Source organism: Helianthus annuus, chromosome 16 (genome assembly GCF_002127325.2).
Source record: "Helianthus annuus cultivar XRQ/B chromosome 16, HanXRQr2.0-SUNRISE, whole genome shotgun sequence".
Taxonomy (NCBI): Eukaryota; Viridiplantae; Streptophyta; class Magnoliopsida; order Asterales; family Asteraceae; genus Helianthus; species Helianthus annuus.
This window is the reverse complement of record NC_035448.2, coordinates 58,170,733-58,242,821: the sequence shown is the minus strand read 5'-3', so window position 1 is coordinate 58,242,821 and position 72,089 is coordinate 58,170,733.

Below are 72,089 nucleotides of genomic sequence, written 5' to 3'. Positions count from 1 at the left end.
ACTTGGATTATCACCAAGAGTTACTTGTAACTCAAGGGTGTTAGTGCAATATCTGTCTATCGCCTCCGTCAATCTATTCCGTAGCAGAAATCGAAGAATTGAAGAATTCTAAGCTTTTAGGTTACAACTAGTTAGAAAGGCAAGGTGGCAAACTTGTAAATAATGAGATTTCTCGTTATATCCCTTGTGCCTATAAATAGCTCATTAAGTTGTAAAGGTTAAGACTTTTTTGGAAGACTTGGAGCTCATTTGGAGATTTAGGAGCTTAGAGCTTAGAGAGAGAAAGTCTCTCTACGTGATTCCCGGCATTGTACACGACGTCACATTAATAGAATCACGTTTTCTTGTACGTTATTGTGTGTTCGATCAAGTACGTTCACGGATTCTGCACGTCGAACGTTCGTTACGCAATCGAACGGTGTCAAAACCGGTCCTAACAAGTGGTATCAGAGCTAGGAGCTCGATTGCTTGATCAAACACATCGTTTTCGTACCAGATTTCAGCCGATTCAGATCCGATTTCATCTATTTCTTCATCTTCTACCTATTTTTCACGTTTTTTACTGAAAAACGTCAAATTAAACGGGTTTTCACGGTCCAAATCGTCTGATTTTTGGATATGTTGTTCGTATAGACCTGATCTACAACCCTACCAAGTTTCAGATCGAAACTCCTAGCCGTTTAGGAGAAATCGAGGTTTTTCGGTTCGAACTCGCGTCATACAAACAGGTCCGCTCCAAAATACTTGTCTGGTCCGCTGATAAGTCAATGTCTGGTTCGCTGATAAGTCATTTTCTAGTTCGCTGATAAGTCACTTTCTGGTCCGCTGATAATACATTTCTGGTCCGATGATAATACATTTCTGGTCCGCTGATAAGGCATCTTCTGATTCACTTTTAAGTCAATTTCTGGTTCGCTTTTAAATCAATTTCTGGTCCGCTTATAGGTAAACAGTTGGTTCGCTCATATGGTTCATTGATAGAGGATCGCTTTTGTGTCATCTTCTTCACGTGATTCTCTGATCATTAAAGGTAGTCGGCTGTGATAGAGTTGATCTGCTGTTGTTGTGTAATTGTGAAGCCCAAAGCTGACACCCACTTGTTCACCGCCCATTAAAGCACCGCCCCACTAAAAAACTTGGCCAAATGAGGTTTGTTTAAGTGTAAAGGTGCACCGCCCATTTATTTGGAGGCCTAATCATAGTGTAGTCACCGCCCATTTGTCTGCTGTTATGATTTACTCGGAAAATGTCACTTTGTTTTAGAGGTTACCGTCCACTAATACACGGCCCAATCATCGTTTGAGTTAATAAAGGTGTCGGCTTTTAAATCTGATGTTATCGGTTTCAGTCAACTGAAAGAATTTGTGTTGAAAATTGTTTGTTATGGATTTAATTGAATATCTCTTATTTGTCGGTTAGTGGATTTAAGGTCAAATCTTACAACAAAAGTCGGTCCAATTACAAATCACTTTGAAAGGTTTTTGTCAGCATATGCATTAATTGATTTCATAACTTGCATGTAATATTGAGTTGATCAAAGTTGTCGGTTATTTCAATATTATATGTGTGCATAATCTTGGTCATTTGAAGTTAAAGTGCATGTAAGTTTGTTAGATTGTATATTTTTTAAAATTCAAAGCTTATTGGTTGTGGTCAAAGAGTTAACAGGTTTCTTGATCGGCCCAAGTTATAGGTTTGTCCACACCAAATTCAATTTACATCAGTATTCAGCCCAAACCCAAGTTTCATCATAGTGATATTGTTGGCTAAGTGGAGTGTTCATTCATTCAGCGATCTCACGTCATCAACATTGAAACGTGTCCACAAATCTTCGACAACGAGTCTAAGATTGATTTCACACACTCAATTTTACGCATTCAGTTCGTTTAAAATTGATAGTGTGTTTGATTGTTGATTTGCAGGTAACACGAGGGAATTTACAAGGTAATTCACAAATCTAAGTTCATGGCGAATAACGATGAACCTATTCCGTGGAAAGATGAACGTACTGAAGAGCAGAAGTATTGTTATCGGAAAATGCTTGCCGAATACAAAATTCTTAGAATTTCTCGTATCTTTCTGGAAGCAAGAAGAGCGGGAAGATGGGATTCGAAAAGGGAGTGTTATCTTGATGAGTATGGAAACATTGCCATCGATGATAAAACGCTAGATATTGAAGCCATCATCCAGGAGTACAAAGAAGAGGATGATTATTGGTAGAAGAAATGGTGGGGAGATGAAAAAGAGAAAAAGAAAAAGAAAGAGTTAATAGATGAAATAGAAAGAAACTCAGAAAATATAAGTTTGGATGAGTTTATTGAATTAATCAACAGGGTTAGAGAAGGAATAACAAAGATTGAAGAATCTAAGAAGGATGAAACTTCAAAATGTGAAGTTGTATGCTCGAAATGCGAAAAATCAGAAGCAGACAGTGTGAAACTCTTGAAGGATGTGGAGAGTTTGACATTGGAAAACAATACTCTGAAGATCGAGAAGAAGGCTGATGAAGAACAGATTTTGAGTTTGCGCCTGAACTGTGAAAAATTGAGATTGTTGAGAGTTTAACAACAGAAAACAAAATTTTGAAAGAAAATGAAAAAGATTTTGAAAGCAAAAGAAAATCTTCAGAAAATGAAGATTTCTGGATAAAATTGGAAAACAAAAATCTGAAAGAAAATGAAACAAGATTTCAAGAACAGTTAAAAGTTTTGGAAAATGAAAAATCTGTTCTTGAAAATCTTAAAATTGAAAATGAAAATTCAATCAAGTTCCATCTTGAAAGAATCTCTCAGCTTGAAAACGAAGCTGAGAATTCAAGAATCAAGATTGATGAACTTGAAAAGAAGTTGAAAGGTTTTGTGACTGCATCAGACAGGTTGAATTTTCCTTGTCCAAAACCGATCAATTCTGTTCCAATAAGTGACAAAGTCACAAATTTTGACAAAGTCAAAATTGAAGATTGTGATGAAAAATCTGATGATGAAAAAGAAAAAGAAGAAAAAAGAAAAACATTTTTGAAATTAAATGAAATGTTTAAAAATATTGTTTTACATTCTACTGAGAAAGGTGAATGCTCAACGCAAAAACCTGTAAAGAAGAGTGTGGAACAGAAACAAAAAGATAAAAATTTGAAAAATCCTAAAAAAGAAAGTAAAAGCTCATCAGATAAGTCATCTAATCATTTTCAAAAATCACAAAAAGTTAAAAATGAAAACTCACAAAATGTTGGTAATAAGTGGTGCAGGTTTGACCACAGTGCTTCAAAGCCAAATCCAATCTTTCAAAGGAGTGATGATTACCACAAAGCCAGACAATGCTATGATCTGAGCGTTTGGTGTAAAGGTGGTACATGGTATGATAACAGGGTGTGTTACAACTGTGGTTATCAAGGACACATCGCTGTTAACTGCCAAAGATGGAATTATGAGACGAGAAGATGCTTTAACTGTCAAATCAGAGGCCACATTGCCAGAGATTGCCCAAGGAGATCGATGGGAAGATCGAGGGTTGAATCTCAAAGAACGGCAAAGAAGACAGTCAACGTCAAGCCCAAAGAACAGAAGGTTCAAGAACCTAAAGTTCAGGAAACGAAAGTAAAACTTTCTCAGGGGCAAAAAGACAGACTGCGAAAGAAGAGGAAGAAGGCCAGAGAATATTTGGAAAAGATTTTGTCCTCGGGTTCACCGAACAGATTGAATAAGAGTTCTGATGAATCAACTTCTTCGACTGCAAAGTCAAGCAAGTCAAGTTCGTCAGATGCAAATCTGAGGACAAAAAAAAGAGGTAAAAAAGAAGGGTGTCGGCGATGAATCTGACAGATCAAAGTCAGACAAGCCACACTCAGGCAATGATTCTGGTGTGTCAAAACCAGAAGAGCCTTTTGTTGAGGTAAAAATCGTCAAACCCAAGGCTGGTCAGGCTTGGGTGGATCTTTTCAAATGAAAAATCCTGACTTGCCGGAGTTCCCAGGTTGATAAGTGTGGAACAGGTATCGGCATCTTTCTTGAGAAATTCACAGGTTGGTAACTGTGATATTTCGAATTACAAAAGACTAATCAAGGACATTAAGTTGTACTTGATTTCTCTTTCCGACAAGTGATAAAATATGGGGTTCTTTCATTGTAAAAATAAAATAAAAAAATGTAACAAAGTGATGATCTTGTCCCTACCCGAATTTGTGAATTGACACACAAAACTAATTTTCTGGAAAAACCATTTTGATTAAAACAAACTTAAGTGTTTTGAAATCTAAATGGGAAAATAGTTTGTTGTCAGGGGGAGTTCTGATTGTTTATGCCAAATGAATGGCGGATTGAAGTGATTCGATATCAGTTTGTCATTTTATTTGTACAGTTTTCAAATTTTCCTTGAAAATCAAAATTGAAACATATTTTGATTTTAGGGGGAGAAAAATTTTAAAAAAATTAGAAAATTTGAAAATTCCAAAAACATTGAAAAAGCAAAAATGAGTTTTGTTGATAAAAGAGGAAATGATAGTACATCAGTAGACTATCACAGTATGCTAAGGAAATGAATTGTCAAATGTGATAAACGGTCTCACTGATGATGTATCGATAGGTTTTCGTACATTTAGTAGATTTATTCGGGATATAAACCTAAAATTTCAAACTTGTGAAATTCGTGGGGAACACTACTTGGATATATAGGTAACCCCTGAAATCTCGTTTGAAATGTCTCGTATTCTGATATGCTAGGTTTTTATACTCAATGATGTCTGGGGTATTATTCCGGGACTTCTGCTGAACGGAAGTTCTGACCTAGTCCTTGGATAATGCTTTCACCAAATGCTTGAAACACAGCATAAACCCTCAGCATGCAGATGAAACAATAAAATTGATAGTCGCTGCTGTTGTAACAAAAAGATCCTCTAAAGGGGACATACTGAAAAGTCGAAGCTGATATCTCTCTGCGCATATGGAAGTATCGACCTGAGATCCCTCGGCCCTCGCATACCTAATTTATGTACAGATATCATTGTAGTATAGTTACCTGTAAGACTGAATATTGAGATTCTGGATACGGGAGTATATTCAAGAGGTGGGACACATGAATGAGCTAAGTTCATAAAACATCTAAATCGTATCCTGAATAGATTGAAAATTGTGTGAAAATTTAAGAGGACAACTATATCGTCAATCGACGTGAATCGTTTAGAACTTAAAATGATTAAAGCTTAACGGTGCTAGTGATTTGTCTCATGAACTGATATGATCCTCTTACACAAACTCACAAAAATATTATCTGTATATATTTGTTTACTGCATTTCATTCAAAAACAAAAATCCAAAAAGATTTTCGGAGTGTTTTAGCATAAAATTTTTTGAAAAGTCAAAAAGATTTTCGACAGCTGATATTGAAGAGCTGATATTCAAAATTTGAGTGCTAAACATGATGAACAGGATTGGGAGAATATGTTGAAAACTTTGAATGTCATATACAAATGTTTTAAAAGATTGTGGGTTGGGTTAATCAAGGTCATTCATTTGAACTTGATGTAACTAATATGTTTGTTGAAAATGATGTCTACCAGTAAGTTTACTAAATTCAGTTGTCATAAATTTGTGAAACTTATATTGAGGTAGAGGATATGCAGGTTAGCCAGGTTTCAAGTCCTGAGCAGATGCAGAACAAAGCCAGGAATTGATCCTGAACTTGTGAAACGATGAAAGCCGGACTACGATCCCGACAGCTGAGTCTAAGGGGGAGTCTGAAGACGAGCTCAACGCAAACGGAAGCATGTAAGGAGCCAGGTATCGTTCCTGGAAGAGATTGTATCTGGAAATCCAGGTGTCGATCCCAAAAGCACGAAAGCTTGACGAAAGGGGGAGCCTGTAGAAAAAGAGTCTAAGCGAGAGGCAGAGCAACGAAAGTTCGAAGACAGATCCATGAGGATTCTGTTCGAGAGAGAGAAAGATAAGGCGCTACGAGATTGACTACGGCAATATCCAAGGGGGAGTCTGTTAGTGCAATATCTGTCTATCGCCTCCGTCAATCTATTCCGTAGCAGAAATCGAAGAATTGAAGAATTCTAAGCTTTTAGGTTACAACTAGTTAGAAAGGCAAGGTGGCAAACTTGTAAATAATGAGATTTCTCATTATATCCCTTGTGCCTATAAATAGCTCATTAAGTTGTAAAGGTTAAGACTTTTTTGGAAGACTTGGAGCTCATTTGGAGATTTAGGAGCTTAGAGCTTAGAGAGAGAAAGTCTAGAGAGAGAAAGTCTCTCTACGTGATTCCCGGCATTGTACACGACGTCACATTAATAGAATCACGTTTTCTTGTACGTTATTGTGTGTTCGATCAAGTACGTTCACGGATTCCGCACGTCGAACGTTCGTTACGCAATCGAACGATGTCAAAACCGGTCCTAACAAAGGGGTGTATCCTCCTCAATTGTTGCTGGGATAGCAGAGGTACAGGTATCAGACCCAGTCACTTCTGGGAGTATACTCTCAGTAATAGGTGTTTGAGAGGAACTAGTTTGTTTCTGAACTGTATCAACTACATGCAACAAAGGTATTATGGATTGGGGTAATGTGAGGGGTGAAGATAAGGGTGGTGAAAGAGACATGTCCTTGGGATCTGGACTGAGGAAGATGGATCCGATTGAATCCAGAGCTTCATAATGTGGGGTCCCTGTGTGTCACACCCCCCAAAATCCACCTGCGGAGTATCACCGCTTGGGAGCGTGACTGACCAGGATCAAGCCACCAATCATATAGAACAATATATATAGTAAAAGTAATTGCTATTAAACCAAACCCAATCCATATGAAAGGTGTTCCAAAAACATGAGTAAGTTATCATTGTTTAGCGGAAGCGTAAAAATAAAACCCATCATAATGAAGTATCAAACATCATAAGTGTTTAACAAAACTATCACGATCCAAGCCCACAACGACCAGCTCCTCCCTGTGCAAGCTCCATGTATCTAACGACCTGCAAGGCATGTAACAGAGGATCAACAACTAGTTGAGCGAGTTCACAGAAAGTAAATGCGTAATAGTAAGTTCATGAGTAACCGGTGGCTCTACTGGGCCGATATTGGTTTCTATTGGTGGGGGCTTCCCATGTTATTTATCCACTAGACTATGCGTAACCATAGGTGTTCTTCACAATCGAGAACAGTAGCGCGTATGGGGTTTACGTTAGTTTTACGTAAGTATCCTTCACAACCGAGGATAGAAGTACGCGGGGGTTTACGTAGGTTTTACGTAAGTGCCTGACACAACCGAGGCAGTAGTGAGTATAATTTCACGTAGGTTTTACGTGAGTATCCTTCACAACCGAGGATAGCGAGTAGCATAAGTATACGTAGGTTTTACGTATGTGTCCTGCACAACCGAGGACGATGGTATAGTAGTCTAGTAATAGTGAATGTATGAATCTATTCAACCTTATTTCTTCAATCCCATTCCCAAACCCTGGGAATCCCATGCCTTAGTAAGGGTGTGAACTCACCTTGGTTTGCTCGGTAGTTAGTATGGTTATCCTAAACTTGGTCAACCGCGTCCTATAACGGTTACCACTAGTTAGGACCGTTTGTAAATGAATCACGTATTGCCAAATGTATTGAGTAATCATGTATCACACATATTTCACAATAGTGTACAAACAATAAGTAGTTTCACACATAAAACATATTTCTAAATAGTGTGTGAGTAGGATCTTTTTAAGTGTACAACTGGGCCAAAGGATGGGGTTCCAATAGTGTGCAATCATCATGTTATAATTCCTAAATATTTCAATTTCTAGAGTTTGCATCGTGGTGCAATCATAACCGAACTTTTCGTGGCCCAACTAACATGCATACGATTTGTCAATACATTCGGCCCAGACTAGTGTGTGAAGCCCAATCAATTTTTATGTTATTTACTCCATTTAATTGGCCCAACACAAATCACTATCATTCCTTAACATTTATAATCTCTAGTAGTAACAAGCAATACAACGATTTCATGTATAACCACAACCACTTAACAGGCTACCCCCTAGAAATCAATAATAGCAACATCATTTATTAACAGGGATCTCAAACAGCGATTTAGCAACTCACAACACCTTAAAACTCGGACAAGAAGGAGAGGGGGCTTCCCTTTCAAAACTCGGACCTGAGGGTATGGGCTTCACAAAGTCGGACATCATGCACCTTCACAAAACTCGGACTAGGGGGGTTAAAACTCGGACAAGGGAAGTGGGGGGTTTAAAAGTCGGACAACCCATCCCACTTTGCAAAACTCGGACCATGAATCCTATTGCCAAAACTCGGACAACACTATGTGGCAAGAAACTCGGACCCCCTATCTTTCCATAAGGTCGGACATCATTTAAGTTTAATTAAAACTCGGAACTCACAATAAAGTCATACAAAAGTCGGACTTCTTGTGCATTATATAAAGGTCGGACCTTGTGGTCCTTGTAAAGGTCGGACCACATGATCATAGGTTAAAAGTCGGACATGCTTGGTTAATTAAAAGCTCGGACAAGTAACATATATATATAAAGATCGGACCTCATTAAACATATAGAAACTCAGACAAACAATCACTTTCATTCACAAAACTCTGACTATTCACTCCGAACTTTAACATACGTGATTTCCAAAGCTAACACACAGAATCATTTGGACAATTACACTTACGTTCATGCGATCAAGAAACCCTAACTCATACATTTGCAGAACAGAAACCACTTATCAATCAATCATTCTATCATGACTTGTATCTTAACATCAGACAATTGATTACATACTAATCCAATTCATTTCTAAATCATCAGAATTCAATCAGTAATCAGAATCAATCAAAGCACAGAACCATCATATGAAAGCTAGGGTTTATAAGTGTTCTAATAATCAAGAATTGATACAATCAAACAATCAGTAAACGGTTACCTTGAATGATTCTAAAGAAAGAGGAATCAAGAGTGATGATTATCTTGTGCCAATGATGATGGTGATGATGATTGCCAGAGAAAGTGAATGTACGTGCTTTGGTTTTTGTGAAAATGATTAGTGAACAAGAGATTAGGGTTAAGTATGATTTAGGTTTCACTAATAACTCTTTACACCCTTTATCATTATATTTTACAATAGTGCACCATCTCACAACAATTTCACAGTTTCACCACCAAGTTTATGCATTTAACAAATTTATCACAATTAACACATAACCATGCACAATCACACAATACACTTCATTGTATCAAAACATATACAATTTCCATAGCAACTAATTATGCAAATGATTAATTAAATAAACAATGAACGTGCAATAAATGCGAAATAGAATCTTGGAAATTCGAGTTGTCACATTATCCCCAACTTAAAAGAAATTTCGTCCCGAAATTTAGCATGCGGTTACTGAGAAAGCTAGATAAGTTGTATTGTTCACTGGTTTTCCTGGGGTGTCACATCATCCCCCCGTTGATTTGGAATTTCGTCCCGAAATTCTGCGGTAGGAGCTTCAGCCTCAGTAGTAGTTGCATTGGTTTCGAATAACTGGGGGTACTTTTCTGTCATCTGATCTTCGCGTTCCCAGGTGTACTCTGGGCCACGTTTGGAGTTCCAACGAACTCGAACAAGAGGGATTCTCTTGTTTTTGAGGACCTTAACATCCCGGTCCGTGATTTCAACTGGCTCCTCGACGAACTGCAACCGCTCGTTGATAGTGAGTTCCTTAAAAGGAACTATGAGGGTCTCATCTGACAGGCACTTCTTCAGATTCGACACGTGAAATACATTGTGAACTGCACCGAGTTCAGCCGGTAGGTTTAGCTTGTAGGCCACTTTGCCTATTTTCTCAATGATCTCGAACGGTCCGACATACCGCGGATTTAGTTTGCCCCGTTTGCCAAAACGAACCACACCCTTCCAGGGTGAGACTTTAAGTAAAACCCGGTCCCCGACCTGAAATTCCAAAGGCTTCCTACGCTTGTCCGCGTAGGCTTTCTGACGGTCGCGTGCTGCCGCCATGCGTTGTCGTATCTGTGCAATCTTTTCCGTGGCGTCCACTACAATCTCTGGACCTGTGATCTGACTATCCCCCACCTCTGCCCAACAGAGAGGTGACCGGCATTTACGTCCGTACAATGCCTCGAATGGAGCGGCTTGTATGCTGGTGTGATAACTGTTATTATACGAAAACTCCACCAAAGGGAGATGCTTTTCCCAGCCGTTGCCGAAATCAATAACACATGCCCGAAGCATGTCTTCAAGAGTTTAGATCGTTCGCTCAGACTGCCCATCCGTCTGAGGATGATATGCTGTGCTCATGTCTAATCGTGAGCCAAAAGATTTGTGCATCGCTTGCCATAGCTCTGACGTGAATCGTGCATCCCGATCCGAAATGATGGAGGTGGGCACCCCGTGCCTCGAAACAACTTCTTTAAGATAAACGTCTGCGAGAGTGGAGAACTTATCCGTTTCCTTAATAGCCAGGAAGTGTGCAGACTTGGTGAGTCGATCCACGATCACCCATATAGTGTCATTCCCACGCTGGGATCTGGGTAGGCCTGTAACGAAATCCATGGAAATTTCTTCCCATTTCCATTGCGGTATCTTGGGTTGCTGAAGTAGGCCCGCTGGTTTCTGATACTCCACTTTGACTTTTGCACAAGTCAAACACTTGCCGACGTAAGTAACGATGTGGGCTTTCATGCTAGGCCACCAATATGTTGTTTTGAGATCGTGGTACATTTTATCCGACCCTGGATGTATTGAGTAGCGAGACTTGTGTGCTTCATCCATCACAAGCTCTCGTAAACCGCCATAGAGTGGGACCCAAATACGCCCCGTTACATAGTAGGCAACGTCTTCCTTTTGTTCCATTCGTTACCTTGAGCCGCGTAAGGCTTCAGCTCTGACGTTTTCTGGTTTTAATGCTTCCATCTGAGCAGTTCGTATCTGTGCAGGAAGACTGGACTGAATAGTGAGCTGTAAAGCTCGTACACGCCTAGGTAGAGTGTCTTTCCGACTGAGAGCGTCAGCCACAACATTGGCTTTGCCTGGATGATACTTAATAGCGCATTCGTAATCGTTAAGTAACTCGACTCATCGTCGTTGACGCATGTTCAATTCCTTCTGCTTGAAGATATGCTCGAGACTCCTATGATCGGTGTAAATTGTGCACTTGGTACCGTACAGGTAGTGTCGCCATATCTTGAGCGCGAAAACAACAGCTCCCAGCTCTAAATCGTGCGTCGTGTAGTTCCGTTCATGAACCTTGAGTTGACGAGAAGCGTAGGCAATAACTTTATCCCGCTGCATCAATACGCAACCAAGACCCTGTATCGATGCGTCACAATAAACCACGAAGTCATCCGTGCCCTCTGGCAATGAGAGAATAGGTGCGCTGCATAGTCTATCCTTCAGATACTGAAAAGCCGTTTCTTGTGTATTACCCCAACGATAGGTAACACCTTTCTGTGTCAACATAGTAAGCGGCTGTGCAATCTTGGAAAAGTCTTTGATGAATCGTCTGTAGTACCCCGCCAAACCCAAGAATTGGCGTATTTCTGTTGGTGTACGCGGTGCAGGCCAGTTCCGTATCGAATCTACCTTGGATGGATCGACATGAATCCCATCCCTGTTCACCACATGGCCTAAGAAGTGGACTTCACGAAGCCAGAAGTCGCATTTTGAAAACTTGGCGTACAGTTGTTCCTTTCGAAGAAGTTCCAAGATAAGACGTAAGTGCTGCTCGTGTTCCTCCTGACTCTTGGAGTAGATCAGGATGTCGTCGATGAAGACAATAACGAACTTGTCTAGATAGGGTTTGCACACCCTGTTCATAAGATCCATGAAAACTGCAGGCGCGTTCGTAAGCCCAAATGGCATGACTAGGAACTCGTAATGGCCGTAGCGAGTTCTGAATGCTGTCTTGGAGACGTCCTCATCCCGGACTCTCAGCTGATGATAACCAGACCTTAGATCAATCTTGGAGTAGTAGCTCGACCCTTGCAACTGGTCGAATAAGTCGTCAATACGAGGAAGAGGATAGCGATTCTTCACTGTGACCTTGTTCAGTTCGCGGTAGTCTATGCACATTCTGAAAGTGCCATCCTTCTTTTTCACAAATAGTACTGGAGCTCCCCAAGGCGAAGAGCTTGGACGAATGAAGCCCTTATCCAAGAGCTCTTGTAGTTGCTTTGACAGTTCTTCCAATTCAGTTGGAGCTAAACGATATGGTGCGCGGGCTATAGGTGCTGCTCCTGGAGCTAGCTCGACTTGAAACTCGACCTGGCGATGAGGCGGTAGACCAGGTAGATCTTCAGGAAACACTTGAGGAAATTCGCGTACAACTGGAATATCCTCTATTCTTTTCTCTTTCGTCGCTGCATCAGTAACAAGTGCCAAAATGGCAGTATGACCCTTTCGTAAACATTTCTGAGCCTTCAAGAAAGAGATAATGCCAACCACTGCACCACTCTTGTCGCCTTGAACTTCAAGAGGTTCTTTACCCGAGCGAGGAATACGAATGATCTTCTCCTTACATAAGATCTCTGCTTGCTGCTTGGACAACCAATCCATGCCGATGACGATGTCGAAACTACCCAGAACTATTGGAATAAGATCAATTGAGAAGGCCTGACCCGCTAGAACGATGTTACAACCCTTAACTACATGTGTGGCTTCTACACTTTTACCATTTGCTAGTTCTACTACATGTTTGGTGCTTAGGGGTGTTGGTGCACATTTTAACAATTTACTCATTTTCAAAGACATATAACTCGTATCCGCACCCGAATCAAACAAAACAGTAACATATATATCGTCGAGAAGAAACTTACCCATAACGACGTTGGGATCATTTATGGCATCACCCTGCCCCAACACAAATGCACGACCCCTTGCTTCATTGCCGTTGTTGTTCCCACCATTGTTGTTGTTGTTGCCATTTCCCTGATTGTTGTTATTGTTGTTGTTCTGGTTCCTGTTTAGCTGAGGACAGTGCCTTTTGAAGTGCCCTTCTGCGCCACAATGAAAACACCCCTTGTTGCCCTGTTGCTGATTCTGCTGTGCTTGTGGCTGCTGCTGATTCAGGTTCGCATGCCGAGGGCTTCTACAATCTTTGGCCTCATGACCCATCTTGAGGCATCTTTGACAGCGACCCTTGTTACACTGGCCACTGTGGTGTCTGTTACAGTTGTTGCACTTTGGGAGGTTCCCTCGATATCCGCCCTGCCTGTGGCTACCTGAAGAGTGCTGACTGGGACTCTGATAACTGTCAGTCTTTCGCTGATGAACCTGAGACTGAACTGAAGCTGATCCCTTGCTGGAATCCCCATCCCATTTTCTCTTGTTGTCACTGGGAGTAGCAAGTGTAGCAGAAGTAGTAGCGGTAGCAGTAGCGCTGATACGTTTAGGCAGTCTGTTCTGATCCACTGCCTGATCTGTGATGCGATGAGCGAGGCGTTGAATAGCCTGGATGTTATCAAGATTAGCCGATGTTACATGGCTCTGAATCTCTGGCGCCAAACCCTTGAGATACAACTCAATGCGCTTGATTGGAGGGTCCACCATAGTTGGGCACATCACAGCCAGCTCGTTCGACCGTTTAGTGTAAGCTTCGATTTCTGACCCAGTCATTTTCAAATGATAAAACTCATCCTCCAGCTTGTGGATGTCTTCCCGAGTGCAGTATTCACGTTTAATCAGTTCCTTGAAGTCATTCCAAGGGTGGCGTTAGCAGCTGCCAACCCTAAGATCTGCACTTGCGCGTTCCACCAAGTTAGAGCAATCCCCTCTAAAGTACCAGTGGCATACTTGACCCTGCGAGCCTCAGGGCATTCACACATCTCGAACACAGACTCGAGCTTTTCAAACCAGTGGAGGAGTCCAACCGCTCCTTCAGTGCCACTAAATGTGCTAGGACGACAATCCATAAAGTTCTTGAAAGTGCAGACGGGCTGCTGAGCGTGTTGACCTATTGTGTACGAATAGGACAAGGTTAAACACAAGAGTTAATGTAGGATCTAAAGATCCTAGTGTGAGTCTAAACTGCAGGGTATACTACCTGCTTGAGCAGCTGCAAGTGCCGCAGCAACTTGTTCATTAACGAAAGCCGTCAACTGGGCTTGTGTCATGTTAATTCGTCCGGCCATTGATCTTCACATCAAAGGCAACATAAGTGAGAAAGGTTCGCGAATAGTGCGATGACAGAAGAGTGTAAGCACACAAGTGTTTTCAAGCAATAACAAGTAATGAGCAGTGTAATCTAAGCATACTACGAGCAAAGTTCTATGCAATTCTAGCATGCAGGCAATAAACATAAACCATATTACCTAGTATGTTGAGTCTTGCACGTGGAGCGAAGCGTCGTTGTGGATCGTTGAGAGCACTGTTCTGGTTATAGTCTGGTTTTAATAAAAACGTTTTCCCCATATTAAAACCAAGTTCTCTATAACCAATGGCTCTGATACCAATCTGTCACACCCCCCAAAATCCACCTGCGGAGTATCACCACTTGGGAGCGTGACTGACCAGGATCAAGCCACCAATCATATAGAACAATATATATAGTAAAAGTAATTGCTATTAAACCAAACCCAATCCATATGAAAGGTGTTCCAAAAACATGAGTAAGTTATCATTGTTTAGTGGAAGCGTAAAAATAAAACCCATCATAATGAAGTATCAAACGACATAAGTGTTTAACAAAACTATCACGATCCAAGCCCACAACGACCAGCTCCTCCCTGTGCAAGCTCCATGTATCTAACGACCTGCAAGGCATGTAACAGAGGATCAACAACTAGTTGAGCGAGTTCACAGAAAGTAAATGCGTAATAGTAAGTTCATGAGTAACCGGTGGCTCTACTGGGCCGATATTGGTTTCTATTGGTGGGGGCTTCCCATGTTATTTATCCACTAGACTATGCGTAACCATAGGTGTTCTTCACAACCGAGAACAGTAGCGCGTATGGGGTTTACGTTAGTTTTACGTAAGTATCCTTCACAACCGAGGATAGAAGTACGCGGGGGTTTACGTAGGTTTTACGTAAGTGCCTGACACAACCGAGGCAGTAGTGAGTATAATTTCACGTAGGTTTTACGTGAGTATCCTTCACAACCGAGGATAGCGAGTAGCATAAGTATACGTAGGTTTTACGTATGTGTCCTGCACAACCGAGGACGATGGTATAGTAGTCTAGTAATAGTGAATGTATGAATCTATTCAACCTTATTTCTTCAATCCCATTCCCAAACCCTGGGAATCCCATGCCTTAGTAAGGGTGTGAACTCACCTTGGTTTGCTCGGTAGTTAGTATGGTTATCCTAAACTTGGTCAACCGCGTCCTATAACGGTTACCACTAGTTAGGACCGTTTGTAAATGAATCACGTATTGCCAAATGTATTGAGTAATCATGTATCACACATATTTCACAATAGTGTACAAACAATAAGTAGTTTCACACATAAAACATATTTCTAAATAGTGTGTGAGTAGGATCTTTTTAAGTGTACAACTGGGCCAAAGGATGGGGTTCCAATAGTGTGCAATCATCATGTTATAATTCCTAAATATTTCAATTTCTAGAGTTTGCATCATGGTGCAATCTTAACCGAACTTTTCGTGGCCCAACTAACATGCATACGATTTGTCAATACATTCGGCCCAGACTAGTGTGTGAAGCCCAATCAATTTTTATGTTATTTACTCCATTTAATTGGCCCAACACAAATCACTATCATTCCTTAACATTTATAATCTCTAGTAGTAACAAGCAATACAACGATTTCATGTATAACCACAACCGCTTAACAGGCTACCCCCTAGAAATCAATAATAGCAACATCATTTATTAACAGGGATCTCAAACAGCGATTTAGCAACTCACAACACCTTAAAACTCGGACAAGAAGGAGAGGGGGCTTCCCTTTCAAAACTCGGACCTGAGGGTATGGGCTTCACAAAGTCGGACATCATGCACCTTCACAAAACTCGAACTAAGGGGGTTAAAACTCGGACAAGGGAAGTGGGGGGTTTAAAAGTCGGACAACCCATCCCACTTTGCAAAACTCGGACCATGAGTCCTATTGCCAAAACTCGGACAACACTATGTGGCAAGAAACTCGGACCCCCTATCTTTCCATAAGGTCGGACATCATTTAAGTTTAATTAAAACTCGGAACTCACAATAAAGTCATACAAAAGTCGGACTTCTTGTGCATTATATAAAGGTCGGACCTTGTGGTCCTTGTAAAGGTCGGACCACATGATCATAGGTTAAAAGTCGGACATGCTTGGTTAATTAAAAGCTCGGACAAGTAACATATATATATAAAGATCGGACCTCATTAAACATATAGAAACTCAGACAAACAATCACTTTCATTCACAAAACTCTGACTATTCACTCCGAACTTTAACATACGTGATTTCCAAAGCTAACACACAGAATCATTTGGACAGTTACACTTACGTTCATGCGATCAAGAAACCCTAACTCATACATTTGCAGAACAGAAACCACTTATCAATCAATCATTCTATCATGACTTGTATCTTAACATCAGACAATTGATTACACACTAATCTAATTCATTTCTAAATCATCAGAATTCAATCAGTAATCAGAATCAATCAAAGCACAGAACCATCATATGAAAGCTAGGGTTTACAAGTGTTCTAATAATCAAGAATTGATACAATCAAACAATCAGTAAACGGTTACCTTGAATGATTCTAAAGAAAGAGGAATCAAGAGTGATGATTATCTTGTGCCAATGATGATTGTGATGATGATTGCCAGAGAAAGTGAATGTACGTGCTTTGGTTTTTGTGAAAATGATTAGTGAACAAGAGATTAGGGTTAAGTATGATTTAGGTTTCACTAATAACTCTTTACACCCTTTATCATTATATTTACAATAGTGCACCATCTCACAACAATTTCACAGTTTCACCACCAAGTTTATGCATTTAACAAATTTATCACAATTAACACATAACCATGCACAATCACACAATACACTTCATTGTATCAAAACGTATACAATTTCCATAGCAACTAATTATGCAAATGATTAATTAAATAAACAATGAACGTGCAATAAATGCGAAATAGAATCTTGGAAATTCGAGTTGTCACATTATCCCCAACTTAAAAGAAATTTCGTCCCGAAATTTAGCATGCGATTACTGAGGAAGCTAGATAAGTTGTATTGTTCACTGGTTTTCCTGGGGTGTCACACTGTGTTTACAACCTGGTCCTTTTGTGAGGATGCAGGAGGAGTTTCAGGCAAGGGTGGAGATCTTTCTTCCATCTGCTGTGGGGAAGTAGCAGCAGTGGTTATTGGTGACATTTGTGTTGTCAGTGGCAGTGGCTCTGAGATCTCATCTTCCAGAGTTGCCTTTGATTTGGGTTTGGGGGGGTTTTGGTTGTTTTATTTTTGGTCTTTTTGGTAATGGCAGGTGTGGGTTTCAAAGCAGTGGTTGTGCTGCTATGATCACCGGGAGCAGTGGGCTCAGCAGCAGATACCTGAGGAGCAGTGGTAGCTGCTAAATTCTGCTCAGGCACCCCTGCTTTTGTTTTTGAAGGTGCCAGCATTCTAGAGAATGTTTCAGGTGTTAAACCATTTATTTTAAAATAAACACCTTGTTTGAGCAAATTTTCATTTTCTTTTCAAAATTTTTGTTCAAGATAGTAGCTTAGAAACCTTGGAAAAAGCAGAAATGCTTTGCTATCAACATTTTTCACTAAATCAATAAAGATCTCCTGGGAATAGTTATAATTTTCATTATGTAAAATGGCATAACCTAGGCATTGAATCTTTAATGGTATTTCGTTAAAAGCAGTTGTTATATTTGAAACACACATCAAAAGAGTGTGAAATAAAAACCTAGGTGCAGAAGGGAAGAGACATTTTTGTAAGGTATGTGTTAGTACATTTATGTCTATCGCCTCCGTCAATCTAAAACGTAGCTAAAACTGAAGAAATCTAGGCTTATGATGTAATATGTAGTCAAAAGGGCAAGGTGGCAAACTTGTAAATAAGGAGAAATCCTTATAACCTTGTGCCTATAAATAGATGCCTTAGGCTTTAGATTCAAGACTTTTTGCTCATTTGACTTTTAGGAGATCTAAGCTTAGAGAGAGAAAGTCTAGAGAGAGAAAGTCCTACACGTGATTCTCGGTGCATTGTACACGTCATATTATTCAATAAAAATCACGATTATTGTACGTTCTTGTGTGTTCGATCACGTTCGTGTACGGATCCTGCACGTCACACGTTCGTTGCGCAATCGTTCGGTGTCAAAACCGATCCTACAAGTGGTATCAGAGCAGGAGCTCGATTGCACTGATCAAACACATAGATTCGTACAGGATTTCATCGATTTCAGATCTGAATTGCATCATTTCTTCATCTTCTACTCATTCTTTCACGTTTTTATCCGAAATTTTCTAAATTGAACGGGTTTTTACGGTCCAAGTTACATGATTTTTAATATGTTGTGCGAAAATACCAGATCTACAATCCTACAAAGTTTCAGATCCTAATTCCTAGCCGTTTTAGAGAAATCTGAGATTTTGTGTCCGATACCGCGTGACGTCAGCTTAATTCCGCTTGAAAACACTTAATTCCGCTTGAAAACACCTAATAACGCACGAAATAACCTAATTTCGTTTGAAAGTTCACCTAATTTCGCTCGAAATTGCCTTATCATTTCACACGAAATTAGTTTTTGGGGTTAATTCCGTTTGAAACTGCTGTTGTTTCACACGAAATCAGATTCCGTTTGAACTAATTCCGTGTGAAAATTGTTATTCCGCGTGAAAATTGTTATTCCGCGTGAAAATTGTTATTCCGCGTGAAATTGTTATTTCGTTTGAAAGTGTTTGTCACCCACATCGACTGAATACAAAGTATCGGCCCAATCAGACATTCAAAAAAATTAATGTCCATGTGAATCTGTTGTAATTAATATCTCGGCCCAATAAAATTGTATTGAGATTTAAACTTGTCGGCTGATAATCTTGAAATTGAAAAGTCATCACGTGAATCTAAAAGTATGGGTCCAATGAAAAACAAACACAGTTAAAGCAAAAGGTGATTGTTTGAATTGAGTTATGGTTTGTGTCAGTTGTCATCACGTGAAAGTGTATGTGCATGTGAAGTATATTGATTACACCTACATTTTGAGATCAAAGTTTATCAGCCCAATTAGATTCTATTGGTTCAATTTTGCGGCCCTGTAAAATCAAAAGTTTTAAATCAATGTTGTCGGCCATTTGAAAAATAGTTATCAGTTTTCATGTGAGAATGTGATCCTCGGCCCACATTCAAGATATAATCATTTTGCATGTGATTTAATCTCTTGGCCCAACAATTCATATGTCAGACCCTGACTTTTGCGGAAACGTGATTATGGTGTGACTTTCTTAATATCATTGCATTCAACCATAACATCAACTATATGATAAAACCATAGGTTTGTCATCCATTAAATAAGTTTAAAACATAACAACATCGTTTCAAAACGTAGACTACAAATTCTAGTTTTACAAATCGTACAAAATGCTTTTGAGATCATTAAAGACTCGACAAAAGATATTGAATAATACCAAGGTTTGGAAGACATGTCTCGTCCAGGAATAAGACACACCGTCCAAACTCATAGACCATGGATGACTTCTTTATTCTTAACGCAACTTAAAAACTCCCAACGCCCGCCAGATCCATTAAAATTTCCTGAAATACATGTAGTTTGAAAAACGTCAACATAAAGTTGAGCGAGTTCATGTGTAAGTGAGTATTTATAAACCTTTATAATGTGATGTATTAAAATCCCTGGTATGTAGCAATTAAGGAAAAAGAGATCACCATTGGGTTACAAAGCCAATGATATGTGTGAAGTGATGCAGGAAGACTCAAACCTAGCAGATTTGTGCGTCAGGCACATAATCACCTCATGGTCCACTCGGCGGACTCAGGAGTGGGGCTCGCTACACCCGAATAGATCTATCACTCATGTCCCTCGGTCCTACGACGAGGATTAATGGACTTAAGTTCTACCTACCCACTCACATGATCTAAGTAGTATAAACCCTCCTTAAGCTAATCATACCATGTAAATAAATGTTGTAATAATTATCACATGTATTTCACCCCCGAAGTATAAAACTGAAAACAGTAATGAGAAAAGGGGGACATGAACATGTGTAACCCAAGTCTCCTCAGCCAACACGACTACCTACAGTGGACTAACGTCTATTAGACGAACGGGTCGTGTCTTTGCTTAGTATGAAGGTTTTTGAGTTACGTTTCTTGAGTTCCCAAAATTATTCCAGGTTATAATTATTAGTTAATGTTTGGAATAATTGTTAAACAATATTTCATATTCCTACTTCTCAAGTATTTTAACTTCGTATTTTCCTTCCCAAGGATGGGGGTATCTCATACATGTATTTTCGTATTTGTATTTTTATATCTTGCCAAGTAATAGCGTCGTATTTTGGTGTATTGTTCCCAATAAAAATATGTTAATATATTCCCAATATATATTTCCAAAACCATATATTTCAAGTCTCACTTAAATATATATAAACTTGTTTTGTTCAATCATGTATTGTCCCAGAAAATATATATTTTTCTCAAAAATTATATATCTTTTTAATATACTAGGAAAATATATTTTTAACTCCCAAAAATGATATATTCTCGTTGTCAAAAGTATGGTTTACTTGGTAATATTTACGAAATCATATTTTCACTTCTTTCATTTCCAAAATAAGATTTACCAAAAATATAGTGTAATGGTATATCCCGGAATATTTCATAAGTTACGTTTTCTTGTTCGGTTTCACAATATTACGTGTGTAACTTAAATATTTTATTCCTTGCAATTTTTGGTATTATTTTGGAGTTGTAATTTCTATGGTATTTTGTAAGTTATATTATTTTATCCTAAAATAATATAACTAGTTCACAAAATATTCAAATAATCACACAAGTGTCTTAGTAATAAATATATATTTTAAATATATATTTTCCCATTTTTATTTGCGAAAACCAACCTCCGGAACTTGGTATTTTTGTAAATAAAATCATGGCGAAGTTTCATTTTGAAAACAAAGTCAAAAATATAATTGTAACACCTGCTAGAAAAATATTTTCTAAGTGTTGCATTTTTAGGAAAATTTCGCAGAGTTTCCTTTGTAAATGGAGGTGTCCATGCTTACTAGCATATCATTTTCTTTTGTAAAATCATTCAATCAATCATCATCCAACAATCTACAATTTCTAATCACCAATCTTGACAAAAATAAGCATAAATCATAAACTTATGAACTTGAAATATTTATAAAAGCAAGTAGTAACTTACTAGCATAATTAGTGAGTCTTGTTACCTTTAAAAATGTGGTTAGTCTCTTAAAAACTTTACTTTTAAAGGATTTGAACATTTACAACTTCTAGTCATGATTTCTAAAAATATTTCTTTGTGAAATTCTCTTTTACACAAGTGTTCCCACACTTGTTTATCCCTTAAAAATGCATAAGTTTTATGTATGATCCAAGTGTTATCAAAACTAATATTTTTCATTTGGTTCTTTCGAAAAACCACTCATAGATCTTTTGATCTACAAGTTTACAACCCATTTTGGTCTTTATTTTTCAAGAAAACATGTGTGTAATCAAGTTCATAGCTTATGTGTGGATGATTTCATCATCCACAACATTTTTAACCTTCATATCTTGCTAGTTCATGTCTTTAAACATGATCTAGCAAGCCTATGTGATGAACCATAACATCTTTACTAACAAACAACATACTATAATCATAACAACATAAGAATAACATAATTTCATCTTTACTTTAACACTACCTCATCATTTTGTTAGCTTTTGTTCAAGACTTTGATTATGTTCTTTAGACTTCTTAACATTTCACCATTCTTTTTGCTATTAACCAACAAAAATATGAACAAGATGAAGATCTAAGGCACTTACTACTAGCAGAAGGCTAGGGGAGTTTCAAAGCGTAAAAGTGATGGATAAAAGAAAACGGGAGCGGTCCTTGAGCTTCCGAACACACCAAGGTTACTTGTAGGGTCTATTGCACCTTTGGATGAGTGTAGAATGCTTGAAAGAAACTTGAATGAAGTTGATGGTGGTTGTGGTTGTGTTCTCAGTCGAACAAGCAAGAGGGAGAGAGGAGTATTTGCTAGATGTTGTTGTGAAGTGTTGAAATGAAAGTGGGGAAGGTCCCTTGGTTCTTATAACAACTTCTCATCATAACAATATCCAATGTATAACATGTTGCCAAAAGAATGGACAAGATCCAATATAATATTATCACACAATCATGGGTGGGTCACCCTTGTTGGAGCCGTAGGTGTGGGGGGGGGGAGTATAGGGTTGGTTTCTAAACATCTAGTAACAATCTAGTTAGATTGTAAAGGTTAAGTTAGTGGTTTATTATGTGAGTTTAATTATATAGTGTGTTAGGGTGTTCGGGGATCCTAACTAGCTCAGAAAAATGAAAACAATTTGTTTGGCAATATTTTTGTGTTCCGGGTAAAGTCCGGTTGTTCGGTTGGGTGTTGTCCCGTTAAAGTACTAAATAAATCTTTAAAGTGTCTGTTATGTTACTTTTAGTGACACATTTAATTCCCAACACTTTGGAAAGTATCTAGGACTATTTTGCCAAGTTTTTGCACTTTACTAGCATTGTCAAATGCTAAATTTTGTTTATTTAGTGCAGAATTCTGCATTTTAAGTATGTTTTAGGCACTTCCCGGCACTATAACTATCACCTAGTGACGCAGTTTTATGGTCCTCACCTCCCTACGCTCCCTACTAGTGTAGTACCCAGTCTCTGGCTCATAATGGCCTCAAAAACATTGTCTGTCTAGGTGCTGGCATTGTCAGCATGTTTTCTAGGTTATCCGTCCACTATGCTAACTGTGCTTTGTGACAGTATGTATGTGATGCATGTGTATGTATGTAACAGAAATCAAAAAGCAGTTTAAATCAACAGTTGAAATTAAGCACAGTCATTAAGCATAATTCAATATTAATTAAACGTACGGATGCATGCAAATTTGACAGTTGTCACATTCTCCCCCTGTTAAGAAAATTTCGTACTCGAAATTTGTACTACCTTAACTCCTTACAGTTAGATCAAGCATGTATGTATATGAATAACACCGAGGTAAGTAATCACTAAACCGAATCAAACCTTACTCACCTCAGGTGAGTCCAAGAATATACAGCAACCCGAATCCTATGGTTAAAAAGGTGTGTGCTTTTAGCATTTGGTGTCAAAAGTGCAAGACACATTTGACGTATAGTCTAGTGTAATCCAGCTAACAGGGGTTCCACAAAAGAGGAGTTTTGGCTAATAAGATTCTCAAACGATCGATCCAATATGCAAACGAGTTTTCACAAACCATGGCATCCGCTACATGAATTTAAAATCAAAAACTCAAATGTAATAGTAGAATGATCTGTCAACTTCCGAATAAATGAATGGTAAGGTTTAGTGTGTTGACATTCTTGAACGTACGCCAAATGAAGTTCAAGTGAATTTGGTGTCTCTTTGTAGTTGCATCGGCAATGTTTAAATGACAAGCCAAACGAAAGTATATGCAGTTTTGTGTGAAACAGTTGACCCTGATTAGCACAAGCTACAAGTTTGTAATGACACCACGAGGTGTCGTAATGACATAATTCAAGTATAGTGGTGACTGAACAATTCACCGTTTTGGAAATCAAATGAAAGTGCACCGAAACAAGCCAGAAGATTTGATTTATACAATGTCATGGAGTTTTCAGTTGAATATGGAACATCAAAGGGCCACTGTTTTTGGTCGAAGTGAGAAAGCAATAAATGCTGCAAGGTATTCAATTTATAAAGAAAGAATCGTTAGGAGGTGCACTGTGATATGAAATGAATCTTTGTACCCTTACCTCAACACACAACTGTGTTGAGACCGATTTAATCGCGATACACAAGACGGATTTAGGGCAAGTTATTAAATAATCAATTAAATTCGTGTATGAAGTGAGTAACCAAATAAGCGCAAGCTTCAAATTTTGTGAAAGTATCCCCACAAGGTGTCGTAACCAACAAATGATTTAGTGAAGTCGTAGACCAAACAAGTCTACTACGACTCGAAGCAAAAGAATCCTTGCCAATGATTTGGATATGATGCTCTCAATACATCATATGACGTTTTAAACTGTATATGCGAAATGAATAAGTTCAAACAATTGAACTTGGTTTTAGCATAACTCGGCAATAAACGTATGTGTCAATAAAGGAATCTCGGCATGGTTGCAAAGATAAACCACGAATGTAACTTGAAATGAGGGAAGTTTCAAGAGGGCGTGTTGGCTTGATAGCAAAAGAGCCAACAGTCACAATAATGTAGGCCATTCGAATTCACAAATCGGTAATTAAATTTTAGTGTCCTAGCATTTGAACTCAAATGAAGCGTTTGAAACGAAGTGAAGTCGCACGCGTAGCAAATGGTGCATGCATGACAAATAAGTTTCCAAGAAAAGGAATAATGAGTATCTGCTAAAATGAAGAAGTGGCCAGATATCGAAGCAAATATGTGTGTGCTCTTTGCGAAGAAAATGAACATGATGCAACTACCATTAAGGGGAGTAGAGATGCAAACATCTACTCGCTAGAAGTAAAAGAATTTCATGTACTTTCGGTTTGGTCAACGGAACTGGCATGTGTGTCAGGTTGATGGTGTCTGCTCGAGTTAACAGACGTGGTTTCTAAGTAACGACCTTTGTGAATTTGGACCTGGTTCCCTAATTACGTGTTTCCTAAACTCTCAGAGTTTCGTATTCGGTGTAAATCGTTCTGTGCATCGTGTAGGAAACGCCATTCTTGTGTATGCTTAAAACAAGTTGTTGTCCCACAATTTTCCCCCGGTATACTTTCATCCTGAATTTACAGCTACTCGATCATCGATCAGTCGGGAATTACTGGTTGGATCCTCGCAGTTAGTCAAATAAGTAGTTCGCCAATCCTTAGCAAGAGTCGCTGACTCTTGTTGGCTAGCTCGTCCGGCTCCTGGTAGTTTGATGTTCATTTGAGAGTCATCGTCCTTTCTCTTGACAGGCAGAACTGGGGTTACCTAAAACGGAAATTTTGGTCTGTTATCTTCCTTCTCTATCCACTACTGAAACTACACTGCCAATCCTTGTATTTCCGAAGGTGTAAGTTGCTAAGGTGTATTGACTGCAGGCACGACGCCTGGAATCAGACTGATGCGAAAATTTCGACTAGTTGATGAGGAGATAATTCTGGTAAGTCTTCGGGGAAGACTTCGGGATATTTCCTCATCACAGGGGTATCTTCGAGTTTTGGTTCTTCGGCTCCCCCTGTCCCCGACACGAGCCAAGAAAACAACACATTCTTTACGCAACATCCTTCGTGCCTTCAAGCAATTAGTAATTTGCAGAGGCGTATCGCGCTTCATGAGTCAAGATCGCTTCTTCGTTCGCCATCGCGGTGCGGATATCAATCTCCTATTGATCATTTGTCAACCAATCCATCCAACTACCATGTTCAAGCCTCCCAATTCACTGGCAGTAGATCAAGCGTGAACTCACGCTCTCCGGATCCTATCTTGCCATGTCCCATTACTTCGTTGGCTTCTACTAGCTTCCCATTAGCTAGTTCTATCGAGTGCGGGTTATCTAACTTACTTACTACTAAACCAAGTATTCTCTCAAACCCTAGAGGTGCGGAGCTAAAATTTGCAACAGTATCTAGCAGCGCAAATGCATAGCGTTGAGTAATATGGGACGTACCGATATTCATGCTTGAATTTTTTTTGGCGTACCCCCCTAGCTCTGCTACTGAGCTTTTATCCTTGTGCCTGCTTCTTCTTAGGGCAGTATTTTCTAAAATGCTTCTTGCTCCCACAGTTAAGACAACCTTCAGCACGTTTTTGTTTGTCACTCGTCCTGCCTTCGTCGTTGTCGTTGTTTCCTCCGTGATTCTTGCTATCATCTTGACCTTTATTTCCACTTTCAATACCTTGTCTACAAGTCTCCTTGGGATGCCCCCTCTTACCACAGTTATTACATTTACATTGCCTGACATGATAACGTAGACAATTGTCACACTTAGGTAGGATACCCATGTAGCCTTTTCCCTTTTTGGCCTTCTTCTTGTTACTCGCCCGAGTAATCATTTTGAAATTTGCGAGCTTTCTCTTGTTATCTCCCGATGACTCTACAGGAGTCTCCTTTTTCTCTTCCATACTGGAAAATTTTCCTTGTCTAATTGCTTCTTCAGTGAGTGCCACGCTTATGCTGATAGCCTCGGTGATCGTTGAAGGTTTAGATGTTGTTAACAGGCTTAGAATCTGAGGTGCCAATCCCCCGATGAAACGTTCAATCTTCCTAGATTCTGGCTCCACCAAGCGCGACGCAACTTGTGATAATTCGCCAAATCTCTGCACATATTCAGCTATCTTTGGACCTTCCATTTTCAGGTTCCACAATTCAGTTTCCAACTTCTGGACTTCCGCCCTAGAGCAGTATCTCTTGCGCAATAGTTCCTTCAGTTCGTCCCACGTCAAAGCATACACAGTGGTCTCGCCCATTTCCTGACCTGAAAGTTCCACCATGACAGAGCCCCATCTATTAATAGCCCAGCTACGTACGTGACCTGATGTTCTGAGGCACATTTGCTGAGCCGTAAGAAAGAATCTGTCTTCTCAACCCAGTGCATGAAGGCTAAGGCACCCCCAGTGTCGTCGAAACCTCGAGGTTTGTGGTTCAAGAACTGCTCGTAGGTGTAGTCGTTGGGTGGGTTATTTCCTGAGGTATCTCCGCCGTGTTCGGAGCGAAGGGCCTCGAGTTGTGCGATGGCTCGTGAGATGCGCTCTTGTAGTTCTGACTCTGCTGTTTTTGGCAGAGGGTTGTTGGTATTGACGTTCCCTTGCGTCGACATCTTCTGAGAAGAAGATCGGTTAGGTCAGGTCTTATTGTACAGGGGGTGCATATAGTTGCTTAGAGATCATATGCACATACACATACTAGGTTATCATACCAACCAATCAAGCAATAGTATAATCATAGTGTAACCAAGCAACTTGGTAATTATATTTATGGCAAGTAAGCACGTAGCATTATTATTATAGCACACACAAATAGGTCGATAACGCGCTTAATGAAGACATAGCGACTGAGCTTTCGTTGGTCATTGGTCACAAAGTATTGTCGCATGCCTAATGATGTTTGACTTCTCATTATTCCCTGACCACAATTGTATCGTCTTCCAAAATGTATCACATCAACAGGGACACAGGGTCACCCTACCCTCGTCCATTAGTGTATCAAAGTTACGTAGTCAGACGTGGTCTTCAAGAGTCTTCACAATATCGGCTTTTCATTAATATCCTACCCAGTGTAATGCAATCCGCATAATCCAGAAAACAACTATACTGGTGACTGAGGTGGAGGAAGAAAGAAAAGTAAACTGTTCGACATGCGTGAATTCCTCCTCGAGCGTGAATTCCTCCTCGAGCTTGTATATACGTCGAAGTGGTAACTGCTCTGCTGCTTGGCAGTAAAGATGCAAGCATCAAAACCTGGGAAAGGTGTAATAGCAGCAGGCGAGAGCGCAAAAGGAATCTTGATGAAAGTATACTGGCAATAGACAGGGTGGAGGACGTGTTGTCAGCTCAAGCTCCAAAAACTCTGCGGCTTATATCCTCAATCTGTAGCTGATGTTATAGGAGTACCCATTCCGTGTGTAGCCTCCATAATGTGAGGGATGGTAAGGGTCTAAAATTAGTATAGTGTATGATAGGAACCATCGAAACGGTTCGTCCAGCGATGTAAAGATGAATGCATCAGACGGTGTGACCAGTGAGGTCGTAGAGAATGTTGTTGTAGCAAAAGGGACCGTTACGCGGGTGCTGACCTGGAGTACCTTCCCGGTGTGTGGGTATGTCTTGAAAGAAAGCGATAGGCATGTTGGCGCATTGGACGTCGGTCTTCACAATAGCATCATCAGCGGTTGAAGGTGCAACAGTAAATGTCTCAACGAAAGGAGAATCACTAGGTGCAGGTACTGTGTCAGGTATAAGGGGTGCAATGTCTGGTAAGACAAAATGAAACAGGGTCATGATCAAGTAAGGGTGCAGGATCAGCAGGTACAACATGAGGCTGACCCCAAAAGGAACAGGAGCTGGCTCAGGAGCAGGCTCTGGGTTGTGTAAAGGTGTGGCGTCTTGAGCAGGTGTTGGTGCAATAATCATAGCGATGTCGTCGTCTGAGTCAGTAGCAGAAAGCTGTAGTCCGGCCGTCTGTAAGGCTGCAGATGTCACATACTCAAAGGAGTCTGAGATCGAATGTATGCTAGAATCAGAGGGTAGCTTGTTAACAGGAGTCTTAAAAAGTGAAATTTGTAACAACGTGCTCGTCAAACTTTCCATCATCATAGGTGTTATCATAAGGGCCATCAATAACATGCCAATGTCATCATCAATTATTTGTTGAGTAATCAATCTTCAGAAGGAATGTCCACAGGAGGTGCATTGTTGAGGATTGGAGTCAAGAGGTGCTCTCCACCGAAGTGTCCAACTGGTAAGGCGGTCGTGGACCGAATCAAGAATGACAGGAAGACTCGCGTCAAGGAAACCATCAGTAAGGGTAATTCATCACCAACGTCTGACAGCGCGAACGGTTGGAAATTTTCCTAGTCCTTGATTAGCCTGTCAGGGTCACTCTCAGTGTCTGTCGTATATATCCCCGGCCCAGGTGTAGTCTCATCATCTGTGGCGGTGGCCGTAGGGTCATCATTATCTGACAATTTGTTCCCTGAGGAAGGTGACGTGTGTGCCGGTACATAGTAGTTATAGCACGTATATCCATAATAATCATTAGAAATAAGTGTATGCAAGTAATCTATCATATAGTCATGCATTCACATTATCTTTCCTAGTCTCTCAGACAAATCTCCCAGTCTCTCAGACTAAACCACCCAGTCTCTCAGACTAACACATCCCGTCTCTCAGACTAAACCTCCCCAGTCTCTAAGACTGAACTCCCTAGTCTCTAAGACTAACTCCCTAGCCTCTAAGACCAACTCCCAGTCTCTAAGACTAACTCCTTGGCCTCTAAGACCAACTCCCAGACTCTAAGACTAACTCTCTAGCCTCTAAGACCAACTCCCAGTCTCTAAGACTAATTCCCTGGTCTCTAAGACCAACTCCCAGTCTCTAAGACTAACTCCCTGGCCTCTAAGACCAACTCCCAGTCTCTAAGACTAATTCCCTGGTCTCTAAGACCAACTCCCAGTCTCTAAGACTAATTATCCCCAGCCTCTAAGGCTAACCCTCCCTCAGCCTCTAAGACTGAACCTCCCTCAGTCTCTAAGACTGAACCTCCCTCAGTCTCTAAGACTGAATTATAAATACGAATTTTTGAAATGTGTATTTGTGCCTTTTGTTTGTAAAAATGTTTTGTTTTGTTTGTAAAAATGTTTTGCACCCTGGATCTGGACGTTTTGTGTATGCAATGAAAAACAAGTTGTGAAAACATTTTCGTGAGAGCCCTAATGATCGTAGTCTAGACTTAAGAATGAATCCTAGTTCGCTACGATCGAAGCTCTGATACCAAGCTGTCACACCCTGACTTTTGCGGAAGCGTGATTATGGTGTGACTTTCTTAATATCATTGCATTCAGCCATAACATCAACTATATGATAAAACCATATGTTTGTCATCCATTAAATAAGTTTAAAACATAACAAGATCGTTTCAAAACATAGACTACAAATTCTAGTTTTACAAATCGTACAAAATGCTTTTGAGTTCATTAAAGACTCGACAAAAGATATTGAATAATACCAAGGTTTGGAAGACATGTCTCGTCCAGGAATAAGACACACCGTCCAAACTCATAGACCATGGATGACTTCTTTATTCTTAACGCAGCTTAAAGACCCCCAACGCCCGCCAGATCCATTAAAATTTCCTGAAATACATGTAGTTTGAAAAACGTCAACATAAAGTTGAGCGAGTTCATGTGTAACTGAGTATGTATAAACCTTTATAATGTGATTGTATGTACTAAAATCCCTGGTATGTAGCAATTAAGGAAAAAGAGATCACCATTGGGTTGCAAAGCCAATGATATGTGTGAAGTGATGCAGGAAGACTCAAACCTAGCTGATTTGTGCGTCGGGCACATAGTCACCTCATGGTCCACTCGGCAGACTCATGAGTGGGGCTCGCTACACCCGAATAGATCTATCACTCATGTCCCTCTGTCCTACAACGAGGATTAATGGCCTTAAGTTCTACCTACCCACTCACATGATCTAAGTAGTATTAACCCTCCTTAAGCTAATCATACCATGTAAATAAATGTTTGTAATAATTGTCGCATGTATTTCACCCCCGAAGTATAAAACTGAAAACAGTAAAGAGAAAAGGGGGACATGAACTCACAGTATTGCGTCTTCAGTATGTGTAACCCAAGTCTCCTCAGCCAACACGACTACCTACAGTGGACTAACGTCTATTAGACGAACGGGTCGTGCCTTTGCTTAGTATGAAGGTTTTTGAGTTACGTTTCTTGAGTTCCCAAAATTATTCCAGGTTATAATTATTAGTTAATGTTTGGAATAATTGTTAAACACTATTTCATATTCCTACTTCTCAAGTATTTTAACTTCGTATTTTCCTTCCCAAGGATGGGGGTATCTCATACATGTATTTTCGTATTTGTATTTGTATATCTTGCCAAGTAATGGCGTCGTATTTTGGTGTATTGTTCCCAATAAAAATATGTTAATATATTCCCAATATATATTTCCAAAACATATATTTCAAGTCTCACTTAAATATATATAAACTTGTTTTGTTCAATCATGTATTGTCCCAGAAAATATATATTTTTCTCAAAAATTATATATCTTCTTAATATACTAGGAAAATATATTTTTAACTCCCAAAAATAATATATTCTCGTTGTCAAAAATATGGTTTACTTGGTAATATTTACGAAATCATATTTTCACTTCTTTCATTTCCAAAATAAGATTTACCAAAAATATAGTGTAATGGTATATCCCGGAATATTTCATAAGTTACGTTTTCTTGTTCGGTTTCACAATATTACGTGTGTAACTTAACTATTTTATTCCTTGCAATTTTTGGTATTATTTTGGAGTTGTAATTTCCATGGTATTTTGTAAGTTATATTATTTTATCCTAAAATAATATAACTAGTTCACAAAATATATAAATAATCACACAAGTGTCTTAGTAATAAATATATATTTTAAATATATATTTTCCCATTTTTATTTGCGAAAACCAACCTCCTGAACTTGGTATTTTTGTAAATAAAATCATGGCGAAGTTTCATTTTGAAAACAAGGTCAAAAATATAATTGTAACACCTGCTAGAAAAATATTTTCTAAGTGTTGGATTTTTAGGAAAATTTCGCAAGTGTTTCCTTTGTAAATGGAGGCGTCCATGCTTACTAGCATATCATTTTCTTTTGTAAAATCATTCAATCAATCATCATCCAACAATCTACAATTTCTAATCACCAATCTTGACAAAAATAAGCATAAATCATAAACTTATGAACTTGAAATATTTATAAAAGCAAGTAGTAACTTACTAGCATAATTAGTGAGTCTTGTTACCTTTAAAAATGTGGTTAGTCTCTTAAAAACTTTATTTTTAAAGGATTTGAACATTTACAACTTCTAGTCATGATTTCTAAAAATATTTCTTTGTGAAATTCTCTTTTACACAAGTGTTCCCACAGTTGTTTATCCCTTAAAAATGCATAAGTTTTATGTGTGATCCAAGTGTTATCAAAACTAATATTTTTCATTTGGTTCTTTCGAAAAACCACTCATAGATCTTTAGATCTACAAGTTTACAACCCATTTTGGTCTTTATTTTTCAAGAAAACATGTGTGTAATCAAGTTCATAGCTTATGTGTGGATGATTTCATCATCCACAACATTTTTAACCTTCACATCTTGCTAGTTCATGTCTTTATACATGATCTAGCAAGCCTATGTGATGAACCATAACATTTTTACTAACAAACAACATACTATAATCATAACAACATAAGAATAACATGATTTCATCTTTACTTTAACACTACCTCATCATTTTGTTAGCTTTTGTTCAAGACTTTGATTATGTTCTTTAGAGTTCTTAACATTTCACCATTCTTTTTGCTATTAACCAACAAAAATATGAACAAGATGAAGATCTAAGGCACTTACTACTAGCAGAAGGCTAGGGGAGTTTCAAAGCGTAAAAGTGATGTATAAAAGAAAACGAGAGCGGTCCTTGAGCTTCCGAACACACCAAGCTTACTTGTAGGGTCTCTTGCACCTTTGGATGAGTGTAGAATGCTTGAAAGAAACTTGAATGAAGTTGATGGTGGTTGTGGTTGTGTTCTCAGCCGAACAAGCAAGAGGGAGAGAGGAGTGTTTGCTAGATGTTGTTGTGAAGTGTTGAAATGAAAGTGGGGAAGGTCCCTTGGTTCTTATAACAACTTCTCATCATAACAATATCCAATGTATAACATGTTGCCAAAAGAATGGACAAGATCCAATATAATATTATCACAAAATCATGGGTGGGTCACCCTTGTTGGAGCCGTAGGTGAGGGGGGGTATAGGGTTGGTTTCTAAAGATCTAGTTACAATCTAGTTAGATTATAAAGGTTAAGTTAGTGGTTTATTGTGTGTGTGTTTAATTATATAGTGTGTTAGGGTGTTCGGGGATCCTAACTAGCTCAGAAAAATGAAAACAATGTGTTTGGCAATATTTTTGTGTTCCGGGTAAAGTCCGGTTATTCGGTTGGGTGTTGTCCCGTTAAAGTGCTAAATAAATCTTTAAAGTGTCTTTTATGTTACTTTTAGTGACACATTTAATTCCCAACACTTTGGAAAGTATCTAGGACTATTTTGCCAAGTTTTTGCACTTTACTAGCTAGCATTGTCAAATGCTGAATTTTGTTAATTCAGTGCGGAATTCTGCATTTTAAGTATGTTTTAGGCACTTCCCGGCACTATAACTATCACCTAGTGACGCAGTTTTATCGTCCTCACCTCCCTACGCTCCCTACTAGTGTAGTACCCTGTCTCTGGCTCATACTGGCCTCAAAAACATTGTCTGTCTGGGTGCTGACATTGTCAGCATGTTTTCTAGGTTATCCGCCCACTGTGCTAACTGTGCTTTGTGCATCAAGTTTGTCACTAATGTTTGTATGTAATAAATGGAGTGACAGTATGTATGTGATGCATGTGTATGTATGTAACAGAAATCAGAAAGCAGTTTAAATCAACAGTTGAAATTAAGCACAGTCATTAAGCATAATTCAATATTAATTAAACGTACGGATGCATGCAAATTTGACAGTTGTCACATCATAAGTGTGATAATTAATTGTGATATTTGCGGCTCTCTAATTCTAAACGGCCCAATAGGATTAAATTTGGAATATTGATTGTTGGCCAAATTACAAGTGGTTTCACCCAAACAACATTGAAACGAGTCCGTAAATCTTCGACACGAGTCTTAGATTGATTTCATCAACACACACTTTTACGTACTTAGTCCGTTTAAACTGATTGTTTGTTTGTTTGTTTGCAGGTGATTCGAGGTGATTTACAAGGTGCAAATATCAAGAAGTTGAAATTTTGTGGACTTTGAACTTAAAAACAATTTTTTAATCAAGTCATTTAACAAAGAAATTGTGATCAAAATGTTTGACGAAAAGGAAAATGCTAATCTTGAAAGATTAAATAATTGGTATTGTGGATATTGGGATTGTAGTTATAATAATGTGAAAAGGGAAGGATGGGTTGAAAGATTCGAATGTTTCTTGTGTAAAAAGAATGAAACAGTTATTGAATTGGAAAAACGGTTTGAAAGCTTAATTGACATTTTAAAAAATCATAAGATAAGAATGTCAAATGCTGAACAAATATCAAAATTAGCAGATGTGTTACCTGTAGAGTGGAATGAGTTTTCGATTAAACTGAAAAGGGATTCTAAATTTTTGAAGTTGTATCCAAGAATTTTTTCAGTGAGGTAAAAACGGTCAAGTATGAAAATGATAAGAAAAAGAAGGAGTTGGTGAATGAGATAGAAAAGAATTTAGAAAAGATAAGTTTGGAGGTGATGTTTGAAATAAGAAAAAGACTCAATATGTGTCTTGAAGCAAAAAATGTTATGAGATATGATATTAAGAGGGGTTGTTATATAGATGAAAAGATGAATCCTCTTGATTTTGTTAAATTTTTTTGTGTTGGCACATACAAGACGGAGACAGAGGGAATGTCAAAGAATGAAGAATCCAAGAAGGATGAAACTTCAAAATGTGAAGTTGTGTGCTCAATGTGTGAAAAATCTTAAGCAGACAATGTTAAACTCTTGAAGGATGTGGAGAGTTTGACATTGGAAAAAAAAAATTAAAAGAAAATGAAAATGAATTGCAAAATAAAATAGAAATTTTAGAAAATGAAAAGTTGAAAATTGAAAAAGATTTTGAAAAAATTAAAATTGAAAACAAAGATGTTTCTTGGATAAAGTTGGAAAACAAAGTTTTAAAAGATAGAGAAACAATTTTTGATAATATAATAAAAGTTTTAGAAAATGAAAAATCTGTTTTAGAAGAAAATAAAATTGAAAATGAAAAGGCAATAAATTCTCATCTTGAGAAAATTTCTCAACTTGAAAAAGAAGTTGAGAATGCTAGAAATAAAATTGATGATTTTGAAAAGAAATTGAAAGGTTTTGTGACCACTTCAGCAAAGTTTGATCATTTATGTCCAAAACCAATCAATTCAGTTCCAATATGTGAAAATGTCACAAATTATGACAAAGTCATAATTGAAGATTGTGATGATAAAACTGATGATGAAAATGAGAAAAGAAAATTATTTTTGGAATTAAAAGAAAAATTTAAAGATACTGTTTTACACTCTACTGAAATAGGTGAATGCTCAAAGCAAAAACCTGTTAATAAGAATGTAGAACAAAAACAAAAAGTTAAAAATTCGAAAAATTTTCAAAATGAAAATAAAAGATCATCAGTTCAGTCATCCAATCATTATGAAAAATCACAAAAATTGAAAAATCAAAACTCACAAAAAGTTGGTAATAAGTGGTGCAGGTTTGACCACAGTGTTCAAAGTCAAGTCCAACTTACAGGAGAAGATGGGATGAAGATTCTTCAAAGCCAAATCATTACAATGATAGAAAACAGAGAAATGATGATTACCACAAGGCAAATCAATGTTATGATCTAAGTGTGTGGTATGAAAATGAGGAAAGGTATGATAACAGAGTGTGTTACACATGTGGTTATCAGGGACACATTGCTGTTAACTGCCAAACTCAAAGATTTGATTCAAGAAAATGCTATGACTGTGGAATCAAAGGTCACATTGCCAGAGATTGCCCAATGAGATCAAAGGGAAGATCGAGGGCTGAATCTCATGGACAAATGTATGAATCAGTCAAGGTCGAAGAAAAGCCCAAAGAAAAGAAACAGAGAAAAACAGAAAGTGAAACTTTCACAAGGGCAGAAAGACAAATTGAGAAAGAAAAGAAAGAAAGTAAGGGAGTATCTCGAAAAGGTTTTGTCCTCGGGTACAACTGATAATCCGAGAAAAAGTTCTGATGAATCGGTTTGCTCCACTAACAAGGATCAGTCAAGCAAAACGAACTCATCAGATACAAATCTGAGGACAAAAGGGTTGATAAAGAAAGAAAAATTAACTAATCAAACCATTTAAAAATCAAAGAAAGTTAATTTTTCAGACAAAGCCTTTATCAAAGTTTTTAAGTATAAAAATGACAATGAAAAAATGTGCATGTCACAGGTTGACAAATTTGGAAAGGTTAAACATTGTAAGGATTGGGTTCCAATAGAGAATGGCGATGAATTTGTTTCTGAGAAAACAAAATAGCCATCTTCTGGCAAGGAATTTGTTTCTTCGGAAGCAAAAGAGTCACATTCTGACAATGACTCTGACTTGTCAAAGTCAGAAGAGCCACAATCAGGCAATGAAACTGACTCGTCAAAATCAGAGGAGCCAAGTTTTGAGGTAAAAATTGTCAAACCCAAAGCTGGTCAGGCTTGGGTAAATCTGTTTAAATGAAAAACCTGACTTGCCGGAGCTTCCAGGTTGGTAAGTATGAAGCAGGTATCGGCATCTTTCTTGAGAAATTCACGATTGTGATATTTCGATCTTCCAAGAGGTTAATCAAGGACATTAAATTGTACTTGATTTATCTTTCCGACAAGTGGTTAAAGGAGAACAAGGTGATGAAACCTCGAATTTGTGAAATGACACACAAAACTAATTTTCCGGAAAACCCATTTTTGATTAAAACAAACTTAAGTGTTTTGAAATCATAATGGGAAAATAGTTTGTTGTTAGGGGGAGTTCTGATTGTTTATGCCAAGTGAAGGCGAATTGAAGCGATTTGATATCAGTTTGTCACTTTCCTTGTACAGTTTGTTTTCAAATTTTCCTAGAAAATCAAAATTGAAATATATTTTGATTTTAGGGGGAGAAAAATTTTAAAAAAGTTAGAAAATTTGAAAATGCCAAAAACATTGAAAAAACAAAAATGAGTTTTGTTGTGAATAAGAGGAAATGATAGTAAATCAGTGGACTATCACAACATGCTAAAGAAATGAAATGTCAAATGTGATACCCGGTTTCACTAAGGATGTGACAATAGGCTCAGCTAGACTAGTAGATTTGCGATAACGATACAAACTTAAATGAAAAAGCCTAGTTCTAGTGGGAAACATGGTTGAAAGCATAGTACTTAGTTTTGTCCTTCGTGATTGTGTACCTACTCAGTAATCGCTGAATGCTAAAAGAGCATAAAAACTGGTTAAGTTTATGAGCTTTCACAACTTTGCTGAAATGTCACTGTGATTGTGCAATTTATTTTGCAAAGATTTAAACTTGTTTTATTTCTTTATTTTGTTTAAGCATTGGACATCCTCTGCGTATACGTGAGTATCGAACTGGATGTTAGTGCCTAAATGTTCTGCTTTATTTTCTTTGGTGTTTCGTTTAAGCTTTGGATCACCTATGTGTATACGGGAGTGTCGACCTGGTGGTTAAAGCCTAAACAACTTCAACTTGTTTTATTTTTTTATTTTGTTTAAACATTAGACTTTCTCTGCGTATCGAAAGATCTACCTGATTGTTAGTGTTTAAACATTCTGCTTTATTTTTGCACATATCACAGTTGATGAAAGTTTAAAGGCATTACTTGAGTTAGTGTATTGCATGATGAGGGGATATGCTGAGATCGTGGTGTCCATAAGAATTTAGTGCAAAAATTAATATACCTTAACGTATCGGTAAGCATTTCGAAAGTTTTTAGATTGAGTTTAAGAGGATAACTATATCGTCAATCTACGTGAATCGTTTAGAACTTAAAATGTTTAAAGCTTAACGGTGTTGATGATATGTCTCAAAAACTGATATGATCCTCTTACACAAACTCTCAAAAATATTGTTTGTATATATTTCTTTACTGCATTCCTATAAAAACAAAAACCCAAAACTATTGTGTTTTTTGCATAAACTTTTGAAAAATACAAAAAGATTTTTGACAACTGATGTTGGAGAGCTGATTTTCAAAATTCCAAGTGCTAAATTTGATGAACTTAAGGTTTGGGAGAATATGTTTGAGATAAGAAATAATTTTGGAATGTTAATTGGTTCATTAATTTGAATCAAAATTTTGAAAAATTACAAATTCAAGTAGCTTTTCAATGTCAAAAATTGTTTATCTTACAAGTGGTAGAGAGTTGTGCAGGTTAAAGACAGATTTCTGATCCTGTAGCTACAGAAAGCCAGGAGATGTTTCAGATTCTGTGAAAGCAGCAGAGCAAGCATGAATAAAGTTTGAGCCAGAATTCTATTCAAGACTGCGATCCCAGCTTGTTGAAAGGGGGAGTTTGAAGACGTAAAAGTCAGAAATAGGTTCTGAATCAATACTCAAGGGGAAATTTGCTTGAAAGGGGTAGTTTAATTGTTAAAAGATCAGTTTCTGGATTTGAAACTGCGTTCAAGATAAAAGCTGCTGTTATTGATGATCAAGAGAATTGAAAGACAAGATGCTACGGATTGACTACGGCAATATCCAAGGGGGAGTCTGTTAGTACATTTATGCCTATCGCCTCCGTCAATCTAAAACGTAGTTGAAACTGAAACTAAAAAAATCTAGGCTTATGATGTAATATGTAGTCAAAAGGGCAAGGTGGCAAACTTGTAAATAAGGAGAAATCCCTATAACCTTGTGCCTATAAATAGATGCCTTAGGCTTTAGATTCAAGACTTTTTGCTCATTTGACTTTTAGGAGATCTAAGCGCAGAGAGAGAAAGTCCTACACGTGATTCTTGGTGCATTGTACACGTCATATTATTCAATAAAAATCACGGTTATTGTACGTTCTTGTGTGTTCGATCACGTTCGTGTACGGATTCCGCACGTCACACGTTCGTTACGCAATCGTTCGGTGTCAAACCGATCCTACAGTATCCCTTTTTGTTTGTTCTGCATATCCCCTATTCTGAAAATTAGTTTTCAACTCGTTTTTAGGAAAAGAAGTTTTACCTTGCTGATCATCGAGTTTAAAGACTTCTAAAATGGATTGTGGAGTGATTTGAATCGTTTTCCCTTGTATGGAAGAGTTGATGGCAATGACTTTCTCGCCTTGTTTGTCAAGGTTAGCATTTTTCCAGAACTCTCTCAGGGTTTGCTGATAAACTGGGGCATCTGCTGTTGGCAAAGTTTTGTACTTTGACGCAGACATAGTGTCAATGATGGAATCGAAGATGTTGGTGGTAGTGGGTTTTGTGAATAGACCCAAGTAATTGTGAGGGGATTTGTATGGGATTTCAATGGGTTCAGCGGCCATTTGAGTGTCCTCTTTGGAAGATGAGGATGATTTTGATCTTGATTTTGATTTCGTCATTTTGATGAAGAAGAAACAAAGAGTGATTTGAGAAGAAAGGTTGAAAACTGCTTTGAGAAGAGAATTTTGGAATTCAATTCGACAGTGTGTGACCCTATTTGGGGTTTTGATCAGGATTTTATTTAAAAAAAATGAATGCTGATGTAGCAGCGGTTACAAGGATCTGATGGCTAAAAACTAATCACGTGCCAACCTCTGATAAAGGGATGAATAATGGAGGCCAGTTGTTTCGAGAGCCACTGATGAAGCAAACATCAGTGGTTACAACGGTAACAAATGAAGCAGTGGATGATTTTTACTATCAGCAGATAGCACATCAGTGGATACAACACTGATTTTGTACAACAGTGCTTATCAAAAGAATGAGAGAACAGGGGTTGACTTTCAGGAGTGGACATTATTTGGGAAACAGATGTTTGAGCAAAACAGTGGTAGGGAAATGGTGAGGTTTTGAAAGGCTATTACATCTGCAACTGTTAGTGCAACAATGATTAAACTTTTGACAAAAGTTTTGAGCATCTGCTTGTTCAGATGAGGAGATTGATTTTGTCTTGTGTAAACACAATATCATGTTCAACATCTGTTGATGGTGATTTATGAAATATCTGCAGAAATGCTATCCTTAACAAGATGCATTTTAGATGCAAATTGTCTAGATTTGAATGTCAGCAGTTTTTACAGGAATATGTATTCAAGTTTTTGCCACATGTAAATTACAAGTTTTGATGCTTTTATAAATTTCTGACCGTGGTTTAGTACCCCAGATGATAAAGACTCTTTTACAATGGTTACTCATTTTGAGTGATAACAATTTTAATTATGACATAAGTATCCAAGTATTTTAAGGTCTTTTAGCAATCAATTTTTGATCTGTTTTAAAGCAACTTGAGTTTGACATGACCTTGACACTTGTACCATTTCCTTTTGATCTGTTTTTAAAGGATAATATCACCAACAAAAATAAGGTTCTATATCCTGACAGGAGATTGAAACTTTTACTATCAAAAATAAGTAAAAGTACAAAATATATCATTCTAATGAAAAATAAAGAATAATATATCCTGTTTTATTGAGAAAAACCTTTTCAAGAAAAATTAAAGGTTATTCTAAAAACAGCATCAAAAAGGATCTGGTACATTTTCCAATTAAAACTCAGAGTCGCATCATTTTCAAGTTTTAGGAATATGGTCAATGATTTGAAATACACTGTAATAACCAATGTTTGAGACCATTTCCTTGTCAATTGATTGCAAAAATGAGGAAACACGTACACATAGGTTTTTGAAAGTCCTGTTATAGACTTTGTTACCATGTGACGATGCTGAAAATTTGCCTAGACCTCTTTTAAGTTCAATCACTGGTGATACTTAGTGTTACCTGAACTTCCCTGAATCAATGAATGCACACAGCTGCTTGATGACCATTGTTTACCCAATTTTGGACACTTAAGTGTTTTACATTTATACTCTTTTCCTTTGACTTCAAAGGTTTTGAGATAAACACACTTTTGAGATTTTGTGATATTTCTTCTTTCCTTTTTACCCTTCCCATTCATAAGTACTAGAATACTTACTGGGAGGTTTTTATTGAAGAAATACTCAGACCAGAATCATTTTTAGCAATGTTTGGAGAGACTTGGACATTTTTTGCATATGCTTATGTCAAATCTCACATCACATATGATTTAGTCTGTTTTACAACTGATTTTCTCGATGTGTTCTTAACAGAGTTGATTTGATCCTTTTTAACAGGATTCTCAACCTGTTTTTCAACACATAAGATTTAATAACTAAAGTTTTAATTTCCCTCCTTTTATGTTAACAAAAACACTAATGTTTTTATGAAACTAAGTTTTTGTTGACAAGAGGTTCACACCTTAGTATCAAACATGATGGAAACAACACAAACTTCATATCAACACTTGAAATAAATTTTGTAAATGATTATACCATAGTTATCAGTCATATTTTCATATCTGAACACTATAGGTGCTTTATGTATAATATCACTTGTTATGTGAAGTTTGTGTGTCTTATGACATCTTGGTTGTTTTACAGAGTTTTTGAATAATCACTTTGAGCATGATTTCTCGTTACTCTGTTTTTTCAACTAAATACAATCAACCTTAGTATCAATGAATATTGAGCTGAACTGTTATGTCAAATTGACTGTTAGATCGAATTTGACTGTCCAAGCTCTGATACCAATTGTTAGGATCGGAGGCTCTCACAATTGTGTTTGTTTGTGTAATTTGAACAAATCAATAAATATGAATCGAGACTAAGTGCAGCGGAAATGAACACAAACTTTGTAAACACAATTCAAAAAGAAAACAGTTTTGATAAACACATGCTTTTCATAGAGTCGAATGATTACAACATAAATCAAAAGATTACAGAGCATGCTTACAAACTAAACTCCCCCTCAGCCTGATGCTCCAAGGTTGATTGCACAAGATGAAAGGATTTGATCAGAGGAGAAGAACTCACTTCATCAATCAAATGTAACAGTACAGGGTACTGTTACATTTATAGGCAAACCAAACCACTGAAGCATCTCAGCTGACGTCAACATGAAAGCGACATCTAACAACCTAACAAACTCTATCCACTGATCTATAACTACTGACCATACAGACACTGATTACATTCTAAGCACTGATGTATAAACACTGATTCTTCATTCCACTGATGTAGTCAACCACTGATGTTGAGCATCAGTGCTTTCTTCAAAGGGTGATCGGACCTTGAATGGGCAGTGCTTTAACTCTTCAGCAGTGCTTGGATTCCATCAGTAGATTGAGCTTCAGTCTTTAATCATCATCAGTACTTTAGTAACAGTTGTCTTATTGAACAGTGCTTTGAAGTCTGTCAGTTGCCAGATAACCACTGTCAAGGGGAAAGTTTAATGCAAACAGCTGATTATGATGAATCCACTGTTGTGAACCAGTTTTGGCTTTCATTATCTGTTCCTCTGGTAGGGTTCAATCCCAACAGCGGTGCTGGAGCTCGCTGAGCAAATTCAAGCGGGTTTTGGTTACCCGTATTTGCTCTCCACCCAAAGTTCGGGTGATTTCTCCATCCTGGGTTGTACGTATTATTATAGGGGTTATTCTGCGGCCTCGCTTGATTGCTGAGAAAGTTTACTTCCTCCTGGCCTTCGTACATACCTCCCTGGAAACACGCACCTAGCTCGTGCGATGCTCCACACTGCTCACACCCAGAACTAGCATGTGCTGCTATCTGAGATTTATCAAACTTTGCCGACAATGCCAAAATCTGTGCAGTGATAGCCGTGTAGTCATCAACGGCATGAACTCCTGCGCGAGACGATGTCCGGCCCCTCTCTCCATCTTGACGTGAACTCAACTTCAACGCAGCTTTTTCGATAATAGCATAAGCTTCATTAAGCGTCTTTGTCCCCAGATCACCTCCTGCATGTACATCTAATCGCTCCTGCGTGTCGTAGTTGAGTCCCTGGTAGAACGTCAAAACTAACTGCCTCTTGGAGAAACCGTGGTGCGGAACATCAAGTTACAAGTCTCTAAATCGCTCCTAGGCTGCATGTAACGACTCTCCTTCATCCTATCGAAATATCACAATCCGGTTCCTTAACTTCGTCATTTTCTCAGGCGGAAAGTATTTCTGCATAAAAAAACTCCGCCAGCTCATCCCAGGTCCTGATGGACCCTGCAGAAAATGACATAAGCCAAACTCTAGCTTTGTCACGCAGTGAAAACAGGAAGAGTCGCAACCGAATTGCGTCATCTGACATGTCCCGTATCTTGAAAGTTGAGCATACTTCAAGAAAAGCAGCAATATGTCGACCAGGATCCTCGTGCTCACTTCCATCAAACTGCACCGAATTTTGCGCCATATTTATTATACTAGATTTAATTTCAAAAGTAGGCGCTACTATTGTAGGTCGGGCAATGCTTGGCTCCAGGTCTCCGCCTTCGGGTTGATTTGACTCATTCATTGGTCGTTCGTCGTCCGCCATGATGATGTTTTATGCGTCCCATGAGCCCTCGACTTCAGCGGGTACCACCGGCTCGTCCGCAGCTGCTGCGAGTTGTAGCGCAACCGCGTAGGATCTCTCGCGAATATGTCTCCTCAGATCACGCTCGGGTTTGTCGAAAGGCTCAACAGCGTCGGGAGCGGGGGTTGAGGACATCAACCTGCAAACGAAAAATCGACACACATGAATATTATATTATTATTATAATAAATCTGTTTTTTTCGTTGTTATATAACAGATTTTCTGTTTAAAGGGCTGAAAAATTTTGTAAAAATTCAAAAATAGGCCCGAAATTTTATAAAAACCAAAACAAATGGAAAAAATTAAATCGGCTAGTACAAAAATAATTTTCCGGTGTCGAAAACTCAAAGAATAAACGAATAATTAGTTCGAATTCGAACAAATAAATGAAATAAAAATTTTACAAGTGTTCAAATAAGCTTGAAAATGAATGAATTAAATTAAAACCAAGAAATATTAACAAACAAATAAATAAATAATTAATCAAGAAAATATTTACAAATATTCACAAGTATGTACACTGATAAGATATTGACTCGGGTCGTTCCTAAAGCTTGCCACATCCCCGGCAACGGCGCCAAAAACTTGACGTGTGCGCGTATATACATGTTTTTACAATGAATGTTACACACGATTCGGTTTTAAATTTATAAAAATGATTTATAGTTCAACATTAAAACACACACGAAAGGGCAAGTGTACCCCGTCATATATGTAGTAAAGTATCGGTAAGAACCAAGTGTCGATCCAAGGATGTGGGCGGAGCAATAACACTAAACCTTTGTCATTAAATTACCGGTAGAAAGATAAGCGGGTAATTTGTTTAAACTAAAAATAAGACTTAAACATAAACTTTTAATAACATAATAGACTCCAAATATGAAAATAAATAAATAGCCTTGCTTTATGAACAACCAAAGTATGTGAACTAAGTCGGTTTCGCCACTTAAAACACTTGGTCAATTTTCCATTTTTCAAAGACAATTAGTATCCCTTTCGAGAATCCTAACATGACAACTCTTTGGAAAGTTAAAACAATAAACACACTTTAACCACCTAAAATTGTTCTATAACGCCCAATTGACATATGTCTATGAAAATCCCCTAAAGAAAAGTTAGTCATCCGTTAGGAGTTTTCTAACTTCACTTAATCAAGGAAAGTGACACCGATAAACACAATGTAACCACCGAGATAAGCATAAACTAGATTAAATCATAACCGAGTTCATTTTACAAATCTTGAACATAAATTCATCAAGAAAGCAATTTTGGCCTAAACTACTAACAAGATTAACAACTTATGTCAAGAATTTGTAACAACGCCATCTAACCCATTAAGGTCCTTCCATGAGGGAAAGCCTTCTTGATTAACCTTAAGTACCCCTTATTAAACCACTAACCATTTCTAGTCTCATGGTGTAAACAATTTAAACAAGTTAAAAGTTTACTAATACATGATTGATTAAGCTTATTTTTACAAATATCTTAACTAACCACATACTAATCATCCAAGATAATTAACAATAATCAAGAATTCAACATCAATAAACAAGGTTGCAAACTAATCATCAAGGATTAACATAGAAAATGCTTCAAGTGTCATTACAAACATAATTAACATACTAATGGTTGTTGTTAAGGAAGGATTACTAGTGTTTTTGACCTTAGGCTTACAATAATACATAAATAATCAACCAAAATGCTTGAATTATGACAAAACAATGGAAAGATTCAAGAATCAAACCATAAACAAGCACTAGATTGAGAATTCGGATGATAACGGAGCTTATCGGCACAATGGTGGCTTGATTCCGGGCGAAAGTTAAACCTCCGGAGCCTGAATGATCGCCTGAAAAACTCCCAAAAGTCCAGAGTTACGAACGGATTGCTCCCTTATGTTTTTTATAACTTTTTCAAATCGCACGATCATGCAAATAAAGTGCACGGTCGTGCACTGTTCACCAAATCTTATGACATCAACAAATCTTGGACCAGTCTTCAGATCAGCACGGTCATGCCGATCGACGCACGGTCGTGCATTTCCGAGATGTGGCTGGCACGGCTAACCGCACTGGCGGTGCTTCCGAGATCAAAGGTCTCGCACGGTCGTTCCATCCATCGCACGGTCGTGCGTTCCCGAGGTAAGCTAGCACACCTGATCGCACTAGCAGTGCACTGCCAGGCTGGGTCTTGTCGTCGGATCCGCACGGGAGTGCCGATAACCACACGGGCGTGCGAGAGCTGTCAGATAGTTTTCACAGAATCTTCGTATCTCAGCCGTTTCACTCTGAAAATCCTTGTTTTCTTCATCTTCTTATTTGGCATGCTGTTTGAGGCCTGTAAACAAAAATGTACATGATTAATTATCCAATCCTCGGTTTTACGGCCAAAAACGCGTAAAATGAAGGAATAAAGTATGTGTATTTTGGTTAATATCACATACGTAGGTGCTGACAAAAAGATGAGGGTTGCAGGCTTCATGAATGCAATCACCTCCAAGTATCTCACAAGGGACTTTAGCAAGTGCCTACCCAAGACCCTTGAAGAGGCCCTTGAAAGAGCTGAAGCTCACATCCGGGGGGAGGAAGCTGTCGATATCAAGGAACAAAGAAAAATGGATCCTAGCTGGAGAAGTAACAGCCCCAATAGAAAAAGACGCAACTATGGTTCTTATGATAAACGTTCCAGGAACTCAAATCCTCGAATGTCTGAAGGCAAGAACCCTTCAAGAAGGGAAAAGACTGTGAACTTCACAGCCTTAACCAAAACCCCACAAGAGATCCTTGCCACTGAAGAGGTAAAGCATAGCTTCCGACCACCCTGACCCTCGCCCAGGAGCAAAAGGAATGAAAACTCCACTCAATATAGGAAAAGGTCATCACACCAACGATTGTTTTCAGCTCAAGAAAAGAATTGAGGAAGTTGTTAAGTCTGGAGAACTTGCCCACTTGGTCAAAGGGGACAGAGACTTGCCCATGGGGGCTTGGGAGCTTCAATGTGTATGCTTCCCACCACCAGAAAGGGGTCTTCTCTCAAACCCTTTGGTGGTGGAAGCCACTGTGGGAACCATCAAAACAAGCAAGGCTTACATTGATACAGGGGCCGCAACTGAGATAATGTTTGAGAAGTGCTTCAACCGTCTCATCAACGATGAACGTTCAAGGCTTCAACCAGTTGAGTCCTCTATTAAAGGTATTGTTGATATTCCTATCAAGCCTTTGGGCCAATTAACGCTTGATGTTTGCTTTAGCGAAGGAAAAATGAAAAGGGCCAAGCCACTCACCTTTGTGGTGATCAACATGCCTTCCAACTATGATGTTATCATAGGAAGGCTGGGACAAAGTGAGTTTGGATGGCTGTTTCAGTCGGTCAAGGTACAGTCAAGTTCCCAACCGAAAGAGGGATTGCAACCCTTCTACCAACCCAAGAAGCCTTCCTAGTTGAAGGGGAAAGCTCAACAAAAAAACAAAGAGGAAGAGCAAGGTTGGATCATTAACCCTAAGTATCCCCAACAAAGGATAAGGGTGAATACCAACCTCACCGAAGACACTCTCTCGTATCTCAAGAAGCTGCTACTACACAATACGGACATCTTTGCATGGTGTCCCGAAGACATGACCGGTATCCCTCGAGATATCACCAAACACGAGCTCAAAATCCCACCCAACATGAAACCTATTGTTCAGCAAAAAAGAAGTCTAGCCCCAGATAGAAGCCTTGCAGCATTCTGTGAGTGCATATGTCTATCGCTTCCGTCAATCACATACCGTAGCTGAGAAATATTCAAGACAAGGTTGTTCAAAGCTATAAACATTTAGGATGTTGGTTCGTACGATGTACAATGTCCATTCGTAGTTAGAAGTCTGTTCGTACGTATGTATAAAGTGCATCCTTAGTTAGTCTTTGCCTATTAATAGGGAGCTAGTCTTAACATATTAGAACTTTTGCTCATTTGGAGATCTAGAGAGAGAAACTATCTCCAAGTTGATTCAAGGTGCGTGTAATTATCAAGATTATCAATAGAATCAACATTTAATCACGTTCTTGTGTCTGATCCACTCACGTACACGGATTCCGCACGTGATACGTGATCTACGTAGTCATCGTGTTACAAATTCGATCCGAAAACGAACATACAAGTGGTATCAGAGCGGGAGATCGATTGCACGGATTCAAGATACAAGAATTCAAGAAATTTCATCAGAATCAGGGCTGAATTTGATCAAAATCGTCGTATTTCTTATTCTACTCACTTTCTTCATTTTTTTGAACTTTAAGCTCAGATCTACGGAGATTTAACGGTTAGAATCAGCTGAATTTCGGACATATTTTGCGAAAACTGGTGTTAAACAATCCTCCAAAGTTTCAAGTTCAAATTCAAAGGAAATCGTGGTCAAATTGACAAAAAACTGTGATGAACAAGCTGTTTTGCACGCTGAAAACAAGTCCATCCATTCGGAATTAAGTCCATCAGTTCAGAACTAAGTCCATTCGTTCAGAATTAAGTCCATTCGCTCAGGAAATTGTTTATCCGTGGAACTTTATCCGGAAATCAGTACATTCGCAAACTACTCCATCCGCAGAATCTGATCTATTAGTTTTTAATCAGTACATTCTAACTTTTAAGGATTATTAGATTTTAATAATCTTAACTTTTATTCATTGAAATTGGCATTAATCTCAACTTATGAAATTCCCCAAGACAATCCCAAATTATAAGAATTTAGCCCCCATCGATCTTTTTTCTAACTAGGTTATAACCCAGTTAGATTTTTGCTGATGTGACAGCTTACGTGGCACAAACCTAGTTATTAGCTGATGTGGTTGCTTTTCTAACTGGGTTATAACCCAGCACCATCAGCTGCCATCACTACCACCACCATAAACCGCCATGGTGGTGGTGGTCGCGGCTGGTGGTGGTGGTTGTTGATGGCGGTGGTGGTGGTGGCGGCTGATGGCGGTGGTTGTTGATGGTGGTGGTGGCGGCGGCGACTGATGGTGGTGGTTATTGATGGTAATGGTTGTGGCGGCTAATGGTGGTGGTTGTTGATGGAAGTGAAAGTTACGATTATTAAAATCCAATAACTAGGTTTTTGCCACATAAGTAGCAACATCAGCCAACAAATAGGTTTGTGTTACGCAAGTTGTCACGTCAGCAAAAAACTAAATGAGTTATAACCTAGTTAGAAAAAATCGATGCGGGCCAAATTCTTACAAGTTGAGATTGTCAGATGAAATTTTGTAAGCTGAGATTAATGTCGGTTGATGGGTAAAAGTTAGGATTATTAAGATCCAATAACCCAATTTTAGTGAAGAATACATCGGATCATTTGCAAATAAGTTCACATACAAACACTTAATGTGTTCTTGCTATTAGTTTTGCCTAAAACTCGACCGTTTTCTTTATCTATCTTATAGAGGATTTAGTGTAACCAAATAATATACCTTTCATTACGAAAGTGTGTTGGTCATGATCAAAGTTATTATGGAGAGTTCTAACTAATTATCAATGCCTTCAAATTAAAGCTTTCTTTAAAAAAATATTTATACCACGCTAAGTTCAGTAACTAAAAAACATCAAAATGATATTCTCTACATACGATAACAGGAAAAATACTAAAATGTAATTCATAAAACGAGTTTTTTTCTCAAACTAGTGTTGATGTAAAAAATAGTTACCAAAATGGTGTTGTTAGAAAACTATTTACTAAAATGGTGTTTTCTAGAATATCTACTTGTTTCTCACTCCTTATCTCATTAGACGACTCTCAATTTATTAAATAATTGTTAATTAGTGATTTATTCATGTTAAATTTTTATGAATCTTAAATTTAATATGTTCTTTTATAAGAAAAACTATCGGAAAAAATATTAATATAAAAGTTGCATTCAATGTGTGAATTTAATAATTTCAGTAATACCATATGAAATCTATCAATATTTAATAAATTACAATTTAATCAGATATACGTACAGTCAATTTATATTACTTTTACTTAATTATTTTTACATAAAAAACAAAATAAGTATTTTTATAATGGATAGACCAAACAATCTATAATGTTTATGTATATACTAGATTGTTGTCATAGCCGCGCGTTGCGGCGGCAACGTCTTAGCTATTTATAGATGGCGAAACGTTATGTAATATGTTAACTATATAAAAACGCATGTTTTGACTTATCCGATCTATATCAGTATAACCTATATAAGCATTGCGGCTACAACGATGACATTAACGTGTGCCGCCTGCACATGACATTACATCACACGTTACACATTTGTGACATTAACGTCATAAGACATAGATAAAAAAGAGCAAGTCTCATTCGCTGTGTTGTAGAGTCTTAAAAGTAATTTAGATAGCGATGTAACGTCTTAAAAATAATTTAGACATAGATAAAAAAATATAATAATGTGTCGCACGTTGAGCTGTCAAGTTAGAGGCAGTGTTGCAAAAATCGCGATTACTCGGAGATTAATCACCGACTAGTCGCTAGTCGGTCTCCTACTGAGTAATTTTTCACTAATCAGTCAAAAAATCGCTAGTCGGTCAAAGCCGGTCCAAGCCGCCCCAGTCGGCCCAAGATTACAACTTTAGCCCATTTTCCTTATCTCTTACCCTAATATGACGAAGAATTTGAGTCGAAGAAAGAGGATGAAGTAGACGAGGAGATTGAATACGAGTCGGATGGTGTCGAAATCATTGAATACTACGGGCATGACGATTACATTTGAGCTATTTGTTAATGTTTGAATTTTAAGTACTGAGACTTGTTATGTTATGACTTATATGTAAGTTTAGTTTGTATTTTGAACTATTTTTACCTTTTTAAGTATTATATTGATATGGATGTGTGAGTGTATATATATACATATTTATAAAAATAATAAAATTTACATATAAAGTTCCGATCCGATTAATCTCGAATAGTCGCTAGTCCCCACCTCACCGACCGACGAGCGACTAGCGAGTTTTCCAACCTTGGTTAGAGGTATGGGTGACAAGTTCGAAAGTGTAGAAACCAACCTTTGTTTTTATAATATATTAAATACATAAATGTGAAATTAGGTGTAAATAATTAGTTTAAGTAATAAGTATAGTTTAGTAACTCTAGAGTCAAATGTGAGTACTGTTTTGAGAAAAAGAATAGAACCAAATGTGAGTATCTACACATAAAAATAAAATGTCGTGTGAGAAAAAGAAAGATGTGAAGGATCGAACTCTTGACCTCTGTATTATCAAGTGACACGGAACCCACTGAAGTACAATGCCAATTTGGTTATTTGCTAATGCAAACATTCTTATATATAAACAAAGGCGGTGGCTTTGATGTGATAGCCACCGACCTTTTGTTTTAAGATATATATAATGCATACTCAAATCATTCTATATTTTTATTAAAAAAACTATATTTAGCAAAATAAGAAAGAATAGTATTTGCAGTATGTGACAGTGAATGCTCATCAAGCTGATGCAATTAATATTTTATATAAAGTATTTTCATTATGACTTATATTTGCCTATTCTATTTCCGAAGCAATGAACTTCGGATTACCTGATATCTAATTATGTGATACCCGATATCAAGTATACTAAATCCGTAGTACCCGAATGATATTTCGATCGGTTAGTTTGTTCGGTTTCAGTTACTTTTAACTAATGCAATTAGTGTATATTCTGTTATTAAAATTAATGTAAAAAAGAAGAAATATAAAACAGATTGTATATATATTTGAGTAATTTTTTTTAAATATAATTTTCATAAGGTATTACTTAAATTATTAGAATCATAAATAACATGCGGATTTTTAGAATACACATTTTTTCACGGTAGATTATACAAAAAAAAAAAAAAAAAAAAAAAACCTTAATTTAAAATTAATAAAAATATAGGTTTAGAGAACCACTACCATGATCAAATAATCACTAAATAATAATTAATAATTATTTAAAAGATTTTTATTAATTGGGAGTCTTCCAATAAGATAAGAAATGAGAAACAATTAAATTTTCAAGAAAACATTACTTTGGTAAATAGTTTTCTACAACATTAGTTGGTAAACATTTTATCCACCAACACTAGTTTGGGAAAAAACTCGTCATAAAACACCATTTACTTATTGTTTCATTACGATTATGACTTTATGCAACAATTGCCCATATGTTAGCTAAGCTAGGTGTTGCCCCGACCGCCTTGCGGGGCGATGGCCGAATAATTCTCAATCAATTAAAAAAACAGTACCATAGTTTTGCTAGAAAGAAAAAGTAAAAAGAGTGTTAGGCAGCTCCTTAACATGAATTTTAGCTGAGGGCAAAGTCATATTTTTATTTTTATCTGGGAAATCAATTTTTTTCCCGATGATAAAATCCTAATTTTTAGCTAGGGGAAAATCATATTTTTATTTTGCACCAGGGACAAAAAACATAGGTTTGAATTGAGTGTGATATCGTAATTTTGAACCGAGGAGAAAATCGTAAATTTTAGCTGGGGGCAAAAGCATAATTTTATTTTGAACTGAGGGCAAAGACGTAATTTTAGACTGGTGTAAAATCGTAATTTTGAGCAGAGGGGAATCAGAATTTTATTTTGAACTGGGGAGAAAACGTAATTTTAAAGTGGATATAAAATAATAAACAGATGTAAAATCGTAATTTGAGCCGGGGGAAAAACAAAATTTTATTTTGAACTGGGGCGAAAACGTAATTTTGGCTGAGGGTAAAAGCGTAATTTTTTACCGAGGGCGAAATCGTATTTTCGGTTTAGCTGGGTGTGAAGTCATATTTTTATTTTGAACTGGGGGAAAATCATAATTTTGAACCGAGGGTAAAATCGTAATTTTGAGGTAGGGGAAAACCATAATTTATTTTTAGCTGGGGACAAAAAAGTAAATTTAAACTGATGGTGAAATCATAATTTTGCAGCGAGGGAAAAATTGTAATTTTGAGCTGGGGGTAAAAGCATAATTTTATTTTGAACTGTAGGCGAAGACGTAATCTTAAACTGAGGGCAAAACCGTAAGTTTAAAGCGGGTATAAAATATAAAGCGGAGGGTAAAATCGTAATTTTGAACCGATGGCAAAATCGTAATTTTGAACCGCTGGCAAAAGGGTTATTATATTTTTTAGCCGGGAGAAAAGCGTAATTTTAAACTGGAGACAAAAACGTAATTTTAAAATGAATATAAAATAATAAAATGGTTGGTTCAATAGAAAAAGGGCGGCCGCCCATTTCGACCAATTCCAGGGAAGCACTATTCTTTGCCATTGAAAATGTATATGTTGAAAATGAGGCACTTTTAATCTTTCGGAGTTATTGAATACTTGGGGGTACTTTTCAAACTTTGGTGAACCTTATGGGTGTTTTTAGAAAATACAACAAATATTATAAAACAAGGGTAGGGGCCCAGTGACGTGAAAGCAATAAAAGTATTCAAAGTTACCGTTAAATTTAAATAGTGCGTTGAAAAAAGAAGTGACGTTAACTTCCAAAAGAATATTCAAACATCTGGTTTTGAAAACCCACCCACCTGGTGAGTCAAGCAAGTGTAACTTATTCAAATATATGGAATTGCTTAAATTTGAATTGATCTAAATTTAAGCGGGATAAGCATCATCATATACCAAGTTTTACTAGGTTACGTGTTTAAACGAGTCTATATGTATAGATATTACTAAAAGGGTGCCCGCATGATACGGCGATAAACACAGACACGACCAAGGTGTGCATAGTTCGGTCAGTTCAGTTATTATCCTCAACCCACGCCGAAACCAAAGTCATAGGTTAGTCTTTCTTATTATTCAATCGGTTTTCAGTTAATTCGGTTAGATTAACGGTTTTTTGGCTCAGTAGCCTCAGACTTTGGTTAAATTTTTTTGCTTAGAAATACATTAAATTGAGATATAGATACATGAAATGAAAATTACATGAAATTGACGTATAAAGATGAAATACATTAACTACATGTATAAAAACTAGAAATATATGAAAATATAAATGGTTCGGTCTGTTCGATTAATTTTTGTTAAACGATGGCACAAAAAAATGATAAACGGTTTTTGGTTAATTCGGTTTTCAGTTAATATAGTTTTTGGTTGATTCGGTTCGATTTCATCTGTTTTTTCTTCGGTTTTGATAATGATTTAGTTATTGCTCACCCATACACACTATTAATCATGTATGTATCATTTTTTTAATTAAAAAAACCTCTAACAATACTATACCCAAATTAAAGAGAATAGAATGCTCGTTTATATTGGGTTGGGGTGACGCCGCCGCCGATGAGGCAAGGGTTCCGGCGAGCCCTTTTCGAATCCCGATGTTATAGACGAACCCGAGCTGTGTCGAGTTCCCCGACAAATCATGACTCTCCGGTGAGTAGTTCTTGTTACACATGTTTCTCTTTTGATTAATTCTCATACAACTAAGTCGAATACCGACTTGTAGGGTGAGTTTTGATGAAGCTTGAGGGTGGTTCGGGATGGTTGCTATGAGTACAGACGGCGGAGTCGACTCCGGCCGCCGGGCAGAAGTATGGTGGTGGTGGTCGCACAGTTAAGGGAGGTTAGAATCTGATCGAGTGTTTTTGGGAATTGTCGGGTCAACGGGTTAAACTGCGGGTTAGTGGGTCAAAGCTGGTCAAAGCTAGAGTCAACGGTTGTCACACCCCCAAAATCCACCTGCGGAGTATCACCGCTTGGGAGCGTGACTGACCAGGATCAAGCCACCAATCATATTGAACATGTAATTAATATCAAGTAAAATAAATGCAAACCAGTCATTCAATACGATAGGTGTTCAAAACATAATTATAGTTTCAAAGTGTAGCGGAAGCATAAGTATGAAAACCTAATGTGTAACATAAGTTCAAATGTTTAAATGTTTTAACATGGCATCCACGATCCATGCTCTACAACGACCTGCTCCTCCCTGTGCAAGCTCCATGTATCTAACGACCTGCAAGGCATGTAACAGAGGATCAACGACTAGTTGAGCGAGTTCACAGTTTATAGTTCAGTAATTGTAATAGTATAGTAAGCCTTGTGTTCGTTCGTTATGTCATGTATCGTATTAGTTCGTATCGCAGCCCTCTAGGCATGTATGCGAAGATTAGGGAAAGTTCTCAAGTATTCTAGACTAGGTATGTTTGTATCGCGGCCACCCGGCACCTGTGCGAAGTTTTAGTGTATAGTTCGCAGCCTTCCTAGGCATGCGTGCGAAGATGAGTCATATTATCGCAGCCAACCCTGGCATGTGTGCGAAGATCAGTCATATTATCGCAGCCAACCCCGGCGTGTGTGCGAAGATCAGTTCTATAAGCATCACTAGTCTAGCAGTATCTTAACCAATCACCTTCCTCACCCGAGGATCATATCACTACGTTCCATTATCTAGAGAAGTACAAATAAATAAATCAATCCCATTCCCACCCTGGGAACCCCATGCCTTGGCTGTGTGAACTCACCTTGGTTTGCTCGGTTTGCTAAATTAAGTGCTCAGAAGAAATCAGTCAAATCCTATAGTATGCACGCATGCCAGGTCAGTTTATGTTCGTAAAGATTCACATGCAATCTATGTCATAACATGTACTTGAGCAATTATCACGTATCACGTAAGCAGATAGACAAAGTCGTGCAATTCATGTTTCATGTAAGTGTCATTTACGATTTGCACTATCAGGGTTATTCATAATCTACTTGACAGGGTTAACATACGTAACGGAAATAATAACTTAACAGTACTAGTTAATTAACAAGGTTAACCAACAATTCGAGTTAACAACTTAGCAATTAATCGATGGTTTACATGTTTAACTAAGTTACATGCTTAACAGGATTATATGCATAAGATAACAGAGGATCATGATTAAGATTCAATGGTCGGACTATATGATATGTATAAAACTCGGACATAGGTCATAGGTTATTAAAATTCGGACATCCCTCATATCATTAATCATTAAAAGGTCGAATCCTTGTGTTTAAACACAAGTCAGATCCTTATATGTGCATTCAAAACTCGGACATAGTGTCTATATAACAAATTCGGACCTAGAGTCTTTATGTAAACAAAAGGTCGGACCTTGGCACATCATAAAAGTCAGATTCCTTGCATCACTTAAAGAAGTTCGGACCAAGTGAGGGGGTTAAAGCTCGGACAGGGGTGTCCCCCCCTTAAAACTCGGACCACCTCCTTAACATTAAAGGTCAGACATCCTTTACCCCATTTAATATTTCGGACAAGCTTATAAGTTAAGAAACTCGGACAAGATGTGGGACTTGAAACTCGGACCAACTTCAACAAAGCAAAAGTCGGATCCTCATGTTTGAAACAAGAAGTCGGAGCCTTGATCCCTAATGAAATTCGGACAACTTTTATATCATCTAAAGTTCGGACAAGGTATAATAAATCAAAACTCGGACAATGCTTAACACTTATAAAGTTCAGGCTTGTTATCATTCAAAAGGTCGGACTAGTTTTATGCATATAAAAGTCGGATAAGGTTCCATCATCACAAACTCAGACAAATAATCAATCACACATACGAATGTTCCAGTTCCCTGCGATTGTATCAGTTACGTTATTACGTTCTTACGATCAGAAACCCTAACTCATTCTTATGCATTGCAATGATCAATCAACAATCAATATTTCTAACACATCATGCATCTTAATCATCAGGCAATTGATTTACATAATAATCTCATTCATTTCTCAATAAATCAGACTCAATCAATAAGCAGAGAATATCAAATGAAAACTAGGGTTTAGCATGAACACATAATCAAGAATCAAGAACAACAACAAATCATTAATAATTACCTTGGATTGATTCTAGACAGAAAGAGGATAATCAAGAGTGATTAAGAACTTGTGATGATGATGATTGATTTCCAGAGAGAACCAGAGAGAATGAAAGTACGTGCTTGAATTTCTTGGGTGATGATTAGTGAATGATTAGGGAAGGAGATTAGGGTTATGAGTTGTTAAAGTTTCACTATTAACACTAAACACCCTTAAGTATTATTTATTACAGTTTCATCACCACCTTCCATTATTTTTCAAATCTATCACAAGTAACACATAACCATGCACAATCACAATATACTTTATTAAATCACAAAGTTACAGTTTCACAGCAAACTAATTGTGCAAGTAGACGATTAAACAAACAGTGAATGTGCAATAAACGCGAAATTGGAATCTTGGAAACTCGAGTTGTCACATTATCCCCAACTTGAAAGAAATTTCGTCCCGAAATTAGCATGCGGTTACTGAGGAAGCTAGGTAAGTTATATCGTTTACTGGTTTTCCTGGGGTGTCACAACGGTCGGGTCAGAATTGATCAACTCTGTTATCGACACGTTTGGTTGTATCTCGGTTCATTAGCGAGGCGTAGGAAGGTATTCGCACGCGTTTAGTTTCTTTTATATATTTTTAATACGCGTTGAAATTGTAATAATAAAACGTGAGACGAGCTCTAGCGAACCCAACCCGGCTAGTAGGATTGTTGTATATTAACATAATATTTACGGGTGAGATATTCGACGTATGTGGACTTGTACAAGATAACATATATGTATTTTATCATATATTAAACATAAATCAAGTCGAAACATGTTACTAGCAAACGGACAAAACAACACTTTGGACTCGATATGTTTGTATAAAAACGTTGGGATATACTTGATATTTGATTTGGAAAGAATATGAACAACTTGTGTTGTTGGGCTTTTTCCTATAAACTGAGGAAATTCTGGCCGATTTTCGTAAAATCTAAAATATGAAATAAGCTTATAAGTCGGATTTTTATAATACAACGGTATTTAATTTAGATTAATCCATTTGTTACATAAAATAAGTATAATCACTGATATTTGTTGGAACGCTTAGAACAAGGTGGGAAGCATAAAAAAATTTATACCAAACGAAGATAAGCATTTGAAATAACATCGTGGCGAATGAACAACTCAAAATAAGTATATATGTATTTAAATCCATTTTGACGAATATAAACAGGATGCGAGTATACCTTTTGGTTTACCATTCGACTACGTGTTTTTTCACTTAAAATTTCAAGGATATATTTATATACGTATCCATGCATATTAAATTATATACATGTTTTTGGTATCAATACATACATATTTTTATACATGCCTGTGAGGGTACCTTAACTTACTCGTGGTAATGAGTATAGCATCGGGTCATAGGTTTAGTGTATCGATAGAGCTCGATCACACGTGAAACAACTTTACCCTAGTATTGGTTACTTATGATGTGTAAATATTATTAGGGGTGTCTTGGTGATTATTTGCATGCTATGACAGTTCGTGTTGTTAGCACAATACTTTTGGATATAACACGCACCCTAAGGTGAGTTCACTACTCTTTTACACAAGCATGCGTCCCGGGGAGGGACAAACGGGTAAATATTCCGGGGAGGAATACTGTTTTTACTGGGTTTAAACTCGATGTTAGATAATACACTCATAACTATCAACTTAAGTCCCATCTTACTACCGAACTAGTTGCCGGGGAGGTAACGGGGTTATTAGTTGATAACGCTATTAGGTTTGGCACCCTCACACCGTACCGGGGAGGACGGGCGTGAACTAATGACCTTAACCACTCGACCAATGTTGATAGGCATTGGGGAAGGGCAAACAAACCAACGCCATCTTGCGGTATTGTAACGCCCCGAAAACGGGTTTGGTAATCAAACCCCGTTAACACTAAAAGACGGGTAAAGTGCCGTTAGTGGTAAAAGTAACCCGGTAAATATTAGGATTTAAATAAATAATCCTAATATTAATTAAAAAGCGTAGAAGAACTTTCAAGAAATAAAATGGATAAAAGGCCCGAGTTAGCGGAACTTAAAATAAATGGGTTAGAACTCCCGGGACTCACTAAGTTAACTAGGGGTAATTAACCTAGTTAATTATTTGTTTAAAAGAAATAAAAAAGCATGGACTAGTAAGCCTTTTATAAAACATGGATAATTGAGGACCAAAGTTGGACAATTGCAAAGTGATGTTATTAAAACAAATATTAAACACCAAACACACACTTAAGTGTGTATCTGGTCGATTAGAACACAGGGGACGACCAGGAGTTTGCTCTCAAACCCTAGTTTGTGCAAGTTGATCAAATTGAAGGCCTAAATCGGTTCCAAATCAAAATCCGAGCAGAGAATAGTGATCTCCTCTGAAAAAGGGGTCATAAGATATGTAAATTTCATAGAAAAGTTTCATCTAAATTTCTGGATGAACATAAGAAATTCGAAATTGATGTTGCATGATTGTTGTAGGGATGAATTTGAAGTGAACTAGTGCCTAGGAATAAACCCTAGTCATTAGATTTACGAAATTATGCTCAATACTTGTAAATTCCATAATCACCAATGTACGCGATTAGTGGGTTTTGTAGAAACATGATAAACACTAGGATTAGGATGGTTATTCTAGTGTAATTTGAGTTCTTGGAAGTGATTTCAGAATATGATATGAAAAATTTACATGAACATGCTTAATTGATGTTTGGCTAAATGACAAGTTATGAACTTGATTGTAAATATGTAAAAAAATTATGCCCAAAAGGTGCTTGTTAAAATGCCTGAATGAAATCGCGGTCTACTCGGTTGTGTATAAAACTTGATTATAATAGGTATTCGGATGAATGCTAAATAGTATGATGAAACGGGTCTCACTTATAAAAGGGAACCCTTGGTTATTGCGAAAAGAATAAAGAAACTAGTCACGATAATCGCTTGAACTAGTTAAAGAAATTCGAAGTATAATGAATTTGATTAGATCATTGGTTAAAATGGTGGCCAAGAGATAATGCCTACCGGATAATTAAGGAATGCTTAAACTAGTTGATAGATTTGATTATGCATTCCATATACTAATGGGCATTTGACTTTTAAAAAGTCAAACTGGCCCACAATACGATAAATGATAATTTGGTATAAATTTCGTAAGGTGGAATAATCGTATTTAATTATGATTAATCTAACCACCTTAATAATATTGAATAATAGTTGATGCTCGACAAGCAAGGTGGAAGCTTGGGAAAGAAGCAGGTCAAACGGAGCGAGTACGCGGAAAATGAGCACAACCGGATGCAAGGTAAGTGAAACTTACACTTTTTTGTAGAATACATATCTATTCTATAAGTTATAAATACAATGGAGATAATAATTGAAATATGGTTACCGACGCGAAATGATACGGGTCGGAACTAAAAACAAGTGTTAAAAACCATAATAATGGTAAAACGGGGTAGAACGGTAAATTAGTCACGAAAAGACTAAGATAAAATGAGTTTTCAAATGGCTACCTATTAAGTAATCCTAAATTAATTGAAAAGGGTAAAACGGATCAAATGGTAATATTGATACCATTTGATAATTAGCGACTAATAAGTATATGTCGAGTCTCATGCTCGCTGGATGAAGGGCTCGTGAATTAGCGATTCTATGAATAGCAAATAAGTGAAGACAAGGTATTAAAACGGGTCAATATATTGATCTGAGCCAGGTACGCATAAATAGATCTATAGTTGAAAGTAATATTCTGGTCAAATAATTAGCGAAAGTCCTTTGTCGTAAAATGAGGGACTAAAATTGACCAAAAAGCCCTTAATGGGTAAACTGGGTAAACGACCCTTAGAGGTTGTTTAGGAACTTGTGTTGTGATTATGTAACCCTTAGATACGTATAAGAGTTATAGGCAAAATCTTTTGTGAGTCAAATGCCTAAACGAAGGGTAAATTTGGGATTTTGGGTTTTCTTAAGTTAAATCCACCACAACAATAGTTGTGGTGGAGAATAAGTAGGTATTTGAATTTGGAAATGTGAGGTGTGAAAAGAGAAGAGCGGATTTGATGCTTAGACGCACAAAAATGCTCTAACGGGTCAAAACGGATTATGCGCATAACTTAGATATTGGACGCGTAATTCACAAAAGTCATGAATCCGAGATAAAGATTTTGAGTTAAATACTTGGGTGTATGATTTATGATTAACTAGAAACAAGTTTGTGATTTTAACATAAACGGATCTAATAATCATAAAAAGGGATTTATAAGCTTTAAGCTTATAAATCGGAAGTTGATACGAACAAAGATGATAAACGGGTCCGTAATTTAATTACGGACGCATAGAAAAAACAATCACGTAAAACGGGTAAGTAGAATGAAGGTTATGACCATTTGAAGTTGAGATTTTAGAAAACTTGGAGTTGGGCAGAAAATGCAGACCCAGAGCTGGATCTGCTGGAAACCAGCCTCCCCCGCGGCACGCGACAGGAAGCCGAAATTCTGGCGCGACACGCGAAGGCGTTCGCGGCATGCGAAAGATCGAGAGGAGTCTGTCGCGTGGCGCGACAGACTTAATTCCGAATTTTTATTGTGTTTTTGTTTGTTCGATACTAGAACTTGATTATACTATTATCTAAGATATCAAAATTAACTTTTAAGTTGGTTTTGATCGTAGGTGAATATCAGGAGTACCGGATGAAGATCAAGCTCAACATAGAACCGAACACGATGCAGTTACAAGCTTCCGCGCATAGTTTAGTAGTTATTCTAAAAAGGGCAAATTGCTTCTGATCATAATGTAACGTTTTTAAAATTTAGACAAGTTTTAATTAACTTGTATTTTCAATTTATATGTAATCATAATTACATATTTATTTTCGTAAATTATATGAAAATTGTAAAATAATAGAAAGGGTGTTACAGGTACTGGAGTTGTTATCAACATGCTTTTAAACTAATACTTGGCAAACTAACATTTTACAAAACTGTGAACTCGCCAGCTTTATGCTGATACACTTTTTCTGCATGCTTGGTGGCTGTTAGATTCATCATGCTTTGGAACTTGCTGTTTGGAGAGTGGGAAGTGTCATGGGGCATGCCACTTGAGGAAACACGTAAAATTTTGCAAATTAAAACAATTTGGTTTTTAATTATGTTTAAACAATACAAATGCTTCCGCTGAACATGAACTATGTTGAAACATTATTTATGAAATTGCACTATTCATGTTGGGCATGATTTTTGTATTAATATTATTTACTGTTAGTTCGACATGATAGTGGCTAGATCCCGGTACGTCACACGCCTCGCGGTGGTATTTGCATGTGGTATTTTGAGGGTGTGACAGTTTGGTATTAGAGCCACTGGTTATAGTGAACTAGGTTTTAAAACGTTTTTTATAAAACTAGACTATAACTGAATCAGTTCCAAAAGCGACCATGACACTACGCTCCAGATTGCAAGGTTCGTCTTTTATTTATTGTATACATTATACATCTGGCGTACACATATGCATTGCATTGCATGTAGTTGCATACCCAGCATTACAGTACAATTACATGTGTTACTTGTTTACATTATGATGCATCGTTAGTATGACATAAACTTTAGACCTTTGCGATCTTTACCATTTTGACAACACTCTAGCTTTTAACACTCAAATCTGAGGATCGTTTGACGCAAGTTAGGAGGAACTGAGATCAACATGCAAATCACATCATCATTACGGGTGCACACGTAATAATAATTTGGGGTGCATGTGAGTCCCAGTGAGACCTAGTGAGTGTAACGGACTCTGACCCATTATTCGACATAATTGGGGATTCAACAATCTATAGGAGTCATAGCGATGATTGACTCTTACTCAATCCTGATCCTTACTCTTTCCACTATTCTTGTGGATGCATGTGAATCTTTGTGAACCCTTGTGTGTGGATAAATTGTCTTAACCTGTGATTTTTATTGCTTATAACTTCTGTAGCCAGTAGAAGTTCTCGTAAACCACTCAGCGACTAACTGGAACAGTTAAACCCATGCGGTAGTTGATAGGCGCAACTATCAGACTGAAGATGTTCTCGAACACTGAGCTTGCATTAATGGAACCCCTCGTTAAATGTTTTAACCAATGTAAGCGTCTTAATGAAACAAATATTCTCACCAACGAAACATGAAGAATCCCTCGTACACTTACACTTTATCCCTTACGATCACCTGTGAATTTTTCCTTTGACCCCATTACTCTTTCCTGTGACTAATCCTTAGTTTAATCTGATAAACATCCCAACACATCTAACACTACAAACGGATTTCCCCAAATGGGTACATGGTTTCAAGAACTTTGGAAGACGGAGATGCAAGTTAGTCAACACACAGATGAAAGCGAGGACCTATACAAAAATCATACCTCTTATATCGCTAGAGTTATTATTTCATAAGAGTTTTCCTTTTAAGCGAATCTTTTCCCTGACCTTTGCACAGGTCGATGCATACTGTTTAATGTGGTAGTTGGTTACTATTGTCGACGTAGACAAATCTCTCACTCCATTATCGTGGTTACACTACATCTTTGAAGCTCTACGCATAAACTCCCATCAAATTGGTGCTCTAATTTAAAAAGAACTCGAGAAACTTGCCTTTTTGATCCTTAGTTATCACTTCTTGCACCTTGAAGATGGTGATATATTATTATTATGACCATACAATTTTCGGTTATACGTTTCGCATCCTTGTAATGAAACTTCGTAGCCACGTATGTGATGTTCCTAATACACACATTTTAGTCAACCCTTCAAACTTGGTTGCATACATGTTCGACTAAGTGCACACTTAATTTCATGCATAGATTTTTGTGAATCCATTCTTATTTGCATACGGGCAAGCTCGGCGACTGTGGAGAACGCTCCGATTGAACCAGAGCACCATGAACTCGACCAATCATCACTTTCCTACAAAATTTTATTGCGGAAACTTCTTCAATGAAACGCTTTCAATGACTGATAGCCTCACTTTATTTCTATTTATACCGCTTGCGTTCAGCCAACTACATCCTCATCATCAAATTTATTATTTTACTCGTGATTCTAAAACAATTATGTGGACACAGATTGATGGCAACCACGTTTTGGTATGTTCACACGTCTTATTTTGTTGTACTAGAATGAATATCGTAATTCTTGTTTAACCATGTTATACGCTAGTCCTCACTGGGCTAAATCACTTTCTACGAACGTCACTCGAGGAGCAACGAGTCATACTTAAGTTCATTAAGTGCAGGAGCATAAAATAACTTTATCGACCCCTTTTGTTCTGTACTTATTCCCCTTTGACCGAAAGCTTGTCGTCTAAAGGGCATAATACCTGAACCACCGATTCCAAGAAATTATTAATTTTCTCAAAAAAAAAAAATTCTTATGTACGATGGCATCATCACTGCTCTTCGATAGTGGTGATTGCACCACTTCTGATCTACGGTAGCAATATCACGTAAAAACGAATATCTCTTACACTCACTTAAATTACCTTCACGTTAGTTACTTTGAGAACTCTCAACGGTGTATCCAACACACGTGATTCTAGGATTTGAGTAATCTGGAATTTAAAAAGTTTTAGTTCAGTTTAATTACCGCCTTTTACGAGTCACTTGCATTCAAATGTGTAGAGCTCACCTAAACAATATTTTGTGCAACCCCCCCCCCACCATACATGTTCAACTAATCCGGCAGTGACATACTGATGTATGACCCGGTGGTTTTCAAACCCTTGTGAGTGTCGCCAGTGCTTAACGTAACTTGTTACAACATTCTTTGTCATCGACCTCTTATGAACTCAATTTATATTTCTACTTAAGACCAAGTACAAATAAACATGTATCAATATTTTCTTTGATAGCCTAACTTAATCTCCCTATGCAAGGATTCGTTTCGATACATCACGACCTTTTTCAAGCCATAGTGGCTTCACCTACTAAAATTCTTATCACTGGTGTCACCTCCATGACAATAGCTATACCTGGTTACTAGGCGGTGTGTTATTCCATTTTATTTGTGAAAAGGAAACTACACCACAAAACTTCAATACCACGATACCATCTTGAATTTGCGTCATCTCTTTCCTTTCGTCTATACTTATATTGTAAGCAACTTCCTATAGTTCTTGATAGTCACACTTATGTGCACCTACTCTTACTGAAATCGATTTGTTGCTTCAACAATTGACTATTCGATACCTAGATATAATCCCTTGTAGCTTGTTCAAGTGAACAATTAAATCTCAATTGTCATCAACTGCCATCTCAAACATGTAGTTCGATTTTATCTCATCTCGGTGTACCGCCTTATGTCTTGACGCTCTCCTTAACCATGAGCTTGTAACCATCGTTTTAATATATAATAATCTAAATTTTCGGGACGAAAATTCTTTCAACGAGGGGATGATGTGACACCCGACATTTTAGGTTAACACTGTTAACACAAACTTTGTTATCTCAAACACTCATTCAAGTATTACACTTGATTAGGGTAAATTAGGTGTGCCAGTTATTTCACAAAACTAACGTAATGGTAATTCGGGGATTACGGAATCAAACATGGGTTTATACACGAACGTCGATAAACAATCGGAACCATATTACTTAACAAGTAAATAGGTATACATTATGTGAATTAACATGTATGTGACTTATATGTTTATTTTGTGACCTGCATGAAACCGCGTATGGTGAGCCATAACTAGAGCGTACGGTATATATTAACCTAAATTTTGAGGACGAAATTCTTGTAACATGGGGAGGATGTGACAACATGAATTTTCGACCCTGGTTAATTACGTAAGGTTACCGGTGAAAATAATTATGTGGAAACGCGCTTCTTAAACTAATTTCATCATTACTCTAAATAATAATAACTTACGATATTGATTCAATGTGTCATGTAACCGACAATTAAAGCCAAACGATATTGATTCAATGTACATTATATGTTTTATATAATATATATATATTCCGTATATTCATTGTAATAAGATAAATAACTAACTAATTGATATAGTTATTTTATAATTTAACGAATGAAAGACGAACGAGACTCGTGACGTTTAAGTGGGTTCTCATTCACGATGTACAACTGCTTACCAACCCATCTAACCCAAGCCAAACCCAAAACCTAAGTATAAAAATCTAACTCCCTTCTTCCTTATCACTTTGCAAACCCTAGCCCCCATGTTTATTACCCTCTTCAAAACACCTACACTCGTTTGTAGAGAGAGAGGATCAGAGGCGATAGAGAGAGAGAGAGAGAGAGAAGGAGGGAGTCGATGGAGACAGGAAGGTGGCGACTGCCCTCCTCCAGCGTCCGGTGAGACATCGTCGAATGGTGCAACTATAGGCGGCAACACAGAGACCAACGGTGATGAGGGGTTTCGTGGGGTTAGGTGGCGGCGCAGGATGGCGCTGTGGTGGTAGTGCTCAGCGGCCAGAATGGGGTAGGGGAGAGATGGTGGGGGTTATTCGTGACGTGATGATCAACAATGGTGAAGGAGGCTTGCGGCGGAGAGGAGCAGTTGGGGTGACGCCGTCGCCGATGATGAAGCAAGGGTTCCGGCGAGCCCTTTTCGAATCCTGGTGTGATAGACGAACCCGAGCTGTGTCGAGTCCTCCGATAAATCATGACTCTCCGGTGAGTAGTTCTTGTTACACATGTTTCTTTTTGGTCAATTCTCATACATCTAAGCCGAATACCGACTTGTAGGGAGAGTTTTGATGAAGCTTGAGGGTGGTTCGGGATGGTTGCTATGAGTACAGACGGCGGAGTCGAGCTCCGACCACCGGACAGAAGTATGGTGGTGGTGGTCGCACGGTTAAAGGAGGTTACAATCTGATCGAGTGTTTTTGGGAATTATCGGGTCAACGGGTTAAACTGCGGGTCAGTAGGTCAAAGCTAGATTTCGATACGTTTTACACTAGATTGTTGTACATCTTTGATCTATGCACTATTCTCTACGTGATTCTCCTTTGGAATCACACTTTTCACCGTGAAATCTCTAAGATTTGAGCTCTTGAGGGTGATGTCATCATGACGGTTTGTACAAACAGGTTGTATGATGTCATTCCTGTCAAGATCTAGCTCAGATCTAAGAAATTTCATGCAAATCTTTACTAAATCTAAACTTTGTAGGATCGTGTTCCGCCCCTAATGAGCCGTTCAGAGGAGTTTTGATCAGATACAGGTGCGGAAAACAAGTATCTGATTTAGAAACAGCTAGCAAATCACTTTTAACACCTTTTTGTATTGATATCTGACAGATTACAACCAAATCTCACACCGGCAGCACCTCGGTATGGAATTGCACAACTTATACACTGGTTTCGCTCATGAACACTATATATAGGATGTCTGATTTCGCCCCAAGGTACATGGCCTTATGAGCGAAACCCTAACATGTCCATATCAGCGAAATCACTTGCTAAGACCCTATGAGCGAAATCATGACCTAATACACACACATTCTCCTATTTTCTCGTAACACGAGCCCTAATATATACAATTCAATGTAAGACTCGATACAAGACGAAGTCGACAGATGTAGTGCACCAACAAACTCCCCCTCAGATGTTGACGAGTCGTTCATCGAGTCTTTTACAATGTCGTGACTTTGCATCTTCGGTCTTGATCAGCCTTTGAGCTTCTCTTTGAAAAATTTGACGCTGTAAACATCTTCAATCTCTATCTCTTATCTTTCTCTTTTAATCATCAATAAACTTCTTCTTTTAGATGTTGACATCTTTTAAATTTATCATCATCAACACGCACTCCCCCTCAAATGTTGACTCTTCCTGCATAAAACTCTACCACAAACATAAGTTTTATGATAAACATTTAAGCAAATAGACATCATTTGAAACTATCTCAAACAAATATATCAATTCAATTCTGATGAACCACTTGCAACTATATCGTCTTTCTTATCAAAACTACACACTCTCCCAAACCATCTGTTCATCATGTTTAGCACTTGGAATTTTGAAAATCAGCTTTTCAATATCAGTCATCGAAAATCTTTTTGAATTTTTCAAAATTTATGCTAAAACACACCGAAAATCTTTTTGAAATTTTGTGAAATAACCAAAATGAAATACAGTAAAGAAATATTTACAGACAATATTTTTTGTGAGTTTGCGTAGGAGGATCATATTAGTTTCTGAGACATGTCGCTAACACCGTTAAGCTTCATTTCATTTTAAGTTCTAAACAATTCACCTAGATTGTCAGTATACTGATCCACTTAAATTTTCACACAATGTTCAACCGTTTCGAGATACGAAATTAGTGTATTAATTACTTAAACTTATTCGTGTGTCCCACTACTTGAATATACTCCTGTATCCAGATCCCAATATTCAGTCTTACAGGTGAGTATACCACAGATGTTATCTGTTCAGGGGTTAGGTACGAGGGCCGTGAGAGCTCAGGTCGATACTTCCGTATACGCAAAGAGATGACGGCTTCGACTTTTGATGGGTCCCCTTTAGAGGATCTTTTGTTACAACAGCAGTGACTATCAATTTTATTGTTTCATCGACATGCTGAGGGCGTAACTATGTTTCAAGCATTTGCGGAAAGCATTATCCGGGGACTAGGTCAGTACTTCCATATAGCAGAAGTCCCGGGATAATACCCCAAATATCACTGAGCATAAAGACCTAGTATCTCAGAATAAGGGACCTTTCAAACAAGATTTCAGGGGTTACCTATATATCCAAGCAGTTTTATTAACCCACAGAATAAGCAAGTTTGATTTTTAGGTTTATATCTCGTCATAATTTACTGAATGTGCAAAAACCTACTGGCATATCATCAGTGAGATTGTTTATCACATATTAACTTTACATATCTTTAGCATGTTGTGACAGTCCACTGATGTACTATCATTTCATTTTTTTTCACAACAAAACTCATTTTTGATTTTATCATGTTTTTGGCTTTTTCAAATTTTCTAATGTTTTTGGATTTTCTAAAATTTTTCTACTCCCCCTAAAATGCAAACACATTAAAGAAAAACTGAAAACAAACTATACAGAATATGACAACCGATATCAAATCACATCAAATCGCCATCCACTTGGCATAAACAATCTAAATTCCCCCTATCAACAAACTATTTTCCCATTTAGATTTCAAAACACTTAAGTTTGTTTTAATTAAAATGGTTTTTCCGGAAAATAAGTTTGATTGATTTTACCACTTGTAGGTATATCAAAATAGTTTGGGATGTGGTTCATCATTTTGTCTTTCAACCACTTGTAGGAAAATGCAAGTACAACTTAATGTCCTTGATTTACCATATGCAAGTATGCTCAACCAAATCTTCTAACCACTTGTACAACAAACACAAACAAACCTCTTTACCATTTGTATGATTGACATTAGCGTAGAAAATTCCTCAAGAAAGATGCCGATTCCTGATCCACGATTACAAACTTGGAATCTCCGGCAAGTCAGGTTTTTAGTTGAAGAAAATATCCACCCAAGCCTGACCAGCCTTGGGTGTCACTGAGTCACCATCACTCGGTTCCTTACCTTTCCTCTTCTTCTCATAAAATTCTTTAACCCCTTTGACTTTTCGGTCAGTCATCTTTCCAAAGATATGTTTTACCTTGGGGTTAAAGACCTTCTCAGCATCAAAATCCTGTTTGTCATTATAAATTGGTTAGAAATTTCAACTTTACCAACTTTCTTCTTATAATTTTCAGCCCGAAGTGATGGAAAATCCTCATCATTCACAGTCGGAACTGATTTTTCATCTTTTAAAATATCTTCACTTTTTGAAACAACTTGTGGCTCATCTGACTTTGTGGAATCAGATTCATCGCCAGAAGATAGCTCCTCTGATTTTGACCTATCAGAATCATCGCTAGAGCTTTCAACAGCTTTCTTAACAACCCATTTCTGGTTGTCTGATTTAGCTTTCTTCTGGTAAAACTTGTTTGAACATTCACCAATTTCAAAAGTAGAATTTTTAAACAATTTAGTTCTATCAACTGGTGGTTGAAATTCAACCACTTTCTCTTTGAGTTTACGAGATACTCCCTGTTTTGATTGTATTGCCTTAGAACAATCTCTGGCAACATGTCCAATAGTGTTGTATTGGAAACAAGTTCTCGTATCTTTCTTCTGCTCAGCCATCTTCTTCAATTCATCTTGCTTCTTTGCAAGGAACTCTTTGTTTGACTACCTCCAGAAATCTTTCTTTTCTTCTTCGTCTGCTGATGTACCTGAAACAAATGTCATTTTGGATTTAAAATCACGAACATATTTTTCATTTTTCTGTTTTTCTGTTGGAGTAAAACCAAGACCTTTCTTTTTGAAATTACCGTTATGGTTAGATTTCTTTTGAAAACCTGAACCAGAACTGTAACTTTTTTTCTTGTTTAATCTTTGTTGTACTCTTGAGGTGTATTTTTTAGGTTTTTCATTAAGATGTAAATCTTTTATTTCAGAAATATTAATTTCTGTTAGTTTAAAAACCTTTGTAATCATTTCAGTTTTGACACCTCTTATTGGAAATTCCACATCAGAATATAATTTGTCAGAATCATTCAAAGTGTAAGCAACTTTAAACGGTTCATCATCCAAATTAGATTTTGATAACAGAAATTCTTTGTCATAAACTACTTTGCCCTGTTTTTCTGTTTGACCCGGAGTGCTTGACTCAGACTTTGACTCTGAACTAGACTCCAACTTTGACTCCTCTATCTCATCGTTATCTAACACATGATCCACGACTTTCTTCATCAATTAAGACTGTTGATCAGTGTCAGACGATGTATAAACGACATCAATGTTTTCTGGTAGATTGACTGACGACTCCGACTCCCATTGTAAGTTTGTTGCCTTTTTGACTCTTTCATCATTTGGATTTCTAGCCAAATATCCATTTTCCAGAGGGGGTGGACACTTGTTGTAACTGACACCTTGTTTCTTACCAGATGTCGTCTCTACAGTGCCTTTCTTCTTTTTAGTCTTTTTCACTGGAGTCTTTTCTTCAATCTTTTCTTCTGAAACTTTCTTTTCTTCAGTTACATCATTGTCCTCAAATGCCTTTAAGCTTTCAGCTGTCAGATAAATCCTGTCAATAACATAAGACGAACATGAGTAACTTTTCAACAAGCGATTAACTCTTTCAGTTTCAATTCTATGAAGTTCCAGTTTTTGTTCAAGAGCAGCAGACTTCTCAATATAATTGTTCACACCTTTTTGCTTAACCATGAACGCTCCCTGAAGTGTTTTCATTGCTGTAGCCTGCTCTTCACTTGTGTCATTGTACATATTCATTGCCCTGTTCAACACATCATATGATTCTTTTAGTCTGTTCATGTTGTGGATCAATGAACTGTTTTGTTTCTTTACAGCTTCACAATTTTCACAAGTTATTGGACTCTTCTTTGCAATGGCTTCTTCATTAATCTCAAACTTTGGAGTTTCTTTCACTTTTCTTCTCACTACCGGTACTGTCTCATCATCACTGCTAACCGGTGTCTTTACCTTTTTCTTTTTCTTCTTTGCCTTCTCATCATCACTATCGCTTTCTGCCATCATCTTCAAATGTTTTACCATCTGTTTAGCATAGTATTCAGTACCATCATCATCACTATCTTCTTCAACTTTGGCAACAAAAGTTGTGTAAGCTGTATCTTGATCAGGAATATAGTTATCCCAAGTGAAATTCTCCCAGCTAAAACCCTCTGGTAGCTTTTCATCATCTTGATTGATCAAACAAGCTTTTCCATCAGCTGAGATATATTTATCCCAGTTGAATGACTTCTTTTCATCCTTATTAACTACACATGCTCTCTTTCCAGAATCTTCAATTATACTTCTTCCATGTGCAGTTTGTGCTTGATGTTGATGCTGTTGAGATGGTTGTTGAGCAACTTGATGGTAGATGGCTTTTCGGTAATAATCATTGTTGTTGTTGAAAGGATTCTGAGCTCCACTTGCTTCGCGGTTGGTGCACTCCCTCTTGAAGTGACCTTTCTCCCTGCAACGAAAACAAGTGACTTTAGATTTGTCAAAACCTAAAGTAGAAACATTAGCCTCACGAAGATCATCTCTCCCCGTTATCTGCTTGAATTTCTCATCTCTCTTTAACACGCTTGCCAAACACCATTTTATGTCCATCAGTTCCATCTCTTCAGCATCTATCTGGTCGTAATCTTCCTTGGTTAGCATTGGATTCCCGATTCGACCTGCAACAAAACAACTATAAGATTCTAAAACCATTCCCAATAAAGACATGTGGTTTTTAGCAATTTCCTCAGAATAATCTTGATCATTTTCAAGATTTAAAACAATATTGCATTGAAGTTTTCTCCCATTTTTTGTTGCTGAGATGTTCGGATCAAAAGACGGAAATGATGTGAAACTTGTTTTGCTGTTTGATCCAGATGATGAACTTCCAGAAGAATTCTTGGCATTGTAAGCAGTTTCTATTTTTGGAGATAGATTTGTAGATTTCTCATTCACCCCTGCTTTGTAATACAACCCAATATCATGTTCACCATCAAAATCTTTCATTCAAACAATCTTTCTTTGTTCCATTTCCTGAGCTTCCAATTTCTCAATGAATTTGCTCAAAGTTAACGTGCTAAAACCCTTTTTGTTCCTGAGCATCATCGGATATGTTCCCCAAGTTTCCTGTGGTAATGCATCTGCAAGTTTTTCAAACAACTCTTCATTGTCTTTGTTAATGCTTAATCTCTTCATGTTTACTAACAAGTTGCAATATCTTTCAATGATCTGTCTTGTACTCTCATTCTTTAACCCTCTAAACAAATCAAACTCCTTTTTCAGAAGTGACTTCTTATTCTTCACCATCTCCTGACTTCCAACAAACTTTGAACGTAATGCTTTCCAGATAGAATAAGAACTTCTGTTATGCTGCAATAAAACCATAGTATCCTCTTTCACAGCTTGTTGTAACAGACTTAGCATCATTTTCTCATTTTTGTATTTCTTCTTGTCATCGGCACTCATATCTTTGATCGCAACTTCCTCTTCATCATCATTTAACGGTCTCACATATTTTGTTTCAACACACTCCCAAGCGTCTAGGTAGTTAGCTTGGACCCAATTTTCGAAATGACCTTCCCAACCTTTATATTCTTCTATGTTCATGAGTTTGGGCGGTTTTTGCATTGTTCCTGTTTCGTTTTCG